The sequence below is a fragment of the Monodelphis domestica genome, chromosome 1 (genome assembly GCF_027887165.1).
Source record: "Monodelphis domestica isolate mMonDom1 chromosome 1, mMonDom1.pri, whole genome shotgun sequence".
NCBI classification, from domain to species: domain Eukaryota; kingdom Metazoa; phylum Chordata; class Mammalia; order Didelphimorphia; family Didelphidae; genus Monodelphis; species Monodelphis domestica.
In genome coordinates, this window is record NC_077227.1 from 575873101 (window position 1) to 575945189 (window position 72089).

Genomic DNA, 72089 nt, shown 5'->3' on the forward strand with positions numbered 1-72089 from the left:
TCTTCTAATTAAATAGCCAAGGGACCCTATCTTCAAGTATTTGAAAGGAAAGCATATCAAAGAAACAGTTAAAGGACCCACATGTACAAGTACTTGCAGAAGCTCTTTTTTTTTTTTAGTTGTCCCAAAGTGGAAATAAAGAGGACGCCCACATATTGAGGAATGTTTAAATTAATTATGCTATATAAATGTAATGAAATATTATTGTGCTCAAAGAAATGTAACACAAGGTAGTTTCAGAGAAAACTAGCAAGATGTCTCTGAATTAATGCAGGGAGAAGTGAGTAGAACCAAGGAAAGAATTTACCCAATGACAACAATATAATAAAGAACAGTAACTTTAGAAAATTGAACTTTGAAAGGACTTCAGGAAAAGGCTGAATGACTTTGTTCATTATAAAGTAGGTGGAAATTCTTAGTCAGGGACTGATTAATTTTTAGCCCCTTTCTAAAATGAAGAATCTGGGGGACAGCTGGGTAGTTCAGTGGATTGAGAGCCAGGCCTAGAGACAGGAGGTCCTGGGTTCAAATTTGGCCTCAGACATTTCCCAGCTGTGTGACCTTGGGCAAGTCACTTAACCCCCATTGCCTAGCCCTTACCATTCTTCTGCCTGGGATCCAATACATATTATTGATTCCAAGATGGATGGTAAGGGTTTAAAAATAAATATAAATAAATAAAATGAAGATTCTGTGATGCCTTAGTTAGCTTGGTCTCTCCTCGGTATCTTTTAGTATCCTCATGAGGGTATTTAAATAGATGATTTCTAATGGTCACTTAGTCTAATCCTCTCATTTTGTGGATTAGGAAATTGAATCCCAGAAGTATTAATGACTTGTTCAAAGTCATTAAATCAGATTTTTGTAGAACCAAAACTACAAGTCAAATTTCCTTCCTCAAAGTTCCAGAGATCTTTCAACTTTCACAATCTTTCTTTGCTTCACATAGGTTATTAATATATTATAGCTCACACCAAAACTTGCTGGGCTGTGTTCAGTCAAGGCACTCGACCTCCCTAATCAGATTTATTTTAGAGAATATATTAGAAAAGCACTAAAAATCAATAGGCAAGGGCTGTTCAGAAACCAACCAGGTTTATCTGGGAATCCAGAGGCCTTACTCTTCAGCCTACATGACTTGTCCATAGGGAGAGGAGTGAAAATAATTCCCTATGTATTGGAAAAGAGTTTGGTGATCTATATCACCTGGTCAGAACCTTTGTGGTACCTGTGGATTATTGGAAGCACTCACATTTTTACTTAATTTCTTAGAATGATAACAATAACTCAAAATATCTATAATATTATAAAATTTGTAATGTGTTTTTCTCTTTTCAAAAAAATAAAACAATAGAACCCAACCAAACCCAGAGAGGGTTGATTGTACAAGTATTATCTACATTTTCTAGATAAAAAGTCTTGGGCACAGAGTTAAGTGATTTGCTCATGCATATGGCTAATTAGAATCAAAGTTGAGATTGGATCCCAGGTCTTCTGATTTCAGTACTAGTGCTCCATACCCCATACCCAGGAAACTGCAACTTTTATTTTTTATTTTTTTTAAACCCTGACCTTCTATCTTAGAATCAATACTGTGTACTGAGAGTTGAACAAAGATCCATTGACTTTAAACTTCATTTTCTATCAATAGGTCTTGCCTTCTCTGCCTATAGAAGCTCATTATCTTAAAAAGAAATGGTTTTGTTTTTGAAGTGTTTCATAAAATCATTAAAATTTTAGAATTCAGTGGAGGTGACGTCAACGACTCTTTAGTCAAACCCATATCTGAAAAAGAATCCATTTTGCAACATACTAGCTATTGGCCAAGCAAAATATCTATTTGAAGATCTCAAAAGATTACTTTTCCTAGGAACCTCTTATTTTTAAAAAATTCATTCCAGCAAGCCAAAATTTGTCTTGTAATCTTCAAAAAGTGCTGCTCCTTTTCCTTCACAGGGGCCAAATAGAACAACCCTTATCTCTATTCCATATGGCAGCCCTTCCAGTATTTGAAGACAGGTATCATGTTCCCTTTAATTATTCCTTTCTCCATTGTAACCATCCTAGTTCGAACAATCCTCTAATCACACATACTCAGGGACCTTTACCACCCTATTTGTCCTCTTCTGAAAACAATCCAGTTTACCAATGTCCTTCTGAAGCTGTTTTTATTGTCACCCTAAACAATCCACTAGGGCTCATGTTCTCCATTTTCCCCTACCCAAAGAAATAAAAATACCAATAACTCACATTTTATAATACCAGTAACTCACCCCTCTGTAATCCACTTTCCTTTTGACAATCCTATGAGCATTTCACACACAATGAACAGAAGCTATACTTTCTAATAACTAGAACAATAATGTAGCGTTCCGTGTTGTAAATTGGTAACCTCCTCCCTTCTCTTCCCCATCATTAATAGAAACTAATATTCAAGCAGAGACTGGATGATCACCTGTCAGAGGTGCTGTAGAAATTATTATTTCATCATGTGGGGGGTAGAACTAAAGTGCCACTAAGGTTCTTTTCAATTCTAGCATTTTATTTCATTATTTACACTTTATTCTCAAGGAAGCCATGGATTAAAGGGCTTAACCCACTAGTCAGGGTTCAAGTCCCTGGTAAATGTCAGAGCTAGGATGTGAATGACGACGACGTGTCAATGCTTTTGCCATGCATCATACTACCTCTGAGAATTCCACCTCTCCTTTCAACCTGCTCATTGACATAATATTACTGGATTGTAAACTTCAAGAGAATGTGGACTACAAGAATTCTGAGGCAGGATTATTGTTTACTGTTATTTCCCATTGGATATTCGTCTGGTTTACTATGTTGGGCAGAGTTTTCATCATACAGAGGTCTGTACTTGAAGCTAATGGGGCCCCAGCTCCTTTGTTGACATTATAAATTGTACCCATGACATTTGCTTACTTTTGCTATAAATCCATCCTTATTATCCCTATATATCTACCATGATTTAGTCAATCCATTTCTTACACAGCAGTATGGGTTTCTAGCTTTGGGGCATGTTGTTTTAGTCCTTCATTTCTGATGCAGGCCACTGTTTCTGCATCATTTAAGCATCCTAACGATGAGGTCTATTTGCAAGCATTGGAATCTAGGAATGAACGATGCCACTTAAGTCTCTAAGATCATTATTTTACCCCAAACTGAGGGGAATCTCAGATCAGTGCCATAATACCATGTCGAATTTATTGTTCTTGTCCTAACGACACACACATTATATTGTCAATTCCAAGTTACCGGGCAACTCTGTTCCAAAGTGTTTGCATTCATCATATTGACAGTGATGTTAATCAAATTGACTATCCTTAACAAAAAGCCCTGCTTCATTTGTGCTATATTGCTTTTCTGCCTACGGGGAACATTTACACAATTAACAAAAGCAGATCGAATGCTAATAAAGAAAACAAATGAAGATTTATTCATAATCCACAAAAGAACTGCAATAATTTAATTAAGGTATATGGTACTTTGGGAAGCAGCAGTGATAAGAAAAAAGAGAAAAAAATTCTCTGTGTGAAGGTGAAGGGAGGGGCTGAAGGAGCTCATTAAAACGTTCTTCTGCCACCTGAACCTCACAGCCTTTGGAATTTCCATTGATTTCATCTCAAAGAACGATGGACAGGAATTTATTGAAGAAAGGAGTTAGCACTTGGGCAAGGGGGGAGTATCAGTCAAATAAGGAAGCTTGCCAAGTAGTGGAGGGATGTGGAAATACCAAGGAGGGAGAACAACTTTCTAGGATGTTAGAAGAAAATGAAAGTAGGGTGTATTAATGGGATGAAACTGAGAAAAGAAAATCAAGTCGATAATCGAAAAATGTTTCCTGACAGCCCAAATTTATTCATTCATAAGCAATGTTGTTAGACATCCTGTGGAGCTTCTTTCTTTTATAAAGTTTCTGAATTCTTTACAAGGAAATGAGAGCCCTCAAATTATAGTTTGGAAGGAACTTTTTGAAAATTGCTGTCTTGTTTAATTGCATTATCAGGGCAATGATACCAAAGATGTAATGGTGTTTGAATGTCTGTTAAAAGGCGCACTTAGGAACACATGAATTCAAATCCTGTTTCCAGCAATTATTAACGTGTGTGTAACCATAATTTTCTTGAGCCTCAGTGTTCTCATCTGCCAAATGGAGATAATATCTGAACACTACCTCACAGGGTGGTAAATGTGGTAATGTGGGCAAAGTGCTTTTCAAACTGTTTATTATTGGTTGTTTATTATGGATCTCTAGTACACACACAAGAGAGGTGGGAAAAGGCAGATTTTGGGGTCACAAGTTAGGTGTTGAACCATACCAAACACTTCATTTTAGGACCTTTTTCCTCATTGACTTCATGAGTTGCTTCTAGTTTACGTTAAGGAAGGCTGTAACACATACTTATGTGAATGAGAACATTCAATATCACCAATTCTGTCCTATATATCCCATGGTAGATACCATGCAGTAAGAAGCTTACAATCTAGTTAGAGAGACAAAATTCATCTGCATATGATAGTGAGCAAATAATTGAGAGGATTATCATTCAGTGTTAAATTATAAAAGGTGTTACTGGAATTTAAAGATAGGGGAGAAAGTTTGAGGGCTTCAGTAGCTGAGGAATAATATCAGTGATGTGATGGCTGTTCACATGAGCCTTATTAGTATCCAAAGCCCTTTGCATTGATCATCTTATTTGCTCTTTAGAACCACCCTGTGCTATACTATTATCACACATTTTACAGATGAGAGCTCAAAAAGAACTGAAATTCTATTCTTGGAAATGAGTTTAAGGATCATTTGACTCTGTTTCCTGCTTTTACATATGAAGAAACTGAGGCCCAGAGAACTTAAGTGACTTGCTCAACATCACATGGGTGGCAGAGCTGGTCCTCTGATATGAAATCTAGCCTTCTGTTCATTTTACTTTAAGAGTTTTCCCTATTCAACTGCAATTCCTTCTACCTCTAGGTTAGCTACTCAACAGAAGAGCCATGGGGATATGCTTTACCATCAATTTTTTTAATATATCCTCCTCTTGGAAATTACCCTGCTTACATTTTGCATATATAGTTTTTCTGTGTAACTATTGTTTCATCCCAATAGAATATAAGCTCCTTGAGGGCAACAACAGTTTCATTTTTGCCTTTTAATACCAGCATCTAGCAAAACATTTAGCATATACTTTTTACTTTAAAAATCTTTATTACCTAATTGCATAATAATGCTAGTTAAGTGAAATGATAAAACTTCCTTTCTGATAACTTTTGCCTCCAGCTCTATTATTTCTCCTATACTTGCTCTTCATTCATATCTTGACTTAGAATGTATTGACACCCCCTGGCCCCAATTCTTCCTATTCTGATTTCATTGGCCTTAATACCCAACCAGGATTCATCATCAGGCTGAACTCCTTCAAAGCTGGATTCATTGCTAACTTTGAGGCTTTTGTTCCATTAATAACATCAACCTTAGTCATCTGTCTATTATCCAACCCTGGCCAGTTCCCATCATCTACTTTCTTTTCTTTCATATTCCATCTGCCAAGATAATATCACTAGGAAGCAGTCATAGAACATATTCTAGACTTGGACATTGGCCTGACTGTGCCCTGATCCTGGGTCTTAAAGAATGGAAAGCATTTAGATAGACAAATGCAAAGGACAACATAAGGAACTGTATTTTTAAGAAAAATGAGCATCTTGTCATTCCATATGGTCACATGAAGGTAAAATTGCTTTTAAATTCAGATAATTTAATTTCTCAAACCACAGAGGCTCTTCCCAGGAAATTATTTCGAAATTGGTAGAATCTAAACTCATTAGCTATTAAAAATGATGTGGTTCAATTCAACAGGCATTTATTGAATGCTTTGTATAGAATCTAAAGACAGATCTAGTGACTTCAAATCCAGTGCTTGTTTTACATTCAACAAATATTAAGAATTAATTACTTATAAGATACAATTCTAGGTGTTGGACAAATGAAGGAAAAAATATCGCCTTTCTCTTTAGAAGCTTATTATCTACTGGATAGTATAACAGGGGTCTATTTGATCTTTATGATAAGCTTAATTTCAGTTATTTTTCAGGTGGATCCAACTCTTTCTGACCCCATTTGAGGTTCTCTTGTCAGAGACATTTGAGTTGTTCCCATTTTTTTCTCTAGCTCATTTTATAGATGAGAAATTGAGGAAAACTGGATTAAGTTATTTCCCCGAAACATAGTGGTGGTAAGTGTCTGAGGCCTGATTTAAATTCAGGAACATGCATCTTCATGTCTCTAGGCCTGGTCCTCTCTTCACTGAGTCACCCAGCTGCCCCAGTATTTATGATAAATACTGATGAGAAAATAATGCATGTTTCAGGAAAGAGAAAGAACTAAAAATTAGCAGAATTAAGGAAGATATTATGAAGAAGGTGATCCCTGAAATATAATTAGAGGGAAATCATGGATTCTAAGAGGGAGGGATGAGGCATAGATGTATTCCAGGTATAAGAGACAGTCAGGGAAAAGGTAAAAAGTCAAGGTAAAGGTGGCAGTTAGGTGGCTCAGTGGATTGAAAGCCAGGCCTAGAGAGTGGAAGGAGGTCCTGGGTTGAAATGTGGCCTTAGACATTTCTTAGCTGTGTGACCCTGGGTAAGTCACTTATTCTCTATATAGACCTGACTCTCAAACCAATTGCACTTGTGCTCTTAATTTGTTATAATTATTGTATATATTACTCTCTTAATTCTGCCTATTTAATTTTGTAACAATATATATATATATATATATATATATTTTCCCCTTAACCCCCAAAGCCCACCCATTATGGCTCTTCTGCTTTGGAAACAATACACAGTATCAATTCTAAGATGGAAAGTAAGGGTTTAATAAAACAAAGGCAAGGGATTAAAGGGCAAGGGCAGTGAAGTGTAATAAGAACACCACTTTGGTAAGATCATAAAAGAGGAGTAGCATATACTGCCCAGAAATGTTGATGGAGTTAGATTATGAAGAGCTTTAAAAGTCAAGCCTGAAAAGTCTGTATCTTATGCTTGACCCTAGAGGCAATAGGGAACCACTAACAATTATTGAAAAGGGGAATGACAAGGAGAGAGTAATGTTTTACAAAGATTATTTTGGTAGCTATCTGCAGGCAGCTTTATTGGAGTGGACAGAGACTGACTACATGAAATCTACTGAAGAGGTTACTCTAATAGTCGAAATCAGTTGTCAAACATGAGGTTTGTGATCTGCAACAAGAGACTGGCTCAACCAGATTAAAATATAATAGGATAGAGGGCAGCTGGGTGGCTCAGTGGATTGAGATTCAAGTCTAAAGATGGGAGGTCCTGGGTTCAAATTTGACCTCAGACACTTCCTAGCTGTGTAACACTGGACAAGTCACTTAACCCCCATTGTTTAGTCTTTACTGCTCTTCTGTCTTGGAACCAATACACATATTATCCAGTTATATAATTATATATAAAATATATAATATTGAATTTATTTTATCATATGTAATATAATGAATATTATAATACATATCATTGGATATCTATACGTATAATTGGATAATATTTCACAAAATAAATAAAAATAGAGTAGAACAAAGATAATGTTCATATATGGTTTTCTAAGTCAATATGTTCCTCATAGATATCCTTCTGTATGGTTCAATTGTCTATTTCTATTTGAGATAGACATCACTGGTCTGAATGAAAGGAGATGCGTACATGAACTAGAGTAGTAGCCTTATGATAGGATAGTATGTATCTAGATTTCAGAAATATTTAAAGTTGCTTCAACAAGAATTGACAATTAATTGGATATGGCAGATGAGGAAGAAGGAAGAGTTGAGGACAGTCTGAGGTTATGGGCCATGTTGACTAAAAAGGAGCTGATGCCCTTTAAAGTAATAGAGAAGTTTAAAGGTGAGTTAGTACAGAAGATATGTTCTGTTCTTGATATAATGAAATCAGAGTCTAACAATATATTCAGGTGGAGATATCTAAGAGGTTTTTGGAAATATGGGACTAGAACTCAGGACAGAGATTAGGGTTGAATATATAAATCTAAGAATGACTCAGGGATGATAATTAAACCTATGAGCACCCAATAGATCTCAGAGAGGGGATATACAGAGAAGAGAGAAGAAAACTGAGGACTGACATTTAGAAGGCACCTATTGCTAGGTGAGTGAAAGGCATGTGTAACAATCCAGCAATGGAGATTGAGAAAGAATGGTCAGAAAAGCAAAAAGAAAATCAGGAGAGGGCAGTGTAACACAAAAAGGAGAGCAGTGTAGCCAGGACAAGGAAGTGGTCAAGTGTCAAATGCTGCAGAGATGCCAAGAAAGATAATTCAAATAAATCCATTAACTTAAAAAAAAGCTAAGTGCCTACTATGTGCAGAGCACTGTGGCCAGCTTTGGAGGAGATGCCATTAACTGGTATGTGTTCTTTGCCATTGATTAACTTCAGTCTAGTGGGGAGAGATAACACATAGTATAAAAACAAATAATACATGATAAATGCATGAGAAGTATGCAAAAAGGGGCATTTTAGCATAACAGAAGTACTAGATTTCATCTTAAGACCCATGGATTCTAGTCTTCCCTATCTATAACTAATTTAGCGATCTTGGTGAAGTCTCTGGCTCTGATCCTCATGTGTAAGATAAAGGAGTTAAACTTTGTGAACTCTTAGATTCCATTCGGCTCCTTTATTCTTATATTTTATAAACACTTAGACTAGAATCAGTATAGAAAGACATTGTGGAGTTATATTCTCAATAAAGGAGAGAGTAGTCATTTCCAAAAATGAATCTGATCCCTTTTCTCATTTGATTACTTAGATCTAACATCCCTGAACAGTGTCAAGTCCTAACCTTGATTTTCCTGGTACCAACATTCATGTCATGATTACAAATATGCTCACCTGTTGGCTGGCTACATAGAAAAACCCTTTAAGGTTTCTTGGCATTATGTTCCACTCCTTCTGTGGCACTGTCAGTGAAAGAAGATTGTCATCCAGTCCTGGAAGGTCTGATCCCACTGGTTTCATCTGTGGACTCTGCAGCATTTTCAATGGACAGAAACTTCATCATTTCAGTGAGAAATAATGTCTGAAGCACAAGGCCCCACTGGGCTCTCTTTCTCATAGAGTACAGAGGTGCAAACATACAGAAATGAAATGTAAAATTCTATTTGATGCAGGACACATATTCACACACAGAGAGAGAATGAATAAATCAAACACTGGTACCTCCAGCTTCTCAAACACACACAAACTGTCAATAGCTGCCTCCCTATTTCATCTAGTTTCTATTTTGATGGAGAGAGAAAAAAGCAATGCTGTATTTCTCACTTCCTCTTTGCCCCTGCCTTTCATCCCACTCCATATAGAGATAAACTTGTTATTCGGGCCTTTCAGTTGTGTCTGATTCTGCATGACCCTATTTGGGATTTTCTTGGTAAAGATAGTAGCTCCCCATTTCCTTCTCTAGCTCATTTTACAGATGAGCAAACTGAGGCAAATGAGGGTAAGTGACTTCTCCAGGGTTATAAACTAATGTCTGAGGGCAAATTTGTACTCAGGTTTTCCTCCCTCTAAGCCAGGTGCTTTATCCGATGTGCCACCTAGCTCCTCCTAGATAGCTAGAGAGATATGTTTGGGTAGATATTTATCTATTCAAATCATTTCCTGAGAATGACAATTGAGAAATTAAATTAATTTTAAAACCAGCTCTATTTGTAGATGTAAACATACTATAAAGATGTAATTTGATAGATAGCTCTAGTAAATATCTAGATAAATTACATCTCTCTGTGGGTTATTTATGTATAACCATATTTCTACATATCCATATTCCTATGTAAAATATTTATCTATCCCTATATTTCTGTATATAATATACATCATATATATGATATATTCATGTATATAATATATAATATGATATATTCATGTATATAATATACAATGTGATATATTAATGTATATAATATATAATATGATATATTCATGTATATAGCAGCACATATACATGAATAAATGTATGCAAACTCATGTGCAACATATTTATGTACATATATTCAATCCTGGTGCTCTGTGACTCTGGGTAAAGGACATTGCCTGTCTGAGCCTCAATTTCTCCCTTCTATAAAATGGGGATACTAATATGGACAGGGCTTTCCTTGCAGGTTGTCATAAGGAAATTAATATAAAACATTTTAAACCACACATTTATGCTAGTTGTATTTCATGATGTTCTTGCTGATAATGCCAGAGGGAATTTTTTGGGAGGTGAGGGGTCTGGGAGATTAAATGCTTTATGTTTAAAGCAATTTGTCCCTTCAATTTAGGGTAATAAATTAAACATAAGCCATTAGGCAGGAGATAGGACTTAAAGCAAACCCATGTCAAGGGAGGCTTAAGATATAAAGCTCCATGTATTAGAATGTTTAGCCTGTTTTACATAATGCATCTGTATATGGAGATTCACTGCTCCAGTTTGTGGCACTGATTAATGCTTATACAGATGGAGGCTTCTTGTGAAAAATTATTCAAATAATAAAATGGAGTCTAGGCAGATTTATTGTCAAAGCAGGAAGTCTGACTAGTGAGTATAAATAAGCAACTAGTTATATAAAGTATGCTTAGGTATACCTCTCAGAGGGAGAACCCTCAGTCATCTCCTCATCTCAAGATTGAATCTTTTCCTCGATGGATTGCAAGGTTGATCCTTGAGGTTGTTTATGGCCCTGTCTTCTTGGTGTTGATCTCATATACTTCCATAGTTTTATATAGAACTACAAATTTAGAGTTAAAAAGTATTTGAGAGTTCATCTCTCTCATTCATTTTACCAATAAGGAAACTGAGGCCTGCCATAGGTGAGGCCTGGCAAAGGCGAAGCCTGAAAAGATTTCACCAAGGTCATACAGATATGTGGTAAGAGACTTGGAATTAAGGTTCTCTGACTCCAAATTTAGCCCTCTTTTCACTCTACCATTTTGCTTCAGGAATGAACTCTCTGCTCATGACTCTGAAATCATTTCTAGCCCTAACTTTTCTCTCAACTTCCAGCGCCATTTCTATACTGCTTATTCTAAGGGGTCCAATAGTTTCCAGACTGTAAATATACATGTCCAAAATTGTACTCAACCTTCTCCTACCCAAACCAGCTCTACTTTCTAACATGTCCAGTTTTGTGAATCAACACTAGTAATCTCCCTATTGTTTATGCTTAAAAACTTGGTATTATCTTTTATTTTTTCTTCTCATAATCCCCACATCTACACTTAGCAAACACAGATGCTCCCTCTAAAAGGTCCTCACATCTATCCCTTCTTTTCCATTTAATTCAATTTTTTTTTACCAAATGGCTATTCCATGCAGCCATCATAGTTCAGACCTTTGTCACCTTTTTTTTTGGGGGGGGGGGTTTTGTGATAGCCTTCTAATTAGTTTCCATGTTTCCGGTCTCCCAACTCTGGATCTACCATTCTCCTGGTCAAAATAAACTTCATTTCTCTATCTCTACTAAATTAAGTCCATGGAACTCAGATTGACATCCAAAGCTCAGAGTAATAGTGCATTGACCTTTCTTTCCAGCTTTATTTGCCATTATTTCCCCCACCATTTATTGGTATCTCTAGCTCCTTTGAACTACAAGATAGCTTATGTGTCTGGGTCCAGTTCTTTAAGTGGATACACTAATCTGAAGCTGTCATCTGCATGAATTTCTACCTTCCCAAATTCCCAAATTACATTTTAAGTCTGACTTACTCCATAAAGCCTATTTAGTTTCCTTAACCAGATATGTTTTCCTTATTACAAACTAATAAAGTTTTTGCTCAAATTATTGATCATTTCACCTAATTTTTATTTGAATCTCTAGGACTTTGCACATACACCATCATATCATCTATGAAAAAAGATGGATTCTAATTCCTTCAATTTCTTGAAACAAGCCTCTTAGTGGGTATTGCTGGGCCAAAAGGTCTACACAGTTTTATAATTCTTGGCATAATTCTGGATTGCTCTTCAAAATAGTTGAATAAGTTTACAGTTACAGCAACAGTGTATTAGTATTATTTTCCTACATCCCCTCCAACACTTATAATTTTGTTCTTTTATGATCTTAGTCAATCTGATGGATGTGGATAGACATATTAGAGTTGTTTTGGTTTGCATTTCTCTAATCAATAATTATTATAAATCTTTTCTCTATGGTTATATATAAATTTGATTTATTTCATCCCCAAATTGGGAATTTTAATGTAGCAAACAAATACATAAATTTTTAAATAAAAAATTTCAATAATAACAATAATAAGTAAAATTAAAGGTTTAAATGATGACAGGGTAGATGTGCTCTCTACCTCACTTCTAGCACCTATATTCTGACTTGTATTTTAATATCATATATAAATATTATATGTATTATTTATTATATATGGTGAATATTATATATAATACCACATTTTATAAAATTATATATACTATTTGTTATAATTATTATATATATATGTGTGTCCTACTAGGTAGAAGGATCCCATGGGGAATGGACTATATAATAACTATAAGTAATATATAATCATTAAATGTAAGGTGCTAACTTTAGCTATTATTTGGTTCAACTTCTTTTAAAAATGAAGAAACTGAGACTAGAGGGGTTGAGTTATTTGTGAAGGTCATCTGTTTCACTAGTTCATTATCCAAATCTCAAACTAATATCTCTGACTCTTGTGTCTATTTATTCCTATGTTTCTATACTGAATTATGGTAAGAAAAAAAGTTGAGAAGTCTCTAAATCGGTTAATATTGTTGCACAGAGGTTAATATTGTTGCATCAATAGCTGAAAAAATGTACAAAGGATTTAAAAGGGGGCAGGCAAGAGGACAAATACAAAGGCTAGAAGTCTTTTGTAAAAATGCCAGGAAGACTAAAGCTCTATATGAAATAAATCTTTCAAATAAATATTAAGGGCAACAAAAAGAGATTTTAAAACCATGTTGGGGTCAAGGGAAAAGAACAAAGCAAAGATAGGAGGGACACTTGGTAGTGAATAGCATGAGGATAAAAACATGAAGAGAAGAAGGAATACAATGTTCCTTTAATTTCCCTGAATTATCTTTAAACTAGAAAGGATAGAATAAGATTACTATTTTTTCTAGGTTCCTTCTTGTGCATTAATATGGTAAGAAGGCACACAGAAACCCCAAGTGAATGAAAGAAACAAAGTCAGGAAAAATAAGATTCTGGATACCTTGAAAAAATGATGGGTATGATCACTACTCTGGAAAATCACAACTAATAGGAGACATCCCTACAAGAAAGGAAACAGAAATGTCCCAATTTTCAGGAAAAAAATAAAAGAGTTGGATTTTTCAAAATAAAGGTTGGTGACTTTGATGTTGATTCCTAGCAAATTCAGGGATGGTTTCTGAGAAATCAAAAAGATTTGTCACAATCAGTGAGCATAGATTCATTAAGAATTGTTCATTTTAGACAAACATTATTTCCCTTTTTGATCATGCAGCAATATTTGATGAGTTAATGATCTTATTTATTTGATTCTCTATCTACCACAGGGACAAGAGTAAGTCAGGGAAGGAAATAAGCACTTATTTTTGCCCTCCTCAATGCCAGCTGTGATGTCCTTTGCAAATATTACCTCTTCCTCACAACAACCTTGTGAGGTTGGTGTTGGTATTATTACCATTTATTTTTTGATAGTTGAAGTAACTGAAGCAAATAGAGGTTAAGTGATTTGTCCCTGGCTACCATAAATATTAGGTTCATGTCTGAGATGAGACTTGCACTCAAGTCTTCCTGACCCCAGGTCCCATGGCTCCATATTGTTACCATAGAGATTTGTAGCTCATCCATGCCTTCTCTTTTCTATATCTATTCCTAAATCTTCCACAGAGGATTGTTTGGTGCTCTGCACTACTTTCTTTAGCTTGTGGCTATCAGTGAAAACTAAAGCTTTCTATCTTACAATAGCGTGACTTACTATTGCATTTGTGGTTCATCTGTTTTCTGGTCACATGTTTATGCTATATTTTTATGCCACTTTTCAAATGTATATCACCTTTGGTAATATGTTGCAACTTACTTATATCTACTATACATCTCTTCATTGAACTTCAGATAACTCATAATTTTGATTGTCCTAGAAAATAGAAGGAATAGCAACATGTAGGATGTACATAGCAACAAACTCTGCCTCCATAAAAGGGAAACGAATAAACAAAACTTCTCAACAATTGGTTTCCTCAAAATGAAATGGGATGGTTGGGAAAATAATAGGTTATTATTGAGGGAATTGTGGGAATTGAGTGAACCTCTTATAACTCAGTTCTGGAGCTGGCTCAGTACCCTTTCTATTCAATTATAGGTCTAGTCCAATTTCTGTCTTGTGAGAAAACATTATTCAATTATAGAAATTGTAAGAAAACATTATTGCATTGCTTGAACCTACCTATGCATAGCTGGGAAGCTGGGTCACCTCCAACTGTTTTTTAGAGACCCTCCCCCAAAGAACTAGGTTATATTTTCCAGAAACCCAATCAGACCCAAAGACTGATACAAGGAGTCTCCTCACAATTATGTATATCAAGCAACCCATATGTCTTGTCTGAAAAATAGCCATGTAGTGGTTAATCAATTATTATTACCATGATCTTTTGATTTAAAATAAACACTTTGGGGCAGAGGGCCACCTTTTTCTGATTTCATGGAATTCTATCTATTTGCTCCTCCTCCCAACTCTTGAAACTCACTTATCACCCTCTCAACTCAAAGCCCCTCACATTTCTGCCAATTAAAAATAAAATTTCCTAATTATATATCTGGCATCCTGTTTATTAACTTTTAATGCATAAAAAATCTAGCATCCTCTGTATTTAGGGTACAATGCCAAGGTGAGGAAGACCTGATCCCAATTTGTTAAGCATTTGGCAGACATTACTTAATAAATTACTTAATATATTACTTAATAAATTACTTAAATAAATGCTCGGGAGCTCGAACCTTGGTTATTGCAGTTATTTAAGATTTTACCTTATGAATTACTCATTGGAAGTCTTCAAGAAATGGTTCAATGACCACTTGCCACGTAGGTTATCCCATTTACTTCTTGTTTGCACAAACTTATTTGTAATTCATCTCTTTTCTCCCATTAGACTATAAGTTCCATAAGAGCAGATTATTTTTTTCTTTCTTTATTCTCAGGATTCTGCATAGTAACTGGCACATGGGAGACCCTTAATAAATGTTTGTTGAACTTTTGCCCAGAGGGGATTCTTGTCTACCTACATATTTGATGAGATGACCTTTATACCCCTTCAAAATCAGAGATTCTACAATTCTCTAGAGATGATGGTTTTCTATGATTCACAGGTAAATCACAACACCAGGAGTTGATCTGCATGGAAAAGATGGTGGTTTGTGTTAGGAAAGAGATTGCAACCACAGGTGAGTACAATTTCATAAATGTAAAACACCCAGACTTCTACTTTATTAAATTCTAGGATCAGATAATTGTTAATTTATTATATTTTTCCAAGGCATATATCCTCATTGAAATAACTCAAAGGGTTGACCGCCCAACTTTATAACATTATCTTGATAATATTTATTATTTTTTAAAAGCCATTAAGCCTTTTGTCTCAGTATCAATTCTAAGACAGAAGAATAGAAGGGCTAGGTGATTGGGATAAAGTGACTTGCCCACGGTCACTAGGAAGTATCTGAGGCCAAATTTGAACCCAGGTCTTCATCACCCTAGTGCTCTCTCCATTGTGCTACCTTGATGCCCTGGTAACATTGATTATTAATTTACTTTGTTTTTGTAAAGCCATTCTCTTGATTGTCTATGGATCTCATGGAAAAGAATTATTTCTTTGGTTTGCACATAGCAGGCAATTAATAAATATTTGTTTAATTGATGTAATCACACAATGATTTTCACATACAAGAGCATCCAGAGAACCTCATTTTCTATGTGGAATCACTTTTCCATGTGTTCATTGGGTAGGGAATCCATCTTCATGCAAAAAATGTCCTTCCAAAGGTCTCCATATTCAATAATTAGGAGTTCATTAAACTATTTATATTGTTGTAACTATCAAAAACCTTGAGATGAGGAAAGTTCAAGAATGAGGTACATTGGCTGCATCTCTGCATTAGGACTGATATATTCCTGAATGAGTCGCAAAACACAAGCATGTTAGTTGGCTATGTGTTTAACTGAAGCATTGAGGCAAGTGGGGGCAGAGATGCAAAGTAAGAATATTATTGATTACCAACTCCAGTATTTTCTGACCAGATAAATCTTATTTCTTATAAGTTTTTGGTTGTCTCTTTGTGGTGACGTGGGCTGAAAAACTATAGTTTTCCTTGGATTTCTTGATGATTTCTTGGTACAATTCTTTAAAAAAAATCCTTTTTTATTAGCAGTTCCAGTAGAAGTAGGCTATTCTGCTTCTCCTCCATCCGTTTTGAGGATAATTTCTAATCTTTCATTTTATGTTAATCACTGACACATCCATGGATAATTAATTGTCAAATAAAATTCATAGAGATTACAAATTATTCTTACTTGTTTGATGTATTTTAAATGACTTGTTAAGTAATGTTACCAGCTATGTATGTTATTTTTAATTCTTTTGGCATGCTTTTTTCTTTGAAATATCTTAAAACTCCATCCCTGTGGTTATCTTTATAATTATGCTACCCCTAACTAGGATTTATTTTATTGTTATATTTTTTAATTCTTTAATGGTCAATTGTGTACTAAAATATTTTAATTTAATGTGATTATTCCATTATAATTATTATCAAATATAGTGCACTACAGAAACACAATATTTCTTCCATTCTATAGTGGAATGATTGAATTTCCTAAGATTTTGCTACCTAATCTTACCTTCTTCAATTATGTTCATCACAGTAGAAGCTATCTGAGTTTTAACTAATTATTTAGCTTTCACATCTTTGCTTAAAGATAGAGAAAATAAGCCTATTGCTTGTACATAAATCAAGTGTTGTTTTCCATCTGGATACAGAACTTTAGATTCAATAAGCCACATTCCATTCTCCTCCTGTCCTCATGATGCTTGTAGGCCGACCTCTCATTGCCTTTTCATTCCTTAAACATCACTCAAATATCAGATGCTAATGTGTCACCTTCTGTATTTGTTTGACTATGTGACAAAATGATTGGCATGTGTTAACATAAGCCCAGACATGCATAACCCAAACTCCAGCTGGGACTTCTCATCTTTGTCTTAGAAACAGTCCTGTTGTGCTTATGTTTCAGTAGCTCCAATCATCCTCTGCTCATCTTTTTCTAGTCTCCACTGATTTTGTTTTCTTTTATGTATCTTCTTCCTATAGTATTTGACAAATTTAATGTTCCCTACCTGAGGATAAAAAAAATTATTTTTGCTTCCCCTTTTCTTATATTCTTCTTTATACTTAAGATAATATCTTCACAACACATTTAAAAATAACAAATTTATTGCAAAATTCACTAAGAATCTTTTCTTTATAATTTAAGAAACTCTGCCCATATATCTGGCCCATAACCAGTTAAACTTCCTGGCTAATGTTTTACACAAGTCCTTAAAAGTTAAATAACAGTTGTCCCATGAAATTGTGTTTTCTTTTGCTTTGGGGGACAAGGAAACCAGCTGTTCCAAACTCCTTATTAATCTTTCTGAGGAGGACCCGTGGCTTTCCTGGAAGACCAGGTAGTTGAATGAGTAGATATGCTATTTTTATTCTGTTCTTTTCTTGCCCAACCACATGTGGAATTCTGTGCACCATATATTGGGAAGACATGGATAAGTTCAAGCAAGCTCATAAGTAGGTTACTAGGAGGGTGAGACAATTTGAAGCCATGATAAAGTAGGACTTAAAGGAACTGTGGGTATTTACTTTGGAGAACATATGACAAGAAATACATTTAACAAATAACTGCCTACCCTATATATGTAAGACATTGTTCTAGGCAATCAGAATATATAAAAAAATATAACAAGTTGCTTTCAGTGAACTATTTTTTTTTTTGGCAGAGTAGTATTTGGGACAAAGCAGAGACACTTTTGAGGAGGGATACCTTAGTATAAAACTCCAAGTTTAACAACGACTCTCTTCAAAATTATACTGTAAATAAGGCAGTGCAATTGTCATTATCCACATTTAACAGATAAAAACATAGAAATTGTGAGGTGAAATGGCCTATCAACTTGATAACATGCATTGATCACCTACTATGTGCTAGGCACTGCTCAAGGTGTTGGGGATAAAAAAAGGAGGCATAATATAATCTCTGACCTCTAAGAACTCACAATACCTGAATCCCATGGTGAGTAAATATCAAAGCTAAGACTAAAACCATTGTCTGCTGTTGGCAGGGGATTATTTTACCTGAATCCTGATCTCTTTTTTTAAAAAAAAATGTTCAATTATTTTTTTACTGAAGAGTTATACATATAATTAGAGAAATGATGGCATCTCGGTGGGTGTGATAGTGCAGGTGGCAAAATGTAGTGATTCCCATTATAAAAACATTCTGTCACGTCAACTAAGCTGATTAACAATAAATCCATGTGGACTTGTAAAGCCAATAGCATTAGTGACTAAGTGAAGAGGAAAGAACAGGAAGCCCCCTCCTAAAATCATCTCCAATATTTTACTAATATGTACATTGTTATCTTGCTTTTTGTGTTTGATACATTGCTCTGAGCAGGCTGAAAACTGTTCCCAATATCAAAAGTTTAGCCTGCTACATCTAACAAAACAACTATCTAGTAAAGAAAGGTGAATTTGCATTTGAATAGATGAGACAATAGTTCTGGTTTCTATGTCTTTATTAAAATTTTAAGTCATCTTTAGAGAAAGAAATGTGGTTAGATAATCCAAAGAAAAGAAGACAACATCCCCCAATATACCCGTGATAAAAAAAAAAAAATCATATGTTCAAAAATATTTACAGCAGTTCTTTTTGTGGCAGTAGAGAACTCTAAGCTAAAGGATATTCATCAACTGGGGAATGAATGAATAAAAAATTATCACCCTAGAAGAAGATCACTGTGACCTTACAGCTATTGGCTTTGATTTTTTAGTTCTTCCCAGAACTCAGGCTAGCCATATTCACTTCATCATGGTTCTCTGTGCTCTGCTTCCGACTCCTTGGATTTCTTTCTCCATCATTTCCCCCTCCCCTACTTGTGACTACCTTCTTTCTATCCTTAATACAGCTTATTTGTATGTGTCATCTTCTCAGAGTAGAATGTAAGCTCGTTGAGGACAAGGACTATCTTTATTTTTGCTTTAGTTTTCATTTCTAGCTTAGCACAGCTCCTGGCACATAAGTAATGCTTATTAACTTGACTTCCTAGATAAAGAAAAAAGAAGATAATTGGTTCTTACTCTTCTATCTCTAGTCCTAAACCAGCCCTTTATTCATTTACAGCACCTGGAAGCCTCACTACCCTATGGGATCGAGGAAATATATTTCCCTTTTCCATTTTCTCTTCTTCTCCACAACACTAAGCTTCATGGAACCAAACCTGCAGATATGACAATTATCGCTAAGACCATCAATAAACACTTAGGAAAAGGAAGTTTCAATTTCCAAGTATGAAAGAAAATGAAAAGTCATTGGGAAGGGGGCAATTCGAGCACTCCTTTAAAATATCTGTTTCTTTTAAAACTAAAGGAATCAGAGGACAAAAGGGGAGATGTTGACTTCATGGTGAAAATGTTGTCTCAAAAGGCAATCCATAAGCTTTGTAGAGAAATATATTTAAAACCTCTTTTAAAAATAATTTATGTCCTCTGCCTTCATTAAAACATACACCACTTTAACAGAAACTAACAAAAGCTTAACATTGTTATTATTATCAATAATGATATTGAAAAAATAATTTTAATTATTATCAATAATAATATAGGTAAAGAATCATGTCTGGCTCCCTATTGAGCTTGTTTCTTTATTTTAATTTAAACCAACTATAAATTGAAAATGCTCACTCACAAATATATAGTGTAAAATGGTAGGATAATTTTGCTAACTCTCTTCCTGAGAGAAAAGGAACTTCATATGTATGAAGTAAAATACCTCCATGCCAGCTTTGATCCCATGTGGGACATATGAGTCACAGAGTCATGTGTCCCTCAGGGTCCCATCTGGTGTCCCCTAGCATCCGTGCCAGCATCCCTGCTCAGGCATAAGGTCATATTATGTTAGAAATCCATTTACCTATGATGCATGGCTGGGAGGAGTGCAGACTTTTTGAAAAGCTATTGTGAGAAGCAGAGCACTCTCTTTCTCTGGGCAAGGCACTGGAACTAACTGACTCCCTGGGCTAGCTCTTCTGTCTGCCTGTCTTTCTGTCTGTCTCTGTCTCTTTCTCTGTCTCTCTGTCTTTGTCTCTCTATCTTTCCCTCATTATCTTATCTGGTGATCTCTGACAGTTGCAACAGAGGATTGGATTTTTACCAAGAGTTAGAAAGTTATAAAGACTGAAAATCCTTTTTAAAACTTTCACCCTCTTTACTACTAAAAGCTTTTAAATTTGGTAATAAGGCTCCAGATTAATTTTTATTTCTAAAAAAACACTATGGAGCAAGGGCTTATTAAGGCCCTTTATTTAAAAAAGGTAATTGGGGTTAAGTGACTTCTCTAGGGTCACACAGCTAAGAAGTGTCTGGGCCATATTTGAACTCAGGTCCTCTGAACACTAGGCTTTGAACTATCCGTTGTGCTACCTAGTTTTCCCTGCTTATGACTCTATTAAGGAATTTTTAGTGTAAACTTTTTGATCCACTGTTACAAAACTCCAAGAGGATTATGAACTGTTAAATAAGAACCATTCATCTCTTATCCATAATGGAAAACTATACTTTATAAAGGATATCTATGACTAGGATAGCTATTGGAGGTGGAGAATAAGTTGGACCCAGAATTAAATTGGGAAAGAAAGAGGACTCAAGGAAACTGATGTAGAATGCATATAGAAACAGAAAAATTAATATGATTACAGCACCATAAAGATAAACAGCTTTGAAAGACTTAAGAACTCTAATCAATGCAATGTTAAATAACAATGACTTCAGATTAACCATGTTGCCCATCTCCTGACAGAGAGGTGATGGGTATAAGACAGAAAAAAAAGCAAATACATTTGGATATAAGCATTATGGGATTTTTTTTCTTGATAGTGCAAGTTTGTTACATGAAAATTTTCCTTTCTTTTTAAGGGGTGGTGGTGGTGTTGTGAAGAGAGAGAAAAGATTGTCAGTTGAATCAAGTGACATACAATAGAAAAGAGTACACTGAATTAATTTGGGAAGATGATCAACACTTTCAAGAATCCCAAATGGATCTATGAAATAAAAAATGTATCATTTTCACCCTAATATTTTCCTAGTGATACTATATGACTACAAATTATGGAATGTATTCTCCAAAGGATAGTATTGTAACAGACTGAGAGTAATGCATAGTAATGCATAGTAAGCATTTTTGTTGAAAAATGGCAAAATAATATAAAAATTATAACTTCTTTTAAAAGTGTAAATTTGAAAGCATTTTCTTTGTAATGATTTACATGAGAAAAGTACTAAGAGATTGGAGGAAAGAAATAACCATTTAATAAGCACTTACTGTGAGCCCTGCATTCTTAAGATGTATAGCTACTGTAGGAATGTAGGTAAGGGATAGAGTAAATTTCACAGATTAGCTTTAAGAGGAAAAGAGGAGAATTTGGATACAAGCCCTGGGAGAGGATTCTGAGAAGGAAAAAAGGATTGTGGGAGTTTGTACTGGCATTAATGGTCACTCTATCTTGCTTGCTTTTGACTAAGTAGGACGGAGGTTTTGCTCTGGCAAATTTTCCTTTGGCAGTCCTAATCTCTTAGAGATTAGTGATTCCCTGGCTTGAGAATCTGCCCTATAGTGGACTGTTTTTCCTGAGATACAGAGACCATCTATTTGCCTGTGATCCATCTGCCAGAAATGTACTTGGCCAAGGTAATCCCAAAGGATTTGTCACCTGGGACTTTGGGTTATCTAGTGAAGCCAAACCCAGGCTTTAGGTAAGGGCTCAGATACACCTGTGAGTTCTTTCCTCTTCTTCTTCTTGTTAATCTATATTAAGTAGGTTAGTTTGAAGTCATATAGCTTTTGGGATCTCAGATAAGAGCAGGGAGATATAAGAAGGATTTGAGAAGACCAGAAGAGCAAACCCCATGAGGAGGGGCATAAATTGGGGGAAGGAGCTATAGCTGGATAGATTTTGGACTGTATTTATTATTTCCCCACCATTAATAAATTTGTTTTTAATATTTTTAAGGTTTGTGCTTCACTGGCTCTGGGGAGGTTCCTAGGTGGGTTTTATCATCTCTCATCCATCTAGGAAAGATTGTTGTTTCACTACAAACAGAAACAAATAAAAACTGTCCCTGCTCTAAAAGAGCTTTATTCTAGGAGGGAATGGCAATACACAAAAGGGATCTGAAAGAGATATTAAACCAAAACATATGTAATTGAAAATTCTGGGGACCAGCATGTGATGATAAATAAGAATAATAGTTGGACATCTGGAGTGCTATGCTGGTATTTCTAAGTTGTTAAAAGACCAGGGAGAAGTATTTCAGTCCTTAGATATTCTTTTCAGGATTTATGGAAGAACATGGAAAAGTATGAACCAGAATGAGATGGCACAAGAGCTTTATAGTCTTCACCACTAAAAATAATGCTTATATTAATGTGATAATATGCTCTGGGAAGTACCCAGTAACAGAAGTATGCCCAAAATGGTATATCATATTTTCTCTTCCCCACTTTTCTTCTACCTCTAATAATTGGCTTTTGAAGTCTTTTTTGAGCTCTTCCAGAATCTGGGTCCAATCCATATTTTTCTTTTGGACTTTTGTTTCCTTTACTTTTGCTGTTCCTATCTGTGTCTCCACCTTTCTCTTTGTCTCCATAAAAAGTCTTTAGTCTTAGGTGTTTTTTTTTTTTGATTGTTTGCTCATTTTCCCTATCTAATTATAGGTAGGCTCTGTTTTCTGGGGAGTTAGGGGTACCCTCTTAAACTTTAGTCCTTCCTTGATGTTATTTTTGGCTTATTTTCTAGATTGTTACTAGTTTACCAGATGATTTGAGGGCTGAGAACTTTGAGAACCCCCTAGCCCTGATGATTCAATTGATTCTTGAGATGCTGATAGCTTAAAGACTTTCCTCTGCCTTGGGTGTATCCTTTATTTTTTTTTTTTAAACCCTCACCTTCTATCTTGGAATAAATACTGTGTATTGGTTATTGGTTCCAAGGCAGAAGAGTGGTAAGGGCTAGGAAATGGGGGTTAAGTGGCTTGCCCAAGGTCACAAAGCTGGGAAGTGTCTGAGGCCAAGTTTAAACCTAGGATCTCCCACCTCTAGGTCAGGCTCTCAGTCCACTGAGATACCCAGCTGCTCCCTTGGGTGTAAGCTTTTGATCTCATTCTGAATTTGATCAGGTCAGGTACAGATCAGATTCTAGCCCCAGGCTTAGACTCACATTTTTTGGTCTTAAGGTATTCTTGATTCAATCAGGCACACCCTTGATTGCCCTGTCTTGGAGTTCTACCCTTAGTTTTGGACTAAAAGATCCCAGGGAGGCTTCCCCTGAGAACTATGTCCTCACCCCAAGCTGGGTTATAGTCCCACCCCAGCATAGACTGGAATTCCTGGCTTCACCCCGGGCCCACAGGGATCAGCCCTTTCAGCCCAGATTGCACTGGGCTGGGACTCTTGGCTTCTCCATAGGTTTGCAATTTCAAGGGGTATTAGTTGGCTTGGACCACTAATTGCCTGGCAGTATCTCAGGGTCTGATTTAGCTTGAACTTAAGTTAGGCATATGTGAGAGCAGATGTGGGAGGTGTGGGGTATGGCGGTGTGGGTGGCTTGCTCTTGAATCCCTGCTTATGCCTCTTGCTAGCTCTGGTCCCCTCTCCCCTCAGTTCCCCAGATGGTCTCTGCCAACTTTTTGCTTTTTTCTTTTATTGAAGGTGGTTTCCCTCTCTCTATGTTGGTCCTTTCACTCCCTATGAGTGCCCTAGTTACTCCTCCATCTTGGCTCCACCCCAGAAGATTAGTATATCATCTTTGACTATCTACGTATCCCTTGATGATTTATTTTCTTTAAGCTATTTTCTTTACTTCAAAGCATATTGTCTTTGATTTTGTTATATTCAAGTTAACCTAAGGCCTAAAAACTTAATAATGTATGAATAAAATTAGGAATATATAACTTGAATTTTGGGATGTGTTTGTACATTTGTATGTGTGTAAGTACAAGCAAGAGAAGCTGACAAAGAAAGAAGTTTACAGGTATGCAGGTACTCATCATAGCATAACAATAATGAAATCAGAAGGAGTGGGAAGAATTGAGGTCACAATTATAAAAATTTTGTCATCATGTAATGGAGAGAACAATGACCTTGCAATTAAATGAACTGGATCCTAATTCTACATTTGTTATAACATGTACATATATCCTTGAAAAAGACATTTTATCAAGGACTCAATTTTCTCCTTTTTAAAATGAGTGGAAGGAGAGAAGAAATGAACTCTATGTCTCTTCTTTCTCAAACAGCCTAAATTATTTGTATGTATGAGTGACTTTGTTTTGAGAATGAGTCTACATAACATGTAGACACAAAATGTGAAGAGGGAGAAATTATAACACTGTTGAGATTGTGTATAGCACACTTCATTTTAGAAACTGAATTGTCATATACAAATATCCCAATATTGATTTTTTTTCTGTTTACTGTCCTGGAGAGAGATTCCAAGGAACAGGAATATATCTAGTTTGCCATTCCTATATATTGTTTTGTTTCCAACAGAACTTGGAGAAGGTCCATAAATCAAATTGAAAAGCAGTCAGGAGTAGAATGAGAGATCCTGGCATCCCTTTGGTTTTGTCCCCAGATTTTGGCTGCATGTGTTTATTGAAAGATCAGTGAAAGAGTATTCTATTCTTGTCAAGTCTCTTCTTTAGCTATTGTTTCCCTCTATTATTTCCAACAATTGGCTATATTTTGCATCATCTGAACAGTTGAGACAATCAGGTTACAAGTAGACTGAATGTGTAAGATGAGGTCAATGCAAAGTGTCCTTGGTTTACAATTTAGTGTTGATGCCAATCTTTTAAATGCCTAGCGAAATTGAACTGAAGAGACTCATAATAAAAGCAATAAAACTATGTAATGGAGGCTGTGCGTTGGCTGAAGTTTGGTAATTAGTTCAGAATTTCTTGATCAGAAAAAAAGTGAGAGAATCATGGGCAGGGAAAAAGAAAGAATGAGCACCTGATTGTTCATAAATATCTGTTAATAATTCAATCAAATGCTATTGAATGAATATTTAGTGAATGCATCAAATAAGCATGATGCTGTGTATATAATAAAGGGCTTAAAGGAAATAGAAATCTAGTTCTTACTACCAAGAAACTGACAACCTAGTATTAGAACATAGGTAATAATGCAACTAATAATAATTTGTATGCATATAGTTAATATTTATTATGCATATGGTTTACATGATGATATATGGAGTTTTATATATACATATATATGTATACATACATAAATAGGTAGATTCGTAGGTGAAGAGATTTGACTACAACTTAGATTGGTAGAGCCAAAAAGAAAGCAAGATACCAAGGCCATCTGATTCCTACTTGTTTTTTTATCCTTTACACTCACTGCTTCTATAGAATTTTCTTATACTCTTTCAGACAATAAAATACCATAGGATTAAGAAATAGAAGTGACCTTAGAGATTTCTACAAACCGCTTGCACAAAAGAAGAATTAGATAAGAGGTTCAGGGGGAAAGGTCTCTATGATATTGTAGTGATTGATGAAGAACTTGTAACTAACTGGGCATCTGCTGACAAACAGAACAGCTGATAAATTTGTGACTTTCCTTAATGATAACTTCATCCATCAAAAGGTGGAAGGAATGACAAGGGAAACTGCAATTCAGGACCTTATTCTAACCAACAAGGAGGGACAAGACATTGAAGTAGAATTGATAGGAATCTTGGGTATAAGTGACCACATAGCCTAAAAATCTGGAACAGAGAAGAAAGATCTAAACAGTTTTTTATATTCAATTTAGTTTTATGGAGAGCAGACTTCACATTTCAAATAAAGGATAATTAGGATTCATTGACCTAATATGTTGATGGAGAAGTAGACCTCCTAAGAAGGGGAGAGGGTTCTTCAGCGTGAATTTCATGACTGTGTGGAAAATTTATTGATTATCTCATTTTTGAAAGATGTTTATGAAGATGGATGCAGGGGAAGCATTGTAGTCAAGAACAAGTTAAACCTGCTTAATTCTGATGACAATGAAAGAAAAATTTCAAGATATGTAGGGGGCAATATAAATATCCAATAATGGGTATCTGGACCATGATGTAGTCTTCTATATAGTCTCTTGTTTTAGTGGAGTTCATCTAATCAAGGGCTATAAAGATGTCTTTGCCGCTGTTTTTCGATCTACTCAGGACTTTTAACTAAATAGGAAAGGAGAGAGATAAAACTCTATAAATATATCTTACTCATCTACTTAATTCTAGGTCAAGTTTATTGTTTATTTTCATTGGATTTCCAATTCTGTTTGATACCTTTCTTCAATATGTTCTAGTCTGTGCAAGTGAAATTTTCATCTACTTTGATTTTCTAATGTAGATGGTTGTTAGGTCAACTCCTTCTAGGGTTATGTACTTCACTTTGTAAGGAGACTTTGTAAACATAAACATCAAACTATAAATTGGATAATTTTTAACATTTTTGATATTATTTGATCCAGTGATTATTTTCACCTTTTTTATTATATGGTTGGCATTAACAAGAGTGAGGGATAATGGATAGATTGATCAGTCACTACATAAAATCCACGAAAGTCAAGCTCTCTAAAGGAAGATCCTGAGAATCTGGAGGAACTCACTTTGGAAGATCTATGGGGCAATATTGACAAGTAACAAAGGATTAGAAGATAATGATAACAGTTTATAAATTAATAGCTGAGAGACTATACTTCTAGTTCAATCCCCTTCCTCATTTTATATATGGGACTTACAGAAATTATGTGATTTGTTCAAGTCACATAGCTAGTAAATAGCAAAACAAAGATTAGAAAATAGATTAATGTTTTTCTATTGGTTAGTCTGTTCATACTTCATCAATTGAATTATAATCATTAATGAAAAATTTCAACTTGATAGGAACTATTAAGGAATTGAATTGAGAATGGAAATAAAAAATGTGAAACCATATCTGATATTCAAGCAATATATTTGGATTTAAAATATCTATCTTGTAAAAGATTTTTAGTAGGGTAGAGACCTGACATTTTAAGAAAGATGTCCAGAATTTAATTAAAAGTGAATTGTGTGATATAAATTATCCATGTCTTTACCCAAATTTCTTCTCAATAACCAAGGACAAGCAAGCATCATTGGATTCCCTTTTAGATAAACACTGTTCTCACTAAACTATGCATGCAAGGCAATTCTCCTACGACCTGAATCCCAGGAAGGAAACTCAGGAAGATGCATAAACTCACACAATGAAGAACAAAGCAACATAAACTCTTTTTTATCATTCGTACAGGAATTCTTCAATGTCCACTGACTTGCCCAAATCTTCTTATGAACTTTACTGTAGTTCTTGCCTTTAACAAAACAGAAGAAATAATGCTTTAGAGTTTGCAACTATCAGGGGAATTTCTTATGTTAATTTTTATATGCTACCCTTAATCATTTTCAAGCAGTTAGCAAGAGATATGGCCCATCCCCTAGCTGCCTGAATAAAAAACATATTGCTCCATTTGCTACCTATTGGTTCCCTCTGTGATCAGTTCCTTATTTTAACTAATTTGTAAGAGATTTTTACTCACAGGGTGACACATCAGATGCAGGAATTTTAAAGTTTAATGGTTATATCTGGATAATTTAAAAAGGAACACACTAATTTTGAAGCAAAAGGGTATCTGAGTACTCCTTCACCTGGGAAACAGGTAGGATCAAGAATACCTACATGTTTTACCCATGTAAAACATCAATGAGGAGGTTTTGTTCAAAAGTGACTATAAACTTCTGAGCTTCTTTAGAATATCTACTTCTTTAAATTATGTTATGTTCTTTTTTAAAAGTAAAGTTCATACACTAATTATGTTTGAGAATTTCCCCTAACCTTCCCCATCCCCACTATAGACTCTAAATGATCACCCTAATGCAAATATCAATAATATGGAAGAAGGTTTCCTTCAATGACACAAGTAAAACTCAATGGAATTGCACATCAGCTAGGGTAAGATAGGAGGGGTGAGAAAAAAACATGAATCATGTCATCATAGAAAAATATTGTTAATCTTGTTAATATAAATCTTGTTAATATAAATTGTATCAACAGCTATGTGGTCATGGTCATAATGAGTAGTTATTATTTAATTCCAATTTCAAACTTAGTGAAAAACTCAGAGATTTTAACCATCCTTTTTGCTATAGTCTTGTTTTCCCTCAAACTAAAGCATTATATGTTTTTGTACAAAATATCCTAAATATAGAAATTCTTATTGGTAGAGGTATAATTTTGTTCTGCTAATTTTCAAGGGCTTATAGTGGTTATAGACAATATAAAGCAACCATAGACCAAAAATAAAGCAAAAACACCAGTCTTATTGGTATATATGTAAATCTAAGACAATAGACTTGCATGTTTCATTATAATCTTAATAACTCTGTATTTTTCTAAAGCTTAAATTGAATGGAAATCTGTTTCTCGGTATCACTTTTGAACATACATATCACTGAAATGATACTTTAAAGAGTAGATTCTTTGCTTGACCTCCAGTACTAATTTTGGAGTCTATTGTCTGGAACCAAAGCTTGTTATCTTCATACAGTTCTAAAATAGAGGAAAAGGGCATAGTGAGTAATGTAAGCAGAATACAGATTGTCATTTGAAGAGGACATTAGCAAAACTTAGTACTTGTATGTAGATAGTGTCTGAGGTACTCAAAAGGAATGGCATGATTCTTGAATAGAACAGTGAATTTACATAATATAAAGGCAGTTTCTGATTCTCTGATTAATAGTAAGAATCCAAAGGTGGGGTTAGTGCTATTTGTTTATCTTTATGTATATGTGTTTTTGAAAAAATAATTTTGTGTGAATTGCTTTAACCCTTCACACAAGAAAAATAAAGCTGATGAAAAGCAAATGTTGACCAAATAATAGCATATGGCTAAATGGACACCCCTTGTTTTAAATACACAAGTAGAAATCTTGGACATTTACAACAGATAAAAAATGAACTAGATTCAGAATTAGATAAAAAGGGGAAATTGGGTTTATTTCATTTTAAAATTGTGTAGTAATTTCAATTATCTTGTTACTTCTTGCTGTAAAATGAATTTTTAGCTCATGTTTTCTGGTGATATTATATGACTACAAATTAGGAAACAGCATTATTTAGAAGAGTCAAAACTACAAGTAACCCAGAGTGCTAGGGACAGATCTTTGATGAGTGGCTGAAAGCAAGCCATTATGTATTTCCATTATTAAAATATTTTGGAAATGTTGCATTAAATACACTATCAAGGACACATATGATTAGAATAAGAGTTGGACTGGTGAGAATAAGAAGCACCAGAAGGCATCTCAAATGTTTCTTTGATATGTCCTTGAGATATTAAAAGAACTAGTACAAAATATTCATAGTGTTAGGCAGTTCTTTTATGGAATATTTACAGAATAAAACCCAACAACAATGAAGGAATCTCAAAAGATGAGAAGGCACTGAGAGGTTGCAATTTTTTTTTTCTATAGGAATTTTCTGACAAGGTATTTGTGATCATATACATCACAACATCTAAATAATTGCTTGCTTTATGCTACTTTTAGTTGAAACAGAGGAAATATTTTGTTTTACTGTGGACTTACATTTGGGTTTTCTTTAAGTGAATATTATTCAATAGAAGGTAAATAAACATTGAATCTTATAGAGTACAGGAAGTTAATATTTTGAGTGCATTTGTATTGTACTATATTTTTAAATGGTCTTTTTAACTGACACCTTATGTTCTATGTATGTTACTCACCATGATACTTTTATTAGGGTATATTTGTGTGTGTGTTATAACAAGTCTCTCACTTTTCATTGTCATGCCCAATCAACCAAAGTTTGTCAGACAAATATGAATGACAGGGCTATACTTAGTAGTCAGGAACAGGTGTTTTCTTTTGTTTTCTCAAGGGTAGTAGGGAGATGCATGGTGGAATTAATCAATGCTCTGAAGGATTTTTCTGTAAACTACTAATCTATGTGATTCTCCTTTCATTGGTATAGATCACAAAATTTTTATTTTCCCCCATATACAACTCTTAACAAAAATATCCATTAATTTCTTCACAAGGACTCCACCCACCGTATTCTTTATCTAGAATGCTTTTTAAACATCAAATAGGCATGAATAAACTCATAAGAGAAACATAATTTTAAGCTTTTACTTAATTGCTACATCAAATCACACTTTCTTCTCCTTTGTCATAAGTTCATTTAAAAAAATCGCTTACTTTCTGTCTTAGAACTGCTAATAAATATTGCTTCCTAGTTAGAAAAGTGGTAATGGGCAGATAATTGTAGTTAAGTGATTTGCCCCAGGTCATACAGCTATGGAGTGTCTGAAGTCAAATTTGAATCCAGCACCTTCCATCTCTAGGCTTGGTTTTCTATCCACTGGAAGCTACCTAACTGCTCCCTCTTTAATAAATTCTAAGGCAGTGTTCAATTGTTTACAAGGTTGCCATTATTTTTACTTTATGATATTATCCTTTCTTTGGGTCAGAATCAGATCATGGGTAAGATTTTCCTTGCTTTTCTGTCTTATGGAATCATCATAGAATAAAGTAAAAACAAATAACTCTTTAGCTCTTCCTAGAGAGTGCTAGCAAATATGACTGGGCATACAAATTTACAATTAAAACAGTCCTTAATCTCAAGAAGGTTCCATTTAATATTTTTTTCCTCTAAGCTAAATGTCCCTAATTTTTTAACTTATCCCAGGTTATGGCATACTAGAATTTCAATTCAAGACCCTTTCATACTAGTTTCCATTTTTAGGACTTCTCCAAAATGTTAATATTCATTCAAAAATACAGTTCCCATAATTTGATACTGTAATCCATATATTATACAGAATAATGAACTTGTAATTTGGGGATATTGTATTTTTGTCCTTGGAAAATTCTCAATAAATATCTCTTTGTAAAAACTTTAAAAATGAAGAGAGAGAGAGAGAGAGAGAGAGAGAGAGAGATTGAGAGAGAGAGAGAGAGAGAGAGAGAGAGAGAGAGATTGAGAGAGAGAGAGAGAGAGAGAGAGAGAAGAAAGGAAAAGCAAGGTAATGGTAGAGAAATGAATGGAACAGATAATATGGGAAATGAAAGGGAATGAAGAGAAGAGAAAGTTTTTTATTTTTCTGGGATATAAGTTTAGAGAAGTCTATAACAGATCAAAAATTTCACATGTAGTACATATGGAAAGATTGGGCATGTTTACATTTTTAATTTCCCTTGTTACACATATTATTTGGTCACTCAGTACCAATAAAAATAATGTGTCTGGTGCTTTGCAAAATTCTGAGATACAAATATATTCCATACATTATGTTTTTGATAATGAGAATAAAAACTATTATAAACATATGAGAAACTGTTGAGCATTACATAATTTAGAACACATTAAATGTAATTACTATGCTAAAGCACCTCCCCATCTGTTTCCAACTCCCTATTAACAGGTAACCTGAACTTTGAATCTCGTATACTTACTCCTCAAATGTGTATTATTTCATAGAGCTAAAAGCTAGAAAGTTAAAAATCAGAGTGTAGATATTTTCCATGAAGAGATCACAAGAGGTTCTATGCTTCAACACTGAGGCTGACTCTGTGTCTTTTGCCTTTTGAGTTTTTAAGGGTAAAGGGACATGACTTATGATGGTCTAAAGTTAAATATAGGGACTTCTCTCCCAATTCTTCCCCACAAAAGAGAAAAAAGAAAAAAAAACACAGCTCTTTATGAAATCATCCTGTTCATCATTCCTTATAGCATAATAGTATTCCATCACCATAATATACCACAATTTGTTCAGTCATTCCCCAATTGAGGGACATCCCTTTAGTTTCCAATTCTTTGCCACCACAAAAAGCGCAGCTATAAATATTATTGTACAAACAGGTCTTTTCCCAATTTTTTTCATCTCTTTGGAATGTACACCTAGAAGTCGTATTACTGGATCAAAGGGTTTGCATTGCTTTATACCCTTTGGGCATAATTCCAAATTGCTGTCCAGAATACTTGAGTCAGTTCACAACTCCACCAGCAATGCATTAGTGTCCCAATTTTGCCACATCCTATACAATATTTATTATTTTCATTTATTGTCATATCAGCCAATCAGATATGTGTGAGGTGGTACCTCAGAGTTATTGTAATTTGAATTTCTCTAGTCAAGAGAAATATATTTTTCATATAGCTTTGATAAAAAAAACCGCTTATTCATATCTTTTGACCATTTATCAATTGGGGAATGATTTGTATTTTTATAAATTTGACTTAATTCTTTATGTATTTAAGAAATGAGATCTTTAGCAGATGAATTTCTCATAAAATTTTCCCCAGATTTTTTCCCACTTGATTGCATTGGTTTATTTATACAAAAACTTTTAAATTTAATAAAATCAAAATTATTCATTTATATCTTATAATAGTCTTTATATCTTGTTTGGTCATACATTGTTCCCTTCATATATATGACAGGTATACTATTCCATGTTTCCCTAATATACTTACAATATCATTCTTTTTGTCTAAATCATATGTTCATTTTGACCTTATCTTGGTATAGAGTATGAGATATAGATCTATATCTAATTTTTGACATACTCTTTTCCAGTTTTCCCACTTATAATCCATTTCTGGTGTCAATTTTTATACTTAGGTTATATGTATCCATATGAAGCTTTTTTTTTGGTAGTATTGATATGAGATATTTGTTTAAACATGATTTTTCTACTCTAATCTCTAGTTTTCTAAGTAATTTTTTTGTTGAATAGAGAATCTTTACTCCAAACATAGTAGTTTTTGAGTTTATCAAACATATTTACTTGCTTTGGTATGTTGTTTGAATAATTAGTTCTATTGATTGATATACCTATTTTTAGCCAGTTTCAAGTAGTTTCTATGATTTCTGAATTAACGTATAGTTTGAAATACCACCGTCTTTCCTTTAACTTTTTTCATTACTTTTCTTGAGAATTAAGAGCTCCTGTTCCCTCATTTGAATTTTGTTTTGATTTTTTCCCCTGGCTTTCTGATCAAGTGCTTTGGTTTTTAGATTGTTGTGTCACTGAATAAGTAAATTGATTTAGGAAGTGTCATTTTTATTATATTGGCCTAGCCCAACCATGTACTATTCACACATCTCTACTTATTTAAATCTCTCTGTGTTTCCAAAAAGACAGTCATGTGGACTTCTAAATATTTGATATATTCTTTACTTATTGAGTGATTTCTTTAGCTCTCCCTTATGGATTTTATTGGCAAAATACTGAAAGGTTGGGATTTGTGTTAATTTGTTTTACATACTGCTATTTTGTTGAAATTAACTGCATAATTTTAGTTGACATTATAAGGTTCTCTATGCAATCATAAATCATCTCCCAAAAGTGATAATTGTTTCCTCTTTGCCTGTTTTTTTCCTTATTTTTTTTATCTTGTTGCTAAAGTTAGCATTACTAGTATTGTATTAAGTTATAGAGGTAATAATGGAACTCCTGGTCTTATTTGAAAGAAAGCTGAGAAGTGCCATGGTAGGCTAAAGACTAGTCCAAATTAGGTGAAATGCTAACCAATTCTTGATATATCATTTTGACTTTTCAAAACAGAATTTAATAACCACATTTAATGTAGCCAAAAATTGTGAGCAAGGTGATTGATCAATCAAGGAAAAATATTTGATGTAATAAGGATTTAAAAATAAAACTGATATTCTTATATGACTCTAAAGACAATTACAGAGCAAGATTTCAATTCAGAAATGTTTTGAACAATAATGCATCACTGGAATAAGCAAATATTCTATCCATTTAATTATTTTGTAGGGAATGAAATCTCTCTCTGTATACAATTGTAATATAGGCCAATAAAGGAGGTTACACCCACCTACGTGGGTGAAGTGGGGAGAAGGAGAGAAAGGGTTGAGGGAATGAGAGGGGAGAAAAGGTCGATCTTCCCCTCTCTTCCCCGAGGTGAAGACAATCTGAGTTTGTCTTCCTAAGGGACAGAATATGTCTCCTCAGAGAATTGGATTGGGAGATGGAGGTTCAGGACTAGAGGAGAGGGCTTTAGGGAAATGACCCATTGCCTCCCTTCTTGATCTTAATTATTGTTGAGAGGTAGGTTAGATTTTCCTGCCTCTGTATCTTCCCAGTACCCCAACTACTACTTTTCCCTTTAAGATCTGGGTTTAGTCTTCAGCCCTAGTCTTGAGCTAGTCCTCCTCTTTGGTAAGAGGTATGGTTCCCCCCAAATCTTCAGTCCTCTTTTTTGGCATCAGAAAGTAGGTGGACTTAATCTAAATAGTAACACTTTAATAGAGAACCACACAGGAAAGGGAAATTGAAAGTTGGGTAAGGAAAGTGGGTAGCAAGAGTTCCTAGAGACTGGCAGATTGACCCCTCAAATCTCAGGGGATCCAGGCCCTTAGCCTTGACCCCTCTTCTGGTCAGCTGCTGGTTGTCCCTATTCTTGAGCTAATTTGATTAAATTTCTGGAGTTCAGGTCAAATTGGGGATAGAGAGGTGGAGAAAATCCTTAAAGAGGATCATCAGTATATGGCTCCTTCAAAGTCCAATCTACAATGTTGGAGATGAACAAAAGACTTCCAGGGATCATTAGGAGGCAGCTGGTGTACAGAGAGAGATCTCCAGACTCCAAGATCCTCTTGTCTGGTTCACAGCTGAAGAAGTAAGATGAAGTGGCAGTTTTTGAGTTTCATTCAGCCTCTGTTCTCACCCTGGAATCCTGAGTCTCTTTTCTTTTGCATATTCTTCCTTACAACTTCTGCCTGTATGTTTTCTGTACATCCTTTACATCCATTACATATATACATATTACATAGGTATATACATATTACATATATATATATATATACATATATGTATATAAGAGTTCTGCTTTGCAGTCAACATACACATTATTACTGATCTCATCTTTGTTTTCTTCCTGTGTTCTACTTACTATACTCAATGATATCATACTTGCCAGATGTGTATTGATACCTTGTTCCTTTGCTCACTTTTTATTTTGAACCCTTCTTGATCAGATCACCAGAACACTAGGCAAATATGTTTTTAGAGACTGTTGTTAGGCTACTTATTTTCTGCCAAATAATCCATTATTCTTTTGCTTTAGACCATGATACAAACAGATAAGTCCTTTTCTTAGACACCTTACAATTTTACATTATTCTTTCAAACTTTCTTCTTTAAGTCAGTTCCTGTGCTTTTAAAGAATCCATTTTCTACCTAGGATTTAATATACATCAATATGCCCATGACCTCATTGATATATGCATTGTTTCTGTCATTGGTGATGTCAAAACATTTGGAAGTTCACATTTGGTATACTTCTAATCCATAGTTTACCATGGATCTTCCAGAGAAGATATTGTCATCATATTGTATACCTTTTTTAAAAATATTTATAGTTCTTGACCAATCTATGTCTTATTTGATAATTTATTTCATTAAATTCAGCAGAAACTTATTAAGCACATACTGTTTACAAGGAATTGCATTAGCTGCTAAAGATAGAGAAGATGAAATGGTTTCTACCTTTAAGGAACTTTCATTGGATAGTAGGGAAAAAAGCTCTTACTCTTTGAAGTAGAACTAGAGGAGGGAAAGTGAACTAAAAACTGAACAGATTGCATAGGAGTACACCTAAGAAAAACTCTGAATTCTAAGAGATTAAGGTTATAAGAGAGTCTATTACAAACAAATTGAAGTACCTTGTGTAAATGTAGACAGATGAGAAATGGAATGTCAAGTTTAGAGAACAACTAATGAGCTAATTTGGATCCAATCCAATTTAAAGTAGAAACCATATGAGAGAAGGCTAAAAATCCCTGGATGAGTAATTTATATCTTATCCTAATGACTATAGGGAAGATTTTTAAACAAGAGGTTGACATGGCCAGTTTTATGTTAATTTGTCAACATAGTTGGAGATTAATTAGAAAAGAGAGAGACTAAATAACGAATGGCCAATTTGGAGGTAGTTATGATAGTTTACATAGGTGAGAAGAGGATTAGAGTCATGTGACTGAAGAGAATAGTTTGGGAAAAGTCATTGTACAAATAGAGTCAGTAACATCTGGCAAGTGATTCAATATGAGACATGAAGGAGATGAGACAATCAATGATAACCATGAGACTGTAAAACATCAGTGACTGGAAGAATGGTTGTACCACTTAAAATCAATAAAAATATTGAGAAATTTAGAGGAAGAATGGATTTAGAGGAAATGATAATTCTTCTTGGTATAAGTTGAAATTATATTAGTAGTAGAAGAAATGTCTAAGAAACTAGCAATTCAGAATTGGTGTTCAGAGGAGAGATTAGGGTAGGAGTTCTTAGTCAGGGAATCTCTGGGCATTCAAGGGGTCTGTTAGCATGGATGGTAAAGAATGAAACCCTTTATTTTTTTTTGCTTCCTATAACTGAAATTTATTTCCTTTAATTATTAGTAAAGACCAAAAATATTAGTCTGAGAAGGAGCCCACAAATCTTACCAGACGTTAGAAAAAAGGTTTTCATGATGGAAAATGTTTAAGAATTCTTGGATAAGTAGATTTGGGAGTCAGTTTTATAAAAATAATTATTATACCTCTGAGAGTTATTGATAGAAACACAAACAAGTTTATCTGAAAGTTACTGAAAATTTCTCCATGTCCTCCTCACATATGAAATCAGTTACACAGTCTTAGGTCTTTTTTTTTTCTGTAACTATTGGTTAACTTTAAGAATACTGTTATGGTGAGCTATATTTTTTTTATGGAAGCCTATTGTACCTACTTGTCACTGGACATTCCTTGGATAGACCTAGAAGCAATGAGCTACCACAAAGGACAGAGCACTGGACCTTGAGACAGAAAGAACTGAGTCAAAATCCAGCCTCAAACAGCCTCACTAGCTGTGTGACTAGTCCCATTGCCTGGGCAAGGCAATTATCTTCTGCCTGCCTCTTTCCTCCCTGGTAAAACAGGGATAATAACAGCATCTATCTCCCAAAGTTGTTATGAGGATTAAATGAGATAATATCTGAAGAGTATTTAACGCAGTGTCTAGAACATAGTAAACATTTAATAAATCCTTCCTCTCTTTCTTTCCTCTTCCTTTCTTCCTTCCTTTTCATGTAGTGGGTAACACCCCATTTTTATGACAAAATGATGATATTTCCTTAGCTGCCTGTATTTTGCAGGTAGAAAACTCAAATGACACAGGAACAAAATAAAAACCAATCTACACACAGGAAAACAAGTATGTAATCTGGTTTAGCAATCCTGTTTCTTTTTGCTGCTGTTATCTAAATAACTCTTTGTACTTCCTTGTAAGTCTGTCTCTAAACTTGGTTGTTGATTCTGTGCCCTTGTCTGAAATCAAACTCTAATATGTGAAAATATACCTAGGAAAAAAAGCAGTCAAAAGTCATTGGAGCAGAGAAACAGGAACATGCAGACAAAGCCAAGTGAAGAAAAGTCAGTCAGCCAAAAGGAGCTATTACTCTACTGATGACTACTTATCAAAGCAGTCACTAAAAAGAGCAACAATGGACAGTATTGTTATAAGCAACTCATCTTCTTTCTTCTTGATCTATGAGGCAAATAAGTATTGAGAAATAGTGGAGTGTTCTTTTTCTTTCTTTTTTTTTTTAAACCCTTACCTCCGTCTTGGAATCAATACTGTGTGTTGGCTCCAAGGCAGAAGAGTGGTAAGGGCTAGGCAATGGGGGTCAAGTGACTTGCCCAGGGTCACACAGCTGGGAAGTGTCTGAGGCCAGATTTGAACCTAGGACCTCCCGTCTCTAGGGCTAGCTCTCAATCCACTGAGCTACCCAGCTGCCCCCTGGAGTGTTTCTTAAGAGAAAGACTTGCAAGATCATTAATAATCATGCAATTTTTTTTTTCACAAACAAGTATAAAAGCTCTAGTTCAATTCTCCATAAGTATGATCTTGTTTAGCAATAGAATCATTTATATGAACTTATCAGAAGAGCAGGGATTGCTTGCATGGACCTTTTTTATTGTTTTTTTTTTTCATGGGTGTAAGCTGCAGGAGGGAAGTTGAGAGCTGATCAAATTATGAGAGGATGTCATTGCTGATGAAGGTCTAGTCCAAGCAGGGCATTTTTTACTTAATTCTTAGTTATTTACTAAAGAATATTTTGGCTAGCAAGCTAGATATAAACAGAAATTTTAAGAATGTAACAGAATCTTTAAGAAGTGAATTAAGTCATGGATCATATATATTAATAAGATATAAACTTAATCAAACATCTTCAAATTTACCTACCTCCAAAAAAAAGAAAATAGACTTCAATTATTAACATAGAATACTTTACACATAAAAGGAAATATTATAAACAAATTAAAAGAACAAGGAAAATATCTATTATATTTACAAATAGGAAGGGAATTCATGAATAAGCAAAATATAGAGAGCATTTTAAGATATAAAATATGTAATTTTGATTACAGTAAATTGAAATTTTGTATAAATAAAGAAAATATTGCCAAGATTAGATGGAAAGCAGAAAATTGGGGGGAAGTTTTATAGACTTAGATAGAGATCTCATACCAAAAATATAGAGAGTTTTGTGAAATTAATGGTAATAAGAGCTTTCCCCCATTGATAAATAGTAAAAATATATGAACAGTTTCCAGATGAAGAAATCAAAGTCATATATAGGTATATGAAAAATGCTGTAAATCACTACTGATTAGGGAAATACAAACAAAAACAATTCTGAAGTATCATTTGATACCTATAGGATCAGCTAAAATGTCCAAAGGGCAAAATAAAAAATATTGGGGGATTGGAAAAGTGGGGACATTAATGCACTGTTGGTGAAATTGCAAACTGATCTAAAAGTTTTCTAAAAATAATATTTTATTTTACCCCATTTCATGTAAAAAATTAATAATTAAAAAAAGTTTTTAATACAAAATTCCCTCCCTTCTTGTGAACCTACTTCCCTCCATAACCTTCTCCTCTCCCTGAGACAATAAGTGATCTGATATAGATTTTACATGTGTAGTCATGTAAAACATTTTTTCCATATTAGTTATTTTGTGGAAAAGATCACAAAAGAAAAAAAAGAGATAATAAAATATAATGTTTCAGTCTGTATTCAGACACCATCTGTTCATTCTTAGTGGGCTGATAGAATTTTCATCATGACCCTCTGGGATTGTCTTGGATCCCTGCATTGTTGAGAATAATTAGGTCATTCATAATTGTTCATCAAGAAATATTGCTATTACTGTATACTATGTTCTTCTAGTTCCTCTTTGCATCATCTGCTTCACTTTGCATCAATTCATGTAAATCTTTCCTGATTTTTCTGAAATCATTCTGCTTGTAATTTCTCACAGAACAATGGCATTTTATTTAGCAATACTTCAACTTGTTCAGCCATTCCCTAATTGATGTACAACTCTGCAATTTCCAATTTTTTGCAGCCACCACAAGAGCTGCAATAAATATTTGTGTATAAATACTTCCTTCCCCTTGGATGATCTCTATAATAATAGTTTTGATGGGTCAAAGGATAGGCATTGTATTAAACCCCTTTAAGCATAGTTCCAAATTTCTCTCTAGAACAATTGGATCAGATTGCAACTCTACCAAAAGGGCATTAGTGTCACAATTTTCCACATCTTCCCCAATATGTATCATTTTCCTTTTCTGTAATATTAGACAATCTGATAGGGGTAAAGTGTTATCTCAGATTTGTTTTAATTTGTATTTCTCTAATAAAGAGTAATGTAGAGAATCTTAAAAATATACTATATATGGCTTTGATTTCTTTGTCTAAAAACGGCCTGTTCATATCCCTTGATTGTGAATTGATGAATTTTTCTGAATTTAACTTCATTTTCCACACATTTGAGAAATTAATAGTAGTAGTAGTAGTAGTAGTAGTAGTAGTAGTCTCTCGATAACCAAGAATGACGATTGTCTTTGTGCATTTTCATCTATGGTGTATAGATGAGTGTGCACAAAGACACTTGTGCGTGAAGGAGATTTAAGGGGAAAAGTCAATGCACAGAGATGGTCCCACTCTCTCGGCGTTGGAAGCCTGGGTCCAGTGGCACGAAAAGTTGTTACACCTGGAGACTTCCTCAGCTGCATTGGATGGCCGTGTTGTCTTTTGTGCTCCAACACGCCCTAAGCACTCCACAGAGCTTTGCTGCGTTGCCCTCTCAGCCGTTGAACCTTCTTATTGGTTTCTTCCGTCTGTTCCGCCGAAGCAGTCTTTATATGCTGGGTGAGCAAAGCCCTGGTTCACCAGGGGTCGATGACCCGATGGCTACCCTCACAAGGTTTGGCCAGCCTGTCGAAGCCATTGCCTGGGGTATGGTCGCTGCTGCATGCTAGCAGCTACTGGGAGCCATAAGTGAGAGCTGGGTGTCAGGTGGGGATCAGAGGCTGGAGAGCTGCCCTAGGAGGGCATGACAAGCCCTCCGTACCAGATACCACCCCTCCCTGAGCACCCCATACACCCCCCATATGGAATTAGGGAGAGGGTATGTGCTCTCTGAGGGAGGAAGGAGATTCTGTGGAGAAGAGAGAAAGTGATCTAAAATCCCTCTTTATCACAACTGTCAGAATTCATCTAGTCAAGATCATTTTTTTTTAAGTTTGTGAAAAGGAAGCAATTATTGGGTATTCTGGGGAAATTATTACCAATGATTAATAAGGGGAAAACAATAAAAAAGGAATTCTCTACTTAATTTCCTAAAAGGCTGAAAGGCTCTTATCTAGCTGAAAGAATAGAGGACTCCAGAGTCATATGGGATCAAACTCTGATTCCAACTAAGTGACGAAGAGCAGTCTTTTGTTATTATATTGAGAATTTGGCAAAACACCGAGTATGATGTGCCAAAACATCCTCTTTTTGCTTCATGATGTCATTTCTTACTAGAAAATATTCAGTCATTTTATATTTAGTTACAGAATAGTAAAAGTGATGAGTAAAGGAGGGGGATATTCATCTTTTAAAAAGATATCATTTGATTTCCTGGGGTTGGGGACTGAGCTCATTCATAAGAAAGTCATTGACTGCAATGACTAGAATATTAAAGAGGCAGAATTTCTTCATCTTTAATTAATTGATTAATTGGTCATTTAATACGGTCAGTTGAACCTCTCCACAATATAAAAGAAAAATAAAAGGTAATTCCTCTACCACTGTTGTCATCTCTTTATCTCTCTTTCTCTTACTATCTATATAGACACATTAACTGATGTCTTGATACACACACACACACACACACACACACACACACACACACACACACACACACACACACACACACCTTAAGCAATTTGAGATACCAGCAATCACAATCAAAATTTTTTGCTTTAACTCATGAGTGGACCACTCATTTGAACCACAAGCTTCCCCCCTGTGGGAGGAGGTTCAAGGTGGATGAGGTAATCAGTACAAATGAGATTAAGGAAATGTTGAGGATATCAGAAAAAATTAAAGAGTTTATTGAAAAGACACACAGAAAAAGTTGCAACAGGTCCCACATTGTAGCTGTGTAACGACACTTGTTTCACACATTAGCGAAATGTTCTCAAAGGGAGGAAGAAACAAATGTAAGGCTTAAATTAAGGAGTTTGACAAAGTGAGGAGAGCAGTTTAACAATAACTTTGTTTAATTGAAGAAAGAAGTATACACATAGAAAGAAAAGAGAAAAGAGAGATAATTAATCTTATACTCTATAAATATAGCTAAAAGTCCTAATACTACCTAAAACTATCTCTGTTTTCTGAGGACAGTTTCTTTTGCCTGGTATGCAGGTATGAGAAATTAATACTTTATCACAAATGCTTGCTACAAAATCCTCCCCACACACCAGCTTTCTGCTTTCTTTTTCAGCTTGGTTTCATTTGTTTTATTTATATTAATTTTTAAAAATTCATATAACTGGAATTACCCATTTTACATTTTATAATGCTCTCTTTCTCTTTTTTGGTACTAACTTGCTTACTTTTTCACACATTTACAGATAGGGTTTCCTATATTCCTTTAATTTATTAAAATATCACCCTTTATATTAAGATCATGTATCCATGTTGATCTTATCTTAGTATACAATATGAGATGATGGCCTTTTCTCAGTCTCTCTCATACCATTTTCTAATTTTCCCAAATTGGGAAAACAAACAAACAAAAAAACTCCCATTTTTGTAAAACAATGAAATCTTGTCTCAAAAAGGTTGGATCTTTTATTTCTTGAACACTAGTTTTCGATGATCTTTTATTAATAGTTTTATTTTATTTATTAATAGTTTTATTAATAGTTTTTTTGTACCTAGTTATTCCACTGATCTTCTTTTCTATTTCTTAGCCAATACTAGGTTGTTTTGATGATTACTACTTTGTAATACAGTTTGAGATCTGATACTCCTAGCTCACCTTCTTCACATTTTTTTTGTCCTTAATTCCCTTGATATTCTTGACCTTTTGTTTTTCTGGATCAATTTAGTTATTATTTGTTCTAGCTTTGTAAAATAATTTTTGGGCAGTTTAATTGGTATTACACTGAATTAGTAGATTCTGTAAAATTTATATTTTACAGTCAGCCTATCTAAATGCAATGAATATTTCCCCTATTGTTTAGATTTGATTTTATTTGTGTGAAAAGTGTCTTGTAATTAAGCAGTAGAACCCTTAATATTTTATGTTATCTACTGTTAATTTAAATGGAATTTCTTTTTCTTTCTCTTGCTACTGGGATTTGTTAGTGACATATAGAAATGCTAATGACTTATATGGATTTATTTTATATACTGCAACTTTGATAGTTATTAATTATTTCAAGTAATTTTAGTTGATTCTCTAAGTACCGTCATATTATTTGTAAAGAGTGACAATTTTGTTTCTTCAGTGCCTAATTTAATGCCTTCAATTCCTTTTTCTCTCTTATGGCTATAGCTAGTATTTCTAGTATAATATTGAATAATAGTGGTATTAATGGGCATCCCTCTTCACTCCTGATCTTATTGGGTAGGCTTCTAGCTTATCCCCATTACAGATATTGCCTGCAGATGGTTTTAGATATCCATTCATTCCTATACTCTCTAATGTTTTTAAAAAATGAATGTTGTATTTTGTCAAAAGTTTTTCTGCATTTATTGAGATAATCACACGATTTCTCTTGGTTTTATTGTTGATATGGTCAATTATACTGATGCTTTTCCTAACACTGAACTATCCCTGCATTCCTGGTATAAAATGCACTTGGTCATAGCGAATGTATCTTGTGATATATTTCTGTAATATTATTGCTAGTATTTTCCTTAAAACTTTTGCCTCCATTTTTATTTGGGGTATTTGCATTTAATTTCAATTATCAAATTTTTGTCATGTAACTAGATTAAATAACTCCTAATGATTGTTTTAATTTCTTCTTCATTGTGTGATATTGAAATTACTTTAAAAGACTGATATATGTATATGTATGTATGTATATATATATATTTATATATATGTATATATATATATATATATATATATATATATATATATATTAATTTAAGGTCACCAAGGAATTCACTTGTGTAATTCCTAAATGAAACACTCAAGTCAGCTGCAAAATTTTTATGGTATTTTAATTACAACAGGAGGAAGAAAGTATTATAGGGAGGGGGGGGAAGGGAGAGAAGGAAGGAAGTTTAACAGGAAAAAGGGAGAGAAGGAAAGAAGTTTAACTCAGAACTACTCTGGTTCACATTGAGCCAAAGGGGGCATTAAGGCCTTGGATAGCCAAGGCAGGGAAAGGGATCAGTCCTCATCCCTCATGTGACCTATCTGAAGGATAGCAGTCTGCAGGGCTCCTCCAACCTCAAGCACTAGCCTTGAACTGACTCTAGTCCTCCTTACAGGAAGTCCTGAGAACTCCAGAGGCTGTTCTCTACCTCACTTCCTGCTTCTCACATGTGCCAATGGTGGCTCTAGCTTGACCTAGGACCACCCAGAGATCTGTCCTTTTTTAGCACACGTCTGTTGAAGGCCATATTCTCAAATAATTAAATCTTGAGTTTGCTGCAGCCCTTCCTAATCTTGTTACACTGAGTAGGGTGGAGAATGTAGTTTCCAAGACCTGATTCTGTTATTCCAAGTATCTCTATTATTATTGACGAGGAAATAGCTAAATCCGATCTTCTAAACAATGCTCTGAATAGGGTGGAGTAGTTTTTGAAATTCACAATTGGTGGAAAATTTAGCCTTTTAATTTTTTTATCTTAGTAACAAACTTATTTCTTTCCTTTTAAAATTCAAATTAACTAAAATTTTATCTATTTTTTTCCCATAAAACCAGTTTTACCTTTATTTATTATTTTGGTGTTTTTTTCTTCCTTGCAATTTTGTTGATCTCTCCACTGAATTTCAAGATTTCTAATTTGGTATTTAAATCAGGGTTCTAACTGTTTTAATTGCATGCCAAATTCATTTATCTCTTCTTTCTATAATTTATTGATGTAAACATGCAGAAATATAAAATTTCCCCTAAGTTCTAGTTTGTTTTATTCCATAAATTTTGGCATATTGTCTTATTTTTGTCATTCTTTTCATAGAAATTACTGATTGTTTATATGATTTTTTGACATACTGTTTTTTAGAACTAGATTATTTAGTTTCCAATTAATTTTCATTTACCCTTCCCTGAACCTTTATTGAATGTAATTTTAATTGCATTATGATCTGAAAAAATGTTCTTAATATTTCCATTTTTCTGCATTTGTTTGTGAGTTTTTTTTAAGCCCTATTACACAGTCAGGTTTTATATAGATGCCATGTATTGTTAAGAGAAAAGATATGTTCTTTTCTAATCCCTTTCAGTTTTCTCCAGAGTTCTATCATATCTATTTTTTCTAAAATTCTACTCATATTTTAACTTTTTCCTTATTTATATTTTGGTTGAAATTCACATATAATTTTACTATTCCCCCCTCTAAATAATTTAGCTTCTCCATTAAAATCTGAGATTCTATGCTATTTTTAAATATTTTTTTATTATTTGTATTTTTATTTTTGATATTTTTAATATTGATATTACTTCATTTTCTGTGTTAATTAGCAAGATATAATTTCCTTCCTTACCTCTTTTAATTATATCTATTTATGCTTCGGCTTAGTATGAAATAATGATTGTTACCACTGTTTTTTTTTTAAGTCAACTGAAGCATAATTAATTCTGCTCCAGTCCTTTACCCTCTATGTGTTTCCCTGCTTCAGATGTGTTTCTTATAGATAGCATAGTGTAGGATTCTGCTGTAGAGCCATTCTGTTATGATTCTGTTTTATGGTCAATTTAGTCCCTAACTTCTCATTATGATATCTGTGTATTCTCCTTCTGTCTCTTTTTGCTGTTTCTTCTTCCTTTCTATCAGCCTCTCTTCCCCCTTTTCTTATCTCTATCCAAGTTTGCTTCTTAGATAATCTTGATGTCTATATTTAACTGAGAATCTATGTAATTCCCTCTTCTGACCAAATATAATAAGAGTAAGGTTCATATGCTGCCTGCCTCTCTCATAACCCCTCTCATATCCCTCTCCATAATAATAGTTCTTTCATATCTCTTTTATTTGAGACATTTCATTCCACTCAGTATCTCATTTCTTTTTTCTCTTAGTGAGTCATCTTTCTCATCTCTTAATTTTGTCTTTTTGGATAATATCCCATTGTAGTTAATTCACACACATTCACATCCATTCTGTTTTTATATACCTTCTAATTTTCCCTAATATTCATAAAGTTCCTAAGAATTATGAGTATTAACTTCCTCTATAATAATAAACAGTTAAAACATATTGACTCCAGTATGATTTTTCTTTCCTTTTTGTCCTTTTATGTTTCTCTTGAATCTTCTAGCTGAATGTTGAATTTTCTATGTAGTTCTGGTCTTTTCATTAGCAATATTCAAAAATTCTTGATTTCATTAAATATCCATTTTTTTCTCCTGAAGAATAATATTCATTTTTGCTCTGTATGTAATTCACAGTAATCCTATCTCTTTTGCCCTCCAGAATATCATATTCTAGGACCTCCAATCTTTTATTTGTAGAAGTAACTAAATCATGTTATCCTGACTATGACTCCATGATATTTGAACTGTTTCTTTCTGGCTGCTTGTGAATTAAGAAGGTGATAACAGAATGTGAATTAAGAAGGCGATTATAAGATGTGAATTAAGAATGGTCAGTCCTTTGGAAAACGTCTACTATAATTGGTAGATGTGAAAATTTAGAGGAGGTGACATAGGAGAAAATTCTCTTTAAAAGGAGGTCAGGAACTGAGAGGTGGGTCTCTTGGTGGTTGAACTTAGTTGAGCTCAGAAGCTGAAATGGAGGGTCTCTCTGAATACTAGAGTTTTGCTTGGAACAAATCTTGTGGTGAATGATTAAAGACTGACTTAGTTTCTCTCTTAAAGAGAAAAGGCCTAGGCCATTTCCTATTATTTCCTCCTACTCTGTCTCTCTCCCTTTCCTTAATTTCCTTCATTTGTATTAATTAAAATCTCCATAAAACCCAGCTGACTTGGGTATTTCATATTTGGGAATTTTTCCCATGGCGACCACTATATTTTGATATAAAATCAAGACACTAAAATTTATCTTTATAGTTTGGGCAATTCACAGTCTTGAAACCTATATTTTCGTGGTCACAGTTTATGGCAACCACTTTTTTGTCTATAACAGCAATTTGGGATTATATCCAGTCAACTATAAAACTTTTTAGGTATTTCTGGGTCTATTTCCCAAGGATATCAGGGAAAAAGGGAAAGAACCTATATGTTTCAAAATATTTATAGCAGCTCTCTTTTTGGTGGCAAAGAACTTGTGTCTATTAATTGGGGAATGGCTGAACAAATTCTGGTATTTGATTGTGATGGAATATTACTTTGTGGTAAGAAATATTAGGCCAATTAATTTTAAAAAAGCTTGCAAAGAACTATATGAGATAATGAAGAATGAAATGAGCAGAACCAAGAGACCATTCATTATATAAAGCTACAGATTTAATATTTGACAAATAACTTATGAATGTTCACTTCCAGAGAACAAACTGAGAGGTTAAAACATTAAACATGTAATCTTTGTATTTTGTTGGTGATGCCTTCTTTTGTATGGAGAGTGGAAGGAGGGATTGAATAAAAAATAAATAAATGAAAATATTTTTAAATTATTAATTTACAAGTAGCACATTAATTTCTCTAATACTTTAAAAGTATACTATTTGATATGTTTGATTAGAAATTAATAAAAAGTTGCTACTAGTCAAATATATTATTCTGGACTTTATAATTAAAGTGGAAATATTTCTAACTTAAGAACCCGGTGGAGCCTGTGTGTGTGTGTGTGTGCTATAAGATAAGAGAAGAGAGATTCTGCATTTAGGAGAGAAAGCAGTCTCTTGGAGAGAACAGCTGCAGAGAGAGTGGAAGAGGGGCAAAGAGGAAGCTCAGAGTTCTGAGGTGGAATCAGAACCTTGGGACCAATGGGCAGGATTTACTTCCAGCCTGGGAGGTGGAGGAGAAAGGTGGATTTCCTGAAAGCTGAGAAGAAGCTTCTTCATTTGAGACTTACTTTCCCTTGTGAGACTCTGAAACATCTCCACTAAAACTCTCAACTAAAGCTATCTAAAATCCTCAAGGGGGATTGTGGATTGGGATTTTGGACCAGAGCTATCCAGATCCTTCCCTGGGATATTCTTCTCTCTCTCTCTCCCTTACTTGTCCCTGAACTTATACTTTCAAGGTTTAGTTAGTTTGAGAGTAGGGGCAAGAAAGCAGTTGGCAAAAAGGAAGAGGTCAGGGCTGAGAAGCCTTTGACCTCCAGACTCTGAAAGGCCAATCTGCGAGAGAGGAAAATCTTTAGGGCTTCCCCTTTTTACCCACTTCCCAAAATTTTCCTACCTCATACCCCTGCCATTCCCTTCCTCCTTCAATCTCAATAAATCATTTTGAAATTTAGGACTTTGGGTTTGGGCCTATCTCTAAATAATATAACAAAGGGGATTAGAATTTGAAATCATTAAGACAGAATTTCAAACTGAAATTTTGTCCTCTCTGGTGACTCAGTCCTATCTGACCAAGGAAACTGACATCTTTTCCTTAGTAGTGACTATTTCTAAACCCCTAAAAGGCTGACAGTTAATGTCCCTAGGGGAAGCCGAATCATAAGGGATCATCTTGCCTCTCAAAGACAGATTTGACCTCAGGAACCCTGGGCTTCTCTGAGGGCGGGCGGCATCTTGCCATCTTATTGAGGCAATCCTACTCTAGTCTCCTGTCCCCCATTTCCCAGATAACTCCCCTCTGGAGCCATACTTTTGTTCAAAAGAACAGGACTTGGATTATCTCTCCCCATAAGTAAAGGAGGAAAAAAAACAATTCTTTCACCCTCTATCTCCCCTTTTCCTCCTTCTCCCCTCTATCTCCCTTTTTCTTCCTCCCCATTTTCTCTTTTACATTGTGTTTGTGTGTGTGTATTTATGGAGTGGGGGTGCATATACACAAATGCATGCACCCAGACATGTGTGTGTATAAGTGGGGCTGGAATATTATCAAAAATTGATATTTAACCTCTCTTCTTTGAGGTTAAAAAAATTCAATTGACCTTTTAAAAAACTCTCATTGCCATGCACCTAGATTCTTTCCAGCCTTGATCTAGCAGCCAAATATCACAAGAAAGGTTATTCTCGTTATTTCCAAACCAGCTGGAACTAAGAACTACTGAACATCCTCTGAGAGATTCAAATTAAACTCATCATAGCCTTCTGTTCAATTAATTAATTAGTTAATGCCTGTCAAGTATTTTGAAGATGCAAAGTGAAATATATTTGTTTATTATCATTATTATTATTTATAAAACAGGCAAAGCATTTAAAAGTGCCATTTCCTCTACCATTATATTTTTGCTGGATAACTTTGTTAACCAGAAGAAGGATTACTTTCATATGGAGCTATAAAACTGATAATGCTTAGAATGACAGGACAAAGACAAATACAGATTTTTATTATCATGGACTGTCGTTTTATCTGGAATGTGTCCTTTCTAAAGTTCATAAGAGTGCAGCTAGGTGGTGCAATGGGTAGGGTGCTGGGCTTGGAGTCAGGAAGACCTGAGTTCAAAACCAGCTTCAGATACCTACTAGCTGTGTGATTCTGGGGAAATCACTTAACCATGTTTGTTTTGGGTTCCTCATTAGTAAAATGAGCTAAAGAAAGAAAAAACAAAACAAAATAGTAAACTACTCAAAACAAAACAAAACAAAACAAAAAACAACCCAACAACAACAACAACAACAACAAAACAAATGGGGTCATGAACAGTTGGCCTTGACTAAAACAACTGAACAACAAAGCTTATAAGGGAAGTTTTAAAGTTTTCTAGAGCCTCAGAGATATTAAGCAACTCATCTTATAGATGCACAGGTAAAAGCAGGTAGTAGGTATATATATGAACCTGTATCTTCTCCATTCCTCCTTTCTCACTCTTCATTATCCAATGCTGTCTCTAAAGTCATGTAAAGTTTCTCCTTCTCTTCAGGATAGGCAGCCAGTGTTACAATCTGTTTTATTAGACCATGTTTTCTCTGTTTTTTTTTTTCCATTTTAGATAACCTTAAGACTGATAGAACTTTTACCTCCTTTAGCAATTAAAAATAATTATTAGTGGGAGAGGGAGGATTAGGGCTCTTTTCTGTTCTGTCTGTCATTAACTGAAATTCTTCAGGAAAATTATAATTCCACACCCTTTTCTATATCGCTATATCATTAATTGATTTTGACTTTGATGATATTTTATTACTAGAGAAATTGAAAATGCCCAGTTTTTCAAAGCCAAATAAAGTTGCAGGCCTTGGTCAATATGAGTGCCAATGAAGTTGGACCTCATAAAGTATATTGGTTTAGAGATCTCTGGAATGCAAAAAACCCCACAGAGAGCCATTAGGAATTAAATGGAAGTGACCAACACAACACAAACTAATTAGGCTATTAGCAACTTTTGTTTTCCAACAAACTAGGGGAACCCTGAACCAATTTCCCATTTCATTAGATGTCATTCTTGGCAGCCGCACATGAAGAGCAGCACAGGTGCAATTTCTGAGAAGCTGAAACATCTAATCTTTGTTATTGAACCTGGTGTAGCTGCAAATCATTTTTTTTTATGTAAAATTGGAAGGAGTTTTGCAACCTTTAAATCTTTCCTTGTCATTTTATGTTTCTGCTGTTAAATTTTTGCTGTGTTAATGTCATCCTTGCTTGGTAATATTTACAGCACCTAAATCAATGTTGAGGACACCCAGAATATTGAAGGATCAACTCTACTTATTTCAAATACACTTTAATGTTTTGACTGCCAGACCAGAGTTCGAGAAATAACTGCGGTAGAATGATAATGAGAAGTTTAACAGTTTTATGATGGTTGAAGCCGACTTTATGAAAGTTGATAAATTTCATCTTGTAGGTTTCAATTTCTCATTCCCTACAGAGAGATGGAGAGAATACATTGATACTGCATTTCAAATTGGCTAGATCAAAAGGAACAGCAGCTAAAATCCATTACAACCCAATTACATCCATCAGCTGAAGCTGTGTGCATTCACTCGTGAACATCAGCATTTAATCCATAAAGAGGAACTAATGAGAAATTTGAAAATGGAATCCACGCATCAGTAAGTTTGGAGAGATTTTTCTGGGATTAATGAACTGCTAGAACAGCATCAACACACTAGAAAGCTATTCTCTATAGGTTTGTTTACTGACCAAAAGAAAGAAAGGGGGTTTCCTTCTGTTGACCCATCAAGTGTGGGTTATGTCTTTTACATGCTCCAGTCCTTGGAGATGGGAATTTCACATGCATAGGAAGGCAGCTATGTGTTAAGAGTTGGTGCTACTTCTGATTGGGAAAATCACATATATTAAATTGGGAAATTCATTCTAAAAGTCTAGTGATAACTTTTCAAAGAAACCTTTTCACCATGAGAGTGAAGAAGTGTGTGGAAAAGTGAAATAATTCTTGATTAGGAGTGAAAAAGTTAAGAGTTTATGTCCTGCCTTTGCTGCTAGCTTCCTGTGTGTCCTTGGGGAAGTTATGTTCCCTCTCTGGGTTTTGTTTCCTACATTTGGAAAATGGAAGGTCAGGCTAGATTTGAAAATCTGTTACCCTAAAAAAAGAACTACATTTCCCAGGAGCTCCCACTGACTTCCTATCATTATGTACTTCCTGTAGATGGAGGATATTAGTGAGAGGATGGTTCTCTTGGCCTTTTTTCTTGGACTTGCAGTCAGCATGGTGGCAGTGGTAAGCTAAGGGAGGGGATTTTAAATGGGCTAATCAGCCATGGGCATGTGGTCTTTATTTTGTGTCTTCTTTATTCCTTGATTTCTAATGATCATTAATAAATTTCCTAAAATGTAAGATTTTTATTTATTGGGACTAATTTTAATTTTTACAAATGTCTCTTCCCTCAGATCTGGTTCCTATGGATGGATGATCTCTAAGTTCTCTTTCAGTTCTAAAGTTCTATAATTCTAGAGTTTAGATAGATAGATAGATAGATAGATAGATAGATATAGATATAGATATAGATATATATCTTTATGTTACCTGTCTGGAAAGAAAGTGCTTAGAGTTGTCTTTCAATTATATTTGATGTTATATAGAGGAATGTTTTCTTTTAACCAATTCTCTTTAGTGCTTAGAAATATAGAAATCAATTTTCTACCTTGTTGCATTCCACTTAACTACAGAAGGATAGTGTAGCTAATGGGTGGGCAATCTTGAGCCTGCTTAAAATATCATAACTAATTTGTAATATCTTTGATTACCATAAACATGTAGTAAATGATAACTCATAACACCGTGAGACATGATATGAGAATTGCTCCTTATCAGGCAAAAGACCTCAATTATGTATTCAGTTCAGGGTAGAAAGTCAAATGAATGAAAAGGGGTTCTGCCTTTCCCATTTCATCCCTTTCCACTGGCAATAAGTAGTATTCCATATAAAAGAAAATAATATAACCTGTGTTTATTATTATTAGAATGCTGTTGTTTATTCAGAGCATTAGGGAAAATAGCTTCTAGAAAAGTTAAAGATGCTAACCATCCTTCCTGGAATGGAGTAGTTTTCCTTGACTCCTTTTCTTCTCTATTTCTGTCTCTGGGTTTCTCTGTCTCTTTCTCAGTCTCTTTCTGCCATCCCTCTCTATTTCTTTTTCATCTTGTTCCAAGTCTCTCTGTCTCCTTTCCTTTCCATTCTGCCTTCCCTCTCAGTCTTCTTCAGCTTCTTTTTTTCTTAAAATCCTCACCTTCTCTTTTAGGATCAATACTGCATATTGGTTCCAAAGTAGAAGAGTGGTAAGGACTAGGCAATGGGTGTGTAGTGACTTGCCCAGGGTCACACAGCTAGGAATTGTCTGAGGTAAAATTTGAACCCAAGACCTCCTACCTCTGGGCCTGGCTCCCTATCCACTGAGCCACTCAACTATCCCCACTCTCCTTCTTTCTCTCACATTCTACTACTCCCTAACCCATATACAATCAATTGCCAAATCCTAATTGATTATATTTCTAGTACATTTCTCCTTTCCATACCCACAAGGTTATTTATCTTTTCCTCTGATTCATCCTCCAAACCACTACTAAAATCATTTACTAAGGAATAAGACTGGCCATATCTCTCCCCGATTCAAAAACCTTCTGGTTTGCTACTGATTGTAGCATCTAAGATACCCTATAACCTTTACCTTCTTATGGTCCATTCGTTTTCTGTTATGCCAAACTGGATTTCCACATGCTTTGCTGGTTCCTGCCTCTGTGAATTCTTGTGGGTCATCCCTCAATGGATGGAAAGTGCTTCTTCCCTATCTGTCTCTTTCAGAATCTTTATATTAATTGAATAATCAGTTTATGTGCCACATCCTTAGTATAGGTATATAGCCTTCTCCTGGCTTCCATTTATATGTATACACTCAACAAATGCACACACACATATAGATGTACACATGTGTGTATATTACATATGCACATATATACATAAATGCACAGATAACTATATATTATGTAAATAATATATATGCACATCCCTATATAGTCATTTAAGTATCCCAAAACCCTAGTGAAGGGCATACTACTAATGTTATCATCAATATTCTTACATTTGAGGAACTGAAACTCAGAGAAAATTTAAGTGTTTTGCCTCTAGTCACATTGCCAACATCAAGAATTTGAATCCAGACCTTCCTGACTCTACATATAGGAAGGTATCTGGGAAAACTTAGTAGAAGTCAGCATGTATTTTTTCTTTAACTTGTGTGTACCCATATGCCTTTTGAGAAAGACAAATTGAACTCTTGTCTTTTATCTGGTTTGAGTTTTTAATCTGTCACTCAGTATCAAACATTTTAGTCTGGAATCTGGAACTTATCTCCCAATAATTCCAAATTTGTTTTTAATTGTCCCATAATTTATATTATTATTTACATAATTTCCTAACTGTTGGCATTTCCATCAAGTTCCTGATATTGCTTTGTTGCACGTTACTGTTCTCCATCCTTACTGAAATTCCCTAATTCTTCTCTGCCATTTGCAGAACCTTAAAAAAGTTCAATAAGTACAAGGAACATTTTTAACCTAGACCCTTAGAAAACCTCACCTTGGCCTTCTCTCTGGGGCCACTGGATGGAAAAATGCAATATTCAGTCCCTTTCCCTCCCCTTTAAAACTGTATGGAATGTGGAACAGGTAGGTTAATTCTGGAAAATCATGGAAAGTCCTACATGAAATTATAAAGAGTGAAAAGAGCAGAGGCAAGAGTGTAGTATGCAGCAGCAGAATTAATGTTTGAAGGATAACTTGTGAATATCCACCTCCAGAGAAAGAACTGATAAATAGAAACATGAAAGACATGGTCCATACCTACCTATATATATATATATATATATATATATATATATATATATATATATATACTTCTCTCTCTTATGTTTTTCCATCTTTAAATCAATAATAAGTATGGGTTCCAAGGCAGAAGAGCAGTAAGAGCTAGGTCATAGGAGTTAAGTGATTTTGACCAGGGTCACTCAGCTAGGAAGTATCTGAAGGCTGATTTGAACCCAGTACCTCCTGTCTCTAGGCCTGGCTCACAATTCAATGATGCCTTCTCTTGTGTAGGGAAGAGGGGAGGAGGAAGATAACTGATAATTTTAAGGTAACCAACACACACAAAAATTAATTTCAAAAAGTAAAGAAAAGAAAGACATTAAGAGTTTGTTTCAGGTTTTAGAGCTAGTAAGTGATAAAGTTAGGACTTTATATATCTAGGCCTTCTGATTCCAAATCAGTATTGCTGTTTTTACACTCCATATATTTACTCAATAGTCATTTATTAAATTCTACTATGTACAAAGCATGATGCTATTTACTAAGGAGACAAAGATAACTAAAGTAAAGACATTTTTCTTCTTGGAGTTTCTAATATAGCTACATATACCAATATCTATATACCAATATCTATATATTGGCAACTAAGAGGTACAGTAGATTAAGCAATGGGCCTGGAGATAGAAAGACCTGCGTTCAAATCTGGACTCCAATATTTACTATGTGACCTTGAGTCACTTAACCTTTCTGTCTTAGTTTCCTCAAATGTAAAATTTGGACAATTACAGCATCTGTGTTGCAGTAATTGTGAAGATCAGATGAGGTAATATTTGTAAGGCATTTAGCATAGAGCCTAGTTCATAGGCTTTTATAAATGCCCTTATTTCCATATACAAACATACAATGCTAAACAATAACTAATAATTATAATTTGCAATGGAAAGATAACATATGGATAGTTACAAGTAAAAATTGTCAGGAGACATTACAATAAATTTAAAAAAAAACTTTTTTTTTTTTCCTGCTGATATGTGTAAAAATCTAGGAGTAGGTAAAATTTGACCCACGTCTTAAAGGATAACAGATTTCCAAAAGATAGAGATGGAGGAATGGGAAGTATGTCATTCCAAAGGAGAATAGGCTGATAAAAGGAATAATCATGGGAAAGGAACCAATGTGTAATTCAAGTTGACTTCAGCAGAGATTATATAGGTAGGTGGGTGGGGGGGGGACATGAAGGAGCTAAAATAGGCAGACAAGGAGGTCATTTAAAATGAAATAATTAATTTTTAATTAAATTTAATTTAGTTAATATTAATTTAGTTAAAGTTTTAAAAATTTAGGTAAAGTTTAGTTAATTTAATTTAACTTAAATTAATTTATTTAAAGAAATTGTACTTTGCTAGTAGATTTTGTGGAACCACAAAAGTGTTCTGATCCCAAGAATGAGAAATTTACATGCAAGAAAAATTAATCAAGCAGCAACACAAAGGATGATTTAAAGGAGAAGTGACTGCTGAAGGGAAGGCAAGATGTAAGATTATTGTAGTAGTCTAGATAGATAGTAATGAGGGCCTGTATAGGGCTGGTGGCAGTGACACTATAAAGAAAGGCAGAATCAAGATATCATTCTGAGGGATAGTTAATAGGGTTTTGCTATAGATTATGTGGATAAATAGAGGGAAAGCAAAATGTTAAAGGTTATAAAAATAAAGTCAGAAAAGGAAGATTGAGTGAGATAAAAATATGATAAATTGGCCTGTGACCAATGGGGGTTTGAAGCTTAGAACAGAAGCAGTTAGAGAAATAGATTTTGGAAACATCTATGTAGCCAAAAAAGGAACATTTCTAAATAACCCATGCATGTGTTTATGTCACTCTAATGGTCAATAAATGCCAGCAACTGCCTATTACCTCCAGGATTAAATACACATGCATCTGTCTTCTGTATAAGTCCTTTACAATCTTGTTCCAACCTACCTTTTCAGACTGGTGAGATCATATGACTCCATGTCATTCAAAGTACTCCTGTGAAACTGGCTAAATGCTACCTCCATGTAAGACATTCCAATTCTTCTCTGTTCTGCCTCAGTTTGCCCTCATGACAAGAATTCTCTCCATTTTCCCCTGCCTACAGAAAACCCCCAGCTTGCTTTAAAATGTAATTTAAGTATGCCACCTACAGAAGGTCTTTTCTGATCCTCATACTTATTAGGGTTCCCTAACGTTACTCTTTATTAACATCATGTATACCTTGTTTCTATTCATGCAGTAGGTGTCATGAGGGACACTACCTTACCACCACCCCCCTTCATTGTCTGTGATTAGAGAATACCATAAACCAGAAAGGTGCCTGGGAATGGCCCAATCCATTGTCACATGTGCTCTCCTTGGAACTGAGTCTCTTCCAGAGATCCATTTTCCTGGCTTTTTCTTTTGGATCCCTTGATCAAAATGGCATATGAAACCAATGGTTTCTGTTGCTGTCCCATGAGCTTTCCTTACCTCACCCCACTATGGAGATAGTATTAGACATCAGAGGTGATTGTCCATTGAAACAGGAAAAACCAATCTACTCAGGAAACATTAAATGATGATTGTATCTTCTGGCTCTTTCTCCTCTTCTTACTCTCTACTCAATATGTGGTGTAGACACCTATGCTTGTTCCTCCGTAAGAGATGGGTAAACGAATGACACTATTTGCTCTCCTCCCCTAAGTTATGGTAGTTTTAATACACAACACTTTTGTTTGTTTGTTTTGCTACTTTATTTATTTTGGGGAATTTTACTTAATTAATTTAAAATATTTTCCATGGTTACATGAACATAACACTTTTTACATTTACCTGAACATTGGTCTCTCACTGCCTCTTTTTTTTTTCATTGTTTTCTAGAGCAAGATGCCAAAATAATGATCCTGAGAGTGAAACATCTTGTGGATGGTTCTTGTGGGAGCTCCTCGCCTGCTCAGTTAGGGCACTTACTCTTCAGAAGGGAAAGATCCCCAAGTCTGATTCAGAGATTTTTGGAGAAGATGACCATAGATAGTAGGAGAAGCCCAACTGCTAGCATGACTTATCAGAAAATATTTGTCTAGAGAGAGTATCACTCTATTTAGCACTGAAGTGAAGCTCACTTTCAGCCATCTTGAAAACAGTTTCATCTTTTGCTGCTATAACTATCAACCTTCTTAATGTAGATAATGGTGATAATAAATCACTGCTTCTTGTTGAGGTCTTTGTAAATGTGTGCCTGTAAGTCTATTGTGTACTAAGCATTTATTTTGTGTGGAATAAATAAATGACTTACACTGTGAAATGAATGACCCCCTAATCCCTTTTGGGGATATTTTCCACATGAACCAAATCTAAGCTTTTAGTGATTATCTCCTGGTTTCTAGGATGGGGTCAGTGAATTTGAGAAAAAAACAAAAAGGTTCAGACTCCAAGAAATGATCTGTCTGCTTGTCTGTATCCAAAGTTAGGGGTGAAAGGAGAAGGTAAGCACCCTACAGTAAAAAGACTTATCCATATACATATTCTTTTCCTATATGGAATGCAAGTTACTTGTGGAGAGGAAATATTTCACTGTCTTTCTGTTTCCTGTGCCTAACATAGTGCCTGGCAAAAACACTCAGTAAATGGATGTTCAATTGAATCACATTAAATTCATAGTTGCAGAAGTTTCAGGGGTAATATAATTAAATCCTCCCTTTTTATAAATGAAGAAACAATTCTAGAGAGAAGAAACGATTTGGCCAATGTTATCCCATAACAGTAAGGATCTCAATCAGAGTTTTAGGAATCCAAATCCAGCTTGTTTCCCTTCAAACCATTTTGAAGGAAAAGATATTTTTGAGGATTTTGGAGATCAATGAAAGAATTCAGGGGAAAGAAAAGGAGAAGAACACTGAAGTCAGAACTTTTGGAAATACCCAACTAAAAGAGTAATGAAAGGGAAGAGGATTCTTCTCCCAAAGGAGGCAGAGAAAGGGCAAACCTGGAAGGAGAACTAGGGAAGCTCAATATAACATAATAAATCTGCCTTAAAAAATCATCCTTGAATTCACAAAAACAATGTCTTTTTTTTTTCTAGCTTATTTTTGGGTTCCTACTCAAGTTGAAAATTTTATTTCAGGCATAAAAACATATAGGTGAAAGAGCGTGGAAAACATCTTTCCTTGTTCTGGCATACTGGATGTCACATAATAAACCATCACAGAAATTGCATAATTAAAGTCTTTCAAGCAAGAGCGTGTGTGGATATACTCTAGTTAAAAATAGCAATTTAGCAGTAAGTGACTGATCTAATCATTGTTGCACAAAAACATAAGATAAGAATTGCCATCAGGTTAGATCATTGGTCTTTCATTTTTAAATGTTTACCTTCTTTCTTAAAGTCAGTACTGTGTATTCATTCTAAGGTAGAAGAGCAGAGAGGGTTAGACAATGGGAGTTAAGTGGCTTGCCCAGGGTCACAGGCCAGGAAGTGTTTGATACCAGATTAGAAGGTAGGACCTCTTGGTCTGGCTCTCAGTCCACTGAGTCACCTAGATGCCCCCAAATCAATGCTCTTTTCTCCTCAATATTTTGTCCCTAAAGGGCCCAGTGAATAGTTTTGGGTAAATCAAGGTGTCTTAGTTTGACATTGATTTCTAAAAACTTCTCCTTAATAAATAAAAAAGTTACATTGATTAAATTTTTTTTTCTCATACCCACTTATAGTTGCCATGTGTCCTGAATCAGAGTAAAACATATTTATGATCTTTTGGATGAGAATTATTGATTATAATTTATCTTAGAGCAATGTCTTTCAAACTTGAAAGGGTAACTGATTGGTTCCTATGCTCTAGGGTCCCATGAAACAAGGTTTGTATCCAAAATAAAAAAAAATTGATGAAAGATATGGATACAGTGAATATTGCTTTTCAAGCTTTAAATTCCTAAAGAGGTCAATCTTTTCTTTATTCTTTTCAAACTAAAAATTATATTATTCACATGAGTGTTTTTATTTAAAAGGGAGTCAAGAGGCAGTCAAGATGGCACCCTAGAAGCAGCAAAAGTTCAGACTTCTGAAAACACTTCCTTTCTGATTAAGAACAAAATGCTTTGAGGGACTGAAAACCAAATCTAACAACAGGGCACAACTAGGGAACCCTCCTGCTGGACTTAACTTAAAAGGTATGCCCCCCCACCAAAGCCTGAATTCTAGAACACTTGGTTTTAAGGGGAAATAAGAAGGAAGGTCCCAGGACCCCTACCCCATCTAAAGTGCTGAGCCACCAGTGGTGGTGTAATCTCTGGGCAGGCAGGGCTCTAGTCTGGAGGAAGTACCTTGTTGGCACATTTTGTAGGTAGCTGAAGGAGAAGTACAGAGAAGGCAGCCTGGTCACAGCCAAAACACTTCATCTTACTCTCTTCCTCCTTCTAGAGATTTTGGCCTCAGGGCACATATAGCTTCCCAGATCAACTCAGCCCTGGCTCAATTTTATCAATAGGGCAGATAAGAAGCCTTCAGAGGGCAGAGAAGCTCAAGCTCAAACACCACTTCCCCAGACAGCCCTGAGAGCCTTGCTGATTAAGCTTCCAAGGACAGGGGCCTTAATAACAGGATGGGAAGCCCATTTCCTTTTCAGCTTCTGCTGCCAGGTGGGGAAGATCTGACATCAGGGCTCAACCTGACAAATCAGCAGAGCAGAGAAGCCCCTGCAGGATAGAATAGCCCAAATCCACAGACCCAGAACATAATCAAAGGGGCAAGATTATAGGCAATTACAAGGGGGAAAAGATGAAAAAATATGAATAAACAACAGAAAAAGAAAGAAAAGAAATTACATTTGACAGCTTCCAAACCAGGTAATGAATAAAGAGCAATTGGAACAGAAACTCCAGAAAATTGGACACAGGCTTTGGAAGAACTCAAAAAACAATTCAAAAAACAATTGAGAGACTGAAGACAACTGGGAAAAGAATTAAAAAGAAAAATATATCATCTGGAAACAGAAAACAGTGTCTTGAAAGCCAAAATTAACAGGCTTGAAAATGAGGCAGAGGAGATGAAAGATTAGGCAAAGAAGATGAAAGATGACCTCCAAAGAAAATCAGACCAGAAGGAGAAGGATGACCAAAAAGTCAGAGATGAAATTCAGTCATTGAAAACTAGAATTCAGGATCTAGAATCAAATGACTTCACAAGGCAGCAAGAATCTATAAAACACAATCAAAAGAATGAAAAAATTGAGGAAAATATGAAATACCTCATTCACAAAATGAAAGACTTGGAAAACAGAGCCAGGAGAGATAATTTAAGAATTATTGGACTATTGTAAGAGCATGGCAAAAGGAAAAACATGTACATCATTCTACAGGAAATTATCCAAGAAAATTGCCCTGATATTCTAGAACAAGAGAGAAAAGTAGAAATTGAAAGGATGCAGAGATCACCTCCTGTACTTAATCCCCATCTGACAATACCCAGGAATATAATAGCCAAATTCAAGAACTGACAGACCAAGAAAAAATTATTACAAGTTGCTAAGAAGAAGTAATTCAGTTACCATGGAACCACAGTTAGAATAACAAAAGATCTGGCTGCATCTACACTGAGGAACCAAAAGACATGGAATATGATATTCTGGAAAGCAAGGGAACTGGTACTAAAACCAAGAATCAACTACCCAGCAAAACTGACTATATTTGTGCAGGGTAAATTATGGTAATTTAATAAAATAGAAGACTTCCAAGCATTCATAAAGAAAAGACAGGACCTAAACAGAAAATTTGATACAGAAACACAGAACTCAAGAGAATCACCAAAAGTTAATTAAGAAAGGGGAAACAAACAAACAAAAAACAAACCTTTTTAAAGGGACCCAATACATTATAATGATTTGTATCCCTATAAGAAAAGAGGATATTGCTAACTCTTAAAAATTGTTATTATTACATAGGTAGCTAGAAGAATTATACTTAGAGGAAACAGTGACAAACTGTATAGGATGAAATGCCAAAATTTATGCATAATCTATGCATGCATAAATATATATATATACACATATATGTGCATAATATATCTAAAGGTAAAAAAGAGGTTAATAGTAAGTTAAATAGAAAAAGAAACAAAATGGGGTAAATTTCTATTTTATAAAGAAAAATATGGCAGGAGAGGGAGAGAACACCAATACACTGGAAGGGTAGAGAGGTTGGAGACAGGTAATACTTAATTCTTATGTGCATTGAAATTGACTTAAAGAGGGAAAAACAATCAGACCCATTTGGGCATAGAATTGATTTGTGCCCTATAGAGAAATAGAAGTGTAAAAAACAGAATGGTGGGGAGGGAAATAATACATGAGAGAGAGAGAGAGAGAGAGAGAGAGAGAGAGAGAGAGAGAGAGAGAGAGAGAGAGAGAGAGTGGGTGAAAAATAAGAGGGGAGTAAAAAGAGAGAGGTGGGGAAGGGAAGCAAAATAAGGATGGCCATTAGGGGGACTGATTAAAAACAAAGCAATGGTGTAGAAGGATATAATGAAAGAAGACAAGGCCAGACTAGGAGTGGAAATCAAAATGTTGGGAAATACACAGCCGGTAATCATTACTCTGAATGTGAATGGAATGAATTCACCCATAAAATGTAAGCAAATAGCAGAGTAGATTAGAAACCAATATCCTACCATATGTTGTCTACCAGAAACACACATGAGGAAGGTAGACACACAGGGTAAAGGTAACTGGATGGAGCAAAATCTATTGAGCATCAACTGAGAAAAAGAAGGCAGGAATCTCAATTATAATATCTGACTAAGCCATAGTAAAAGTAGATCTAGTTAAAAGAGACAGGGAAGGTAATTACATCCTGATAAAAGGCAGTATAGACAATCAGGAAATATGAGTACTCAACATGTATGCACCAAATGAAATAGCATCCAAATTTCTAAAGGAGAAACTAGTGGAGTTCAAGGATGAAATTGTGATAGGGAGAGGATGTTTGCAAACGACTGTGTAATGCAAACATTAGAGTGATTGACAGGAGCATGTGTCTGAGAGTTATATCCGAGCCTAAGGGTCAGGATCTGGGTAAAGATTCTAAGGTCCCAACAGTCTGGGAACATCTCTCCTGATGGATCTGGAGTTGGGGGTTTGAAAACAGGTTTCTGTCTTTTTGGTGATAACCACTGAAGAGAGATATATTTTGAACTGGCTGCTGGGAGCTTGAAAAGAAGACTGAGGATCTGCTTCTCCACTGGACCTGTTTTGGACAGCTTTCATTTGAAGATCCTGGTCCATTTGTTTGGACTCCACTTGTGAGATTTGGTTATTGGGGAAACTTATTGTTTTAGCTTAGATAAAATAGGTTAAGATAGATTTATAGAAATTAGGGTTTAAGATTAATTGTAATAATTCTCCTAATCCCTTTTCCTTCCACTCTTTCCCAAACAATAAACCTGAATTTTTATATGTTTCCTTCTTGATCATCCCTTTACCAAATCCCACTATTACAAAATAGATATTAAAACTATACTAGTGGGAGACCTGAGGTTCCTCTATCAGATCTAGATAAGTCAAACAAAAAAATAAATGAGAAAAATGTAAGAGATGTGAATAAAATCTTAGAAAAATTAGAGTTAATAGATATGTGGAGAAAAATAAATAGGGACACAAAGTAACACACCTTCTTTTCAGCTGCACATGGTACATTCACAAAAATTGACCATGTACAGGGCATAAAAACATTGCAAACAAGTGAAAAAGATCAGAAAAAAAATAAATGCAAGCTTTTCAGATCATAATGCAATTAAAATAATAATTAGTAAGGGTACATGGAGAGACAAACAAAAAATTAATTGGAAATTAAACAATGGCATTCTCCAAAATCAGTTAAAGAACAAATCATATAAACAATTAATAATTTCATTGATGAAAATGTCAATGATGAGACATCCTTTCAAAATCTATGGGATGCAGCCAAAGCAGTACTCAAGGGGAAATTTATATCTTTGAGTTCATATACTAACAAATTAGGGAGGGCAGAGATCAATGAATTGGACATGCAAATAAAAAAAACTAGAAAGTGAATACTTTAAAAATCCTCAGATGAAAACTAAATTAGAGATCCTAAAAATTAAATAAGAAATTAATAAAATCAAAACCAAAAGAACCATTGATTTAATAAATAAGCCTAGAAGTTGATATTTGAAAAAAAAACAAATAAAATAGACAAATTACTGGTCAATTTAATTTAAAAAAAGGAAAGAAAATAACAAAATTAACAGTATCCAAGATGAAAAGGGTGACCTCACCTCTAATGAAGAGGAAATTAAGGCAGTCATTAAAAGTCATTATACTCAATTATATGGCAATAAATATGGCAATCTAGGTGATATGGATGAATATTTACAAAAATATAAATTGCGTGGATGAACAGAAGAAGAAGCAGAATACCTAAATATCCCCATATCAGCAAAAGAAATTGAACAAGCCATCAACAAGCCATTAAAGAACTCCCTAAGAAATAATCCCCAGGACCAGATGGATTCACAAATGAATTCTATCAAACATTCAAAGAAAAATGAATCCTAATATTATACAAACTATTTGACAGAGTAAGCAAAGAAGGAGTTCTACCAAATTTCTTTCATGACACAAATATGGTACTGATTCCAAAGCCAGGAAGGTCAAAAACAGAGAAAGAAAACTAAAGACCAATATACCTAATGAACATAGATGCAAAAATCTTAACTAGAATAATAGCAAAAAGACTCCAGGAAGTGATCATAAGGATTATTCATTATGATCAGGTGGGATTTATACCAGGAATGCAAGGATGGTTCAATATTAGGAAAACCATTCACATAATTGACCACATTGACAAGCAAACCAACAGAAATCACATGATTATCTCAATAGATGCAGAAAAAGCCTTTGACAAATGCAACACTCATTCCTATTGAAAACATTAGAAAGTATAGGAATAGAAGGGCCTTTCCTAAAAATAATAAACTGTATATATCTAAAACCATCAGCAAGCATCATCTGCAATGGAGATAAATAAGAAGCCTTTCCAATAAGATCAGAAGTGAAACAAGGATGCCCATTATCACCTCTAATATTTAACATTGTACTAGAAACACTAGCAGTAGCAATTAGAGAAGAAAAAGAAATTGAAGGCATTAAAATAGGCAATGAGAAGACCAAATTATCGCTCTTTGCAGATGACATGATGGTCTACTTAAAGAATCCTAGAGATTCAACTAAAAAGCTAGTGGAAATAATCAACACATTTAGCAAAGTTGCAGAATACAAAATAAACCCACGTAAGTCATCAGCATTTCTATATATCTCCGACACATCTCAGCAGCAAGAATTAGAAAGAGAAATTCCATTTAATATCACCCTAGACAATATAAAATACTTAGGAATCTATCTTCCAAGACAAACACAGGAACTATATGAACACAGCTACAAAACAGTTTCCACACAATTAAAACTAGATCTAAATAACTGGCAAAAAATAATTGCTCTTGGGTAGAATGAGCTAACATAATAAAAAATGATAATCCTACCCAAACTTATTTACTTATTTAGTGCCATACCCATTGAACTACCAAAAAAATTTTTTATTGAATTAGAAAAAAACATAAAAGTTCATTTGTAAGAACAAAAGATCAAGGATATCCAGGGAAATAATGAAAAAAAAATGTGAAGGAAGGAGAACTAGCAGTACAAAATCTCAAACTATACTATAAAGCAGTGGTCATCAATACAATATGGTACTGGCTAAGAGATAGATAGGAGGATCAGTGGAATGCTTTGGGTTAAGTGACCTCAGCAAGACAGTCTGTGATAAACCCAAAGATCCCAGCTTTGGGGGCAAAAATCCACTATTTGACAAAAACTGTTGGGAAAATTAGAAGACAGTGTGAGAGAGATTCGAATTGGATCAACATCTCACACCCTACATCATGATAAAATCAGCATGGTTGAATGACTTGAATATAAAGGAAACTATAAGTAAATTAGGTGAATACAGAATAGTATACTTTGGGAAAGAAATGATTTTAAGACCCAGCAAGAGTTCAAAAAATTACAAAATATAAAATAAATAATTTTGATTACATTAAATTAAAAAGTTTTTGTACAAACAAAACCAAATGCAACCAAAATTAGAAGGGAAGCCACAAATTGGGAAAAAATCTTCAGAACAAAACCCTCTGACCAAGATCTAATTACTCAAATTTACAAAGAGCTAAATCAATTGTAGAAAAAATCATGCCATTCCCCAATTGATAAATGGGCAAGGGACATGAATAGGCAATTTTCAGATAAAGAAATCAAAACTATTAATAAGGTCATGGAAAAATGTTCTAAATCTCTTATAATCAGAGAAAAGTAAATCAAAACAACTCTGAGGTACTACCTCACACTTAGCAGATTAGCTAACATAACAGCAAAGGAAAGTAATGAATGCTGGAGGGGATGTGGTAAAATTGGGACATTGATACATTGCTGGTGGAGCTGTGAATTGATCTAACCATTTTGGAGGGCAATTTGGAACTATGCCCAAAGCTAAAAGACTGTCTACCCTTTGATCCAGCCATAGCCCTGTTGCGTTTCTACCCCAAAGAGATCATAAGGAAAAAGACTTGTAAAAGAATATTCATAGCTGCACTCTTTGTGGTGGCAAAAAAATTGGAAAATGAGGGGATGCCACCTGATTAGGGAATTGCTGAAGAAATTGTGGTATCTGATAGTAATGGGATACTATTGTGCTCAAAGGAATAATGAACTGGAGAAATTCCATGTGAAATGGAATAACCTGCAGGAATTGATGCAGAATGAAAGGAGCAGAACCAGGAGAACATTGTACACAGAGACTGATACACTGTGGTACAACTGATACTAAGGGATTTCTCTACTAACAGCAATGCAGTGATCCAGAACAATTCTGAGGGACTTATGAGAAAGAATGCTATCCACATTCAGAGGAATAACTGTGGGAATAGAAACACAGAAGAAAAATAACTGCTTGATCACATAGTTCAATGGGGATATGATTGGGGATGTAGACTCTAAATGATTACCCTAGTTCAAATATAAATAAGATGGAAATAGGCTTTGATCAAGGACACATGTAAAACCCAGTGGAATTGTTCATCGGCTATGGGAGGGGATGGGAGGAGGGGAGGGAAAGAAAATAATTATTTTAACAAAGGAAAAATATTCTAAATTGACTAAATAAAATTTTCAAAAAAGAATGAAAGGGAGTCAATTGTTAAATGCAACATGTGTTAGCAAAAATTTTTGGAGTTGAATAATCTACTGTGTATGTGTGTGTGTGTGTGTGTGTGTGTGTGTGTGTGTACATGGTAAGATTTATGTTTTGCAGTGATGAGGTGCAAATCTGAAAGGCAATTTAGAATAGTAGATAAAAGGTTGGCATTGCAATCAGGAAATTCTAGGTTCAGGTATACTCAAGTTGTGCTCATTGTTGAATCATTTCTAAGGGCACCAGATGAAAAGTTATAAACAAGCTGGCATTTGTATTTGTGGCAAGATATTCCAGAACAATTTCCCTACACAAAATAAATCACAATTTATGGTACCCTATTTTATAATGTGTTGATTCTCTAGTAACTAGAGAAATAAAAGAAATGAAAGAAGAGCTGCTTAAGTAAATAATTCCTAAAACAAGGCAAGTAATCTTATTGATAATATTGGCAACATAATTAGGAAGATTTTTATGAATAATGATACTAATAAAGTTGGTGGTATTTCTAGTTCAGCTTAATATTGCCTATGGCATAGACACAATTGTTATCTGGTCAGTTTCAATAAAACATGTTACAGAATTTTAGAATATCTTATGTCTCCACTAAATTAAAATCCAAGTAGTGGAGAAAATCTGTTCCAGATCATTGTAGACGTTACCAGATAAAATCATGTTTCATAAAGACCCCCTCTAAGATATTAAACTGATGGGACATCAAATATAGAAAGACAATTCAACTGGCTTAAATGCTGACTAAAACATGAATCATCCTTCTACATTTTTATTTTAATTTGAATAAAAGTAAACAGAAGGGTTGGACTAGGGGGCAAAATGGAGAGAATTCTGGGCCTGGTGTCAGGAAGACTTAAGTTCAAATCTACTCTTAGGCACTTACTAGCTATGTGGCCTTAGTAAATCATTTAATCCTGTTTCCCCTGGCCTCTCATTTGTAAAATGATCCAGATATGGAAATGACAAAGCAGTTCAGTATCATTGCTAAGAGAACCCCAAAAGGGACCACAAAGAGTTGGACATGACTGAAATGGCAGAATAATAGCAACAAAAACAGAGACAACAGAAAGACTACTTTATGAACTGCGAAATAACTATTTCATACTTTAAATATATGATAAAATTGAATATGTCCTATAAAGACATGTTCTGAAAAAAAGATTTGGAATGTGTATTAGAGATTAGAGAACTCATTCACTTCCTTAATAGCTCAGAAGGAGTTAACTATTTTTTTTTTAGTATGGAGTAGAATAACAGTATAACTCTAATGATAATAATAATGGCTGGAATGTATATAGTACTTTAAGGTTTAGAAAATTCTATGCAGATATGATCTCATTTGAACCTCACAACTATCCTGGGAGGTGAGTGTGGTTATAATTCTCATTTTGCAGATAAAGAATCTTAGCCTTAATGGAGGTTAAATGAATTGCCCATGGTTTCAGTGTCTGAGACTAGATTTGAACTCAAGGCTTCCTGACTTCACATCTAGCATTGTCTAGCACTCTATCCACTTAACCATCTGCCTGCAACAGCTAATAAAAGTACTGTCCAATAGGCTACATTGTGTTTCTGCCAAAGGCTATATTAATCGTAGTAGCTGGGTGATTATGTGGACAGAAATACTAAATGTTAGAATTATATAAATTGTCTCCTTCAGTTTCCTCCTTTTATATATGAAGCAATAATGGGTAAGGAAAGTAAAACACTTTGTCCAGTAATAGAGCTGGGATTCAAACTCAATGCATCCTATTCTTAGGCTATGGCTCTGCTCCTTCTATTTTCAATGTTGACACTAAGTTATTTCATCAGTCTCCTCAGCTTCTGTGACTCCTGGATGTCTATATCAATTCTACCTTAACTACATTTAGATTTCACCATCACTTGGCCATTTTTCCAAATACTCTGTTTTCTGTCAAGTCCACATTATTCATGAACCCTTCCCTGTTCCTATTTCCGTGTATTTCTAGTAGCAGTTTATCGAAACCTTCATTTGCTTTTATGATAATCTACTTTGTATTGCTACTACTTGTATCTATATGATTTGAAGATCATAAGTTTAGAAATTATTATTCATTATAAGTATGTCTTTTATGAATGATAAAAATGGGGCCCAGACATGTGAAGAGGTTTTCTCAGGAGCCACAGAGCTAGTAAGAACCTAAGGTAGAATTTGAACACAAGTCTTTCTGACTGGTCTTTTTTAAATTATTCTTCATATTTACTTTCTCAGAATGAATGGATATGTTGCTTTTCAACTTCTAATCCCTCTATATGCAAGTGTCCTTAATAAGTGATACTTGAAATTCAGATTTGAAAAAGGTACATTCTTTTTTTAAGTTTTATTTAATTAATTAATTTAGAATATTTTTCCATGGTTACAAGATTCATGTTCTTTCCGACCCCTCCCCTCAACCTCTTCCCCTAGCTGACACACAATTCTACTTGGTTTTACATTAAGACCTATTTCCAAATTATTAGTATTTGCCCTACGGTGCTCATTTATAGTCTACAAACCCAATCATATCCCCATCAACCCTTGTGATCACACAGTTGGAAAAAGGTAAGTTCTATTTAATGAATTCCATTTGTGAAATGCCTCTCTAAACGTTCCTATACAATATTCTGCTTATAACCTTGGTTACTTGACTCTTTATTTGTCTAATACTGTGCTGAACCAGTTGTTAGGCATATGTGTTCTTCCTCATAATCCTAACTCATACCTTGAAAAGCCTTCAGGTATTTTTTTAACTGTTATCATTTCCTGCTTGTGTCAGGGTCTTTCTACTAAAATAACCAGTCTAGCCATTTGATCAATAAGAAAAGCTTGGCCCCTTCAAATCCTGTATTTGTTCATTTCCTCAGTTCTGTTGTAGACCATGTAGACACAATGAGATAAGAGTACACTTGGGCAAACTCTCCTGCTAGACATATCAGTTTTGACTCCCATTTGGTAGTTGTGTCTATAAAACCTGGTAGAGAAAAAAGATACTTGTTTATATGTTTCTGTTTTGTCTTAGTTTTCATTTCCTGCATTTGTAATATCCTGTTTGCCAAAGGGAATATAGGTAGAGAGGAGGGAAGGGGGTGGAGGGGGGTATTGAAACATGAAAAAGAAAGCATTAGATGATCTGAGTGAGCCAAAGGCTCTTCTGCTAGTATTTCTAGGGGTCAGGCTTTTCTCTGACATGAATCCATTGTGACTCATTTTTTCCCTCTGATGACAGAATTCAGAGAATAAAATTGAACCTGATAGAACTCAGTCACATCCACTCCCACTTTGCTTTTCCTTACCTATATTTTACCAGCATTTCCCCTTGACATTCACTTTCAGTCATCAGAATTGATTTCCAAATGGACAGCCCTGACTAGTTTTTCCCCAGAGAGTCCTCTTCTCCTTCCCTGTCCTGTAGCAAAGACAACAGGCAGAAAAGGCAAAGGAGATCCTGGGGAAAACAAGAAAGAGATAAAACCTACAGAGTGAGTTAGTAATGGAATGTGTCAGTTCTCAGAAGAGAGTTGTGTAGAAAAGAGTTTGAAGGGAGGCGTTAGAAGGGGATGTGAAAGATGAGCTTCCCACAGAAGAAAACAGTACAAGGAATTCAAACACAATAGAAGAGTTCAAAGCATTGGTGCCCTTGTTTATAAAATCAAAAAATCACCACAATCATATCTGGAATTTACAGTTGTACTTAAAGGATTTGTAACATGTTTTATATAGCACCTCATTTGCACTTCACAAAATTCCTCTGGTAGAGGCATTATAATATCATCAGTCTCATTTTCAAGTGATAATCCTAAAATTCAAAAAGGTTGTGACTTTAATTTGATATGAAGCATTTATTTAGTGGTTGTCAAGTTGGGGGCATTGTTCTAGGCTCTGGAGATAGAAACACAAGTCATTGTCCTCCAGCAGTTTGTATTTGACTATGAAAAGGATACATCCAGTGAAACCTTGAGGTAGGTGGTGAAAGTAAAAGGCAAAAGGAGTTTCTATTGCTAACAAACACATATTCTTCAGTCCATGAGGTGGTGAAAAGAGCATGGATTCAGGACTGGGGGGCCCAGATTCTTCTTAAAAATGAAGAAGATGTTCTAAACGATTTCTAAGGTTATGCCTGGTCTTAAATTCTATGACTCTACAAATCATACACTTCTCATAGAAGACGTCATAATTATATGTTCAATACACTGGTCAACACTAGCTCATCACGTCCTCCTTTTTTGTTTAAATCTCTTGAAACTTTAGCTGATCAATGTGACCCTTAGCCTTTGATCCTCCTTTTAAATATGTTTTGTTTCATCTGTCTACTCTAAATGACAACTTTTTAATTTATTTCTGACTCCAATGCCTTTTTTTTGATACCTTGATCTATAATAGTTCCCTTCTGTTATTTGGGCTAACTCTTAAATTCCTTCTTGTTCTTTGTTTCTTCATCAAAATAAATTCTTTTTTTTTTTGCCCTATAAAGTTATTGCTACTCTTTTTCTCTTGCCTTTATCACTTGAGATTTACAAAGAACTTTATGGTTGTTTTACCCCTACTCCGGACACCACAATTTATAAAACACATATGTGATTTTTGCATGTGCATTTTATAATTTCAAAGACTTCCTTTAAAATCTGTGACTCTATACTGAAAAGAGTTGGGGGGGGGGGACCCAGACAGTTTCTAGAAATCAAAATAGAAATGAGTAGGCAGAGTTGTAAATTTACTTTAGATAAATCCCTGATGATACCTTACCATGGTATCAGAAGCAGTATGTGGATTTAAGAGAGAAGAATACTTTGGGATATGTTATCCATCTGAATAGCAATACATAATCTTCCTTGATAGTGCCAGGGTTTTTCAAACTCATTTTCACTTCTTTGTAGCGGAACTCAGTGTTGAAAGCAGGTCTCTTGGTAGCCAAAGACAAACAATGTATCAACCTCTAGCACTGCTTCGTTAAAAATGAGCATTCTAGTCCTTTAGGAATAACCATTTGATTAAAACAAGCAAATTCCAGGAGAAAACAATTGATATAAAATGTATAACTTTCTCTTAATCATGACCCAATTGGTTCCTTTGTTTTTTTTTTAATATGCCTTCCTAAATACTGATAAATGTAAAAAATTTTCTTATAGCTTTCACTTTACCCCCCCATCTTGCTTAAAAACAGTCATGCTGATGCATTTGCACTAAGATGAAGCCATTGCTGAAGATATATGTTCTAAATATTTTTCTCTTGATTTTTGCAGTTATGTTACATGTAGAAAAATTTTTCAGTGATGCCTGGCACTGTCTGGGCTATTCTGAGTACCCCTTGAGGCATGAAATCCTCTGTGTTAAACCTAAAATAGTAATGTTCATTTCAATCATCTAGATTATAGCTATAGCAATGTCCTACGGGTTAGATTTTTATCACAGATGACACTTCTGTATCCATGCTTGCTTGAGGTTTAAGCTTCTTAATGTGTTTTTCTTTAGTGAG

The 72089-nt window shown here is 34.7% G+C and overlaps 1 long non-coding RNA gene across 1 annotated transcript; it reads left to right on the forward strand.

Moving 5' to 3' along the window:
- Positions 1-15409: 15409 nt before the first annotated feature.
- Positions 15410-51749, forward strand: LOC130456533 (uncharacterized). Its single transcript, XR_008915545.1, has 3 exons — positions 15410-15485; positions 50941-51124; positions 51682-51749. It is a non-coding gene; the product is annotated as an uncharacterized LOC130456533 (long non-coding RNA).
- The last annotated feature ends 20340 nt before the right edge of the window (positions 51750-72089 follow it).